This window comes from Zingiber officinale, chromosome 5A (genome assembly GCF_018446385.1).
Source record: "Zingiber officinale cultivar Zhangliang chromosome 5A, Zo_v1.1, whole genome shotgun sequence".
NCBI lineage: Eukaryota > Viridiplantae > Streptophyta > Magnoliopsida > Zingiberales > Zingiberaceae > Zingiber > Zingiber officinale.
Window position 1 is genome coordinate 115058719 of NC_055994.1, and position 72089 is coordinate 115130807.

Below are 72089 nucleotides of genomic sequence, written 5' to 3' on the forward strand. Positions count from 1 at the left end.
ATCCACTAATCAGATGCTAAACATACTTTTCTACTTATATATCCGATTTATCAGTTGATTGGTCGAATTGCGTAGTAGTCATTATTTGATTCAGGTACAACAATCGACTGTTCATGATATAACAGTCGATTGATGTCAATTCAGTTTAATTAATTTAATCAAATTTAAATTTTAAAATTTAGATCAGTCAATTTTTTTTAGAAAATAAAATTTTAAATTAACCGTATTAAACTTTCAAATTTAATCAATTCAATTGAGTATTTTGATTTAATTAAAATTTTGCTCATTCATAGTATCCCCAAATATAATGGAGTTGGTATTTGAACCATAAATTATCATATTAGAGAGCGGTCAATCTCCAGCTGAATAATTTGTTGGAGAATAAAAGTTCTCCTACCTAAATAGGTAAATCTTTACTCCCCATGATATCCACCATCATTGATAAGAGACAGAATATATTTCTAAGTAAATAAGGTTCAATTTTCAAATAGAACAAGATCATCTATCTCAAAATTCGTCGGTCGACAAAAACAAAGAACAGCATGAATTAACGTAAGAAATGGTTGGGAAGCATCCCAGCAATCGACAAGGGTTAATAAATTCTTCATTAATATTTGTTGTTCTTTCTGAATTTGCTTCGACAAATTAATTATACTCCAGCCAATTGAAAAAGCTGCAGAGAGAAAGCTGATGCTTCTTGTCCTGGCCTCCTTAATGAATTAATTAATCGGAGCTAAGCAATTATATTGCTTTAATTGTGGAGTAATGCATGCATACCTACCCACTACAATAGCTTGCTTAATTATATTGCTACATGGAATTGTTTTATTATCTATATGCATAGAACCAGCTGGACGCACCTCAGCCATGGAGTGCGCGGATATTTTTAATAGTTAGGGTTTTAAATGATTTTTTTTATATAATTTTAATATGTCATATTAATTGAAATATCTTTAATGGTTAAATTTTAAATGAGTTTTTTTTATTGTACAATTTATAGTATGAGTTATATGATTTCATATTACATCGACAAAAAAATAGATTTATATTTTTACTGCTGTCTTTAAACTACAAACTTTAAAAGATGGTTCTAAGACTTTTTATTCAATTTTTTAAATTTTATAAATTTTTCATAAACTTTGTATTGGAATGCCCTAATCTATATATTAGCTATGCTTTATAATTTGGTTGGCATTAATTGCTTTGCTTGATGAGTAGGTTTCGTGGGCCAACATGACAAAGGTGGATGAGCTCATGGCTTTCATTTTGAGGGTGCTTTATTAAAATGTGGGTCTCTTGACTTGATTAAAGGTCAACCTCCCTCCATTAATAAATTTGCAAAGGGGCATGCAAGATAATGGGGACTAGCTAGGACAGATTAATTATATTATCACCTGCGTGACTTCTTAATTCCATGAGTTATTGATTGTTTAATGCCTCCTTAATTTGATTTACTAGTTTTTCATTGATAAAAGGGTTAGCTTCTTAGTAAGGGTGTAAATGAGTCAAGTCACTCGTGAGCTATTCAAAACTCGATTTGATAAAAGCGCGGTTGAGCTAATTTAATGAGGCTCGTTAAGATAAACAAACCAAGCTCAAGTTTCACAATATTCGGCTCGTTAGCTCGTGAACATATTCATTAAGCTCATGAATCAATTTTTAAATAAAAAAAAAATAGTTTTGATATTGAATTTATAGATTTTACACTCTACTTATGAAAAACATAGATAAATATATTAAATTTATTTATTAGAATAAAATTATAAATTTTAACAAGAATATTATAAATATTTAAAAATATATAATTTAATTTTTAATGAATATTTAAATTTATAATTTATATTTATTAAGCTCGTTTAGGTTCGATAAAAGTTCGAATAAGTTTGTGAGCCATGAATATATTCGTTAAATAAAGCTCGAGCCTGACTTGATTATAAACAAGTTAAACTCAAATATTCAAGAGTTCGACTCGGTTCAGCTTGAATCGATTACACCCCTACTCCTTAGATTATATATGCATCTTCATTAACGAGTAGAAAGATTGGTAAGATCAGATTAAAGCTAGCTCGTGTCCATAGGTGCTTCTCAATCATGTGCAAAAGGAATTGATCAACTTTACTCTTTTTCTGAACGACTTTTGTTTTTTGCTACTCCTTGTCTCGTACAAGTCCTCTTTCTTTACTACGATGGTTTCACTTTCAATTTGATCCGCTATAATAAATGAGTAGTGAATTCTCCAAACAAACAAACAAACAAAAACCCAATAATCCCTGATTTTGGCTAGTAAATATGAATTACCAACCAAAAGTTTTATTAGCTAGGTGTTAGTTGATAAACCTGTTGGTCCCTTTGGAGGCCGGCAAGAGGGGAGGGGTGAATTGCCCTATAAAATAAAACCAAAAACCCTTCTCGGATATTCAACTAACTTAAAAGAACTTGTAATTAAAAAGGCAGAGATTAATTAAAACAGAAAGTAGACACAGAGGAATTACTTGGTTTGCAATCAGAGGATTGCTAATCCAAGGCAAAGAAGACGCACTAATTGATTCTCCTCTGGGCGGAGTAGCCTCTTACAGCGTTGAAAGCACAGAAAGAAATAACACAAATGAAAGCACTGGATTACAAGTCGTTACACTTAAGCTTCTGGACCAATGATATATTTATAGTCTTGGTCCGGGCGCTTGGAAGGGTTCCGGGCGCCCTGGGGGGGATAAATTTTATCCCCCAACGGTCGGATCGAGTCAAAACTCGATCCTGTTGAAAACTCGATTCCGGGAGCCCGGAAGGGTTCCGGGCGCCCCGATCGGTTCCGGGCGCCCGGATCCCTAAGGTCAACATAAGTTGACTTTTCGACTCCGGTTCAGCTCGTCTCGATCCAGCTCATCTCGGTCCGGGTCTGTTCGCTCCGGCTCCGTTTGCTTAGGTGATCTCGGCCTTCCGGAATAGGGCTCACCCGAACCCATGTTCCGGCCTTCTCCTCGAGCAGCCTTCCTTTCCGGTTTCTCGTCCCTCGAACGTCGCGCACGTTCTTCTCGTCCGCCGGTGTACTCTTCCGCGGTCACCTCGTCCCTCGGACGCACCGAGCCCGTCGGCTCTCTCCTCGTGTCGTCCTTCTCGTTAGCCGCGTCTTCCGCTCGACTTCCTGTGTTCCTAAGCTCCTGCACACTTAGACACATGGGTTAAACAAACGCAGGACTTAACTTAGCTTGTTTAATCACATCAAAACACCTTGGGGTTCCAACAATCTCCCCCTTTTTGATGTGAGCAACCCAAGTTAAGTTATGGTAACCATATGCAATAAAAACGTTTTATATTCCAATAAGTCCAAATATTTTTCAATTGAAAAATTATAGTACCTCCCCCTAGACTTAACATACTTCTCCCCCTTTGATCACATAAAAATTGGGGTTAATGTAAAACATTTAAAGACACTCTTCAGAATTTTTTTTTTTCGAAAGAGAAATATTTAAGTAAAATATTTTTAAGATAAAACAGTCGTAAGTGTTAAAAAAAAATTTTAAGTTTTGAAACTCATCTCAACAAAAAAATTTTCTAATTAAAAAAAATTCTAAGTCAATTTTAAGAAAATTATAAGGCAATAAAAAAAAATTCTAAGATAACTTAAAAAAAATTCTAAGTCAAATTTATAAGATAATAAAAAATTTCTAAGTTAAAAAAAAATTTAAATTTTTTTATTTTTCTAACACAAATTGAATAACTCTTTTAAAACATTAAGTAATTTAAATTAATGCTTTTTCAGTTAGTCAATTAAACTCTTCATTTCGATACTTGGCTTTCAGGTCGTGGCGAGGCACTAGGCCTTCTTGGTTATTGGAGCAACAACCACTTCCTTAGACAAAGCCTCATAAAGAAATAAGTTGTTTAATTTCCTTGCTGAAAATGCTAAGTCTAATTTTAATTTTAAATTAAATAGGTTTTTGGAACCCAATAGAGGTTCTTACCTACAGGATTAATCAAGTATTTCCTAGGTATATAGATTTTTGATATATTTCTAATTTGACTTTGATGAAATCTATAATACCAATTTAAACCTCTATAATTTCTAAAAGTAGAAATATTTGAACCATTATATTTTTTCAATCTTTCTATTTCTTCTTTTAGTTTTTTATTTTCAATTTTCAATTTTTCAAAATCCTCTATAAGACATGATTTTGCCAAAATTCTCTTTGTTTCTAAAATTTCATTTTCTAATTTGGCATTTTTATTTTCTAATTTATACATGGATTTAGTCATAGCTTTGATACCAAAGTAAAGTTCATCAGGGGGTAAGAGGCATACCTCACTTACCATATCAGACTTGAAGCCTGAATCTCCCTCTGCTTCGCTACTTCCATCTGAGGTCGCTCCCCCTTCATCGATGCTGGGTTCTGATGTACTTTGTCCTTCGTGGCTTGCCATCAGTGCAATCCCCGCATATTCTTGAGCTTCTGATTCAGATGAAGAAGTGTCATCCCAAGTTGCTTTTAGGTTGTGTTTCTTGGGTGTCTTCATTTTGACCTTCTTGAGTTCTGGGCAGTCTTCCCTTAGGTGTCCCTCCTTCTGACACTGGTAGCACCGTACCTTTCTTCTACCTTTTTGATTCTTGTTATTCTGCATTTTAAATTTATTAGATCTAAAAAACTTTTTAAAGTTTCTTACCATGTACGTTTCTTGATCGTCTTCGGAGTCTGACTCGGGTTCATTCTTATTGGTTGTGTTCAGCGCCATAGTCTTGGTTGTGTCCTTTGATATCTCTACACATCTAGTTTCGTGTAATTCAAGGGTAGAAAACAACTCTTCTAAAGTACTTACCTTTAGGTCTTTTGAGATATAGTAAGCATCGACGATTGATGTCCATTCCGGAGTTCTTGGAAACACATTGAGTGCGTAGCGTATAGTGTCCCGGTTTGTTACCGTTTCACCAAGATTTTCGAGACCAGTAACTAGTTCTTTTACCTTTGAATGTAGACCGACTACTTTCTCACCTTTCTCCAGACGGATGTTCATCAGTTTGTTGCGGAGGATGTCCCTTCTCGCGAGCTTTGCTTCGGACGTGCCTTCGTGGAGTTCCAGGAACTTCTCCCAAAGTTCTTTAGCAGATAAGTAGTTTCCGATGCGGTTGACCTCTTGAGGCGGTAACACGCTCAGCAGGTGATGTTCCGCACGGCAGTTTGCTACCGACTCATTCTGCTCCTTCTTTGTCCAATCGCTCTCTTCTTTTTCTTTTCCATCTTTATCTATTGGAGCTACAAAATCATATTTCATAATAAACCGAATTTCAAAATCTGTTTTTAGGAATACCTCCATACGACGCTTCCAATCTGCGAAGTTCCCCTCGAATTTTGGTGGGACGATACTTGGTCCGGCCATCTTGTTACTTCGATCGGAGGTTAGTCCTCCTGAAGCGCCTTGCTCTGATACCACTTGTTGGTCCCTTTGGAGGCCAGCAAGAGGGGAGGGGTGAATTGCCCTACAAAATAAAACCAAAAACCCTTCTCGGATATTCAACTAACTTAAAAGAACTTGTAATTAAAAAGGTAGAGACTAATTAAAACAGAAAGTAGACACAGAGGAATTACTTGGTTTGCAATCAGAGGATTGCTAATCTAAGGCAAAGAAGACGCACTAATTGATTCTCCTCTGGGCGGAGTAGCCTCTTACAGCGTTGAAAGCACAGAAAGAAATAACACAAATGAAAGCACTGGATTACAAGTCATTACACTTAAGCTTCTGGACCAAGGCTATATTTATAGTCTTGGTCCGGGCGCCTGGAAGGGTTCCGGGCGCCCTGGGGGGGATAAATTTTATCCCCCAACGGTCGGATCAAGTCAAAACTCGATCCTGTTGAAAAGTCGATTCCGGGCGCCCGGAAGGGTTCCGGGCGCCCCGGTCGGTTCCGGGCGCTCGGAATGGTTCCGGGCACCCGGAGCCCTAAGGTCAACATAAGTTGACTTTTCGACTCCGGTTCAGCTCGTCTCGATCCAGCTCATCTCGGTCCGGGTCTGTTCGCTCCGGCTCCGTTTGCTTGGGTGATCTCGGCCTTCCGGAATAGGGCTCACCCGAACCCATGTTCCGGCCTTCTCCTCGAGCAGCCTTCCTTCCCGGTTTCTCGTCCCTCGAATGCCGCGCACGTTCTTCTTGTCCGCCGGTGTACTCTTCCGCGGTCACCTCGTCCCTCGGACACACCGAGCCCGTCGGCTCTCTCCCCGTGTCGTCCTTCTCGTTAGCCTAGTCTTCCGCTCGACTTCCTGTGTTCCTAAGCTCCTGCACACTTAGACACAAGGGTTAAACAAACGCAGGACCTAACTTAACTTGTTTGATTACATCAAAACACCTTGGGGTTCCAACAAAATCATGGTTGGTTAATATCAATTACTAAACAAAAAAAAATCATACCTTTTTTTTAAAAAAAATTATTAGCCAGAAAAAATAGCAAGGATTTCTTTTTAAGAAAAACAATGATCGATCGGTAATTTTAATTAAGTTAACAACCAAAATATATTTGGTTATTAAATTTTTTAAAAATATTAGTCATTGTTTTATCAATTTATTGACCATTTTTTAATAAAATTTAGCTGGTAAATTTGGAATTACTAGTCTATCAATTCCTCGATATTATTGTAAATATATATGAGATCAATTCAAATAGATCAATGAATAACCCTTCCGGGCGCCCCGGTCGGTTCCGGGCGCCCGGAATGGTTTCGGGCGCCCGGAGCCCTAAGGTCAACATAAGTTGACTTTTCGACTCCGGTTCAGCTCGTCTCGATCCAGCTCATCTCGGTCCGGGTCTGTTCGCTCCGGCTCCGTTTGCTTGGGTGATCTCGGCCTTCCGGAATAGGGCTCACCCGAACCCATGTTCCGGCCTTCTCCTCGAGCAGCCTTCCTTCCCGGTTTCTCGTCCCTCGAACGCCGCGCACGTTCTTCTTGTCCGCCGGTGTACTCTTCCGCGGTCACCTCGTCCCTCGGACACACCGAGCCCGTCGGCTCTCTCCCCGTGTCGTCCTTCTCGTTAGCCGCGTCTTCCGCTCGATTTCCTGTGTTCCTAAGCTCCTGCACACTTAGACACAAGGGTTAAACAAACGCAGGACCTAACTTAACTTGTTTGATTACATCAAAACACCTTGGGGTTCCAACAAAATCATGGTTGGTTAATATCAATTACTAAACAAAAAAAAATCATACCTTTTTTTAAAAAAAATTATTAGCCAGAAAAAATAGCAAGGATTTCTTTTTAAGAAAAACAATGATCGATCGGTAATTTTAATTAAGTTAACAACCAAAATATATTTGGTTATTAAATTTTTTAAAAATATTAGTCATTGTTTTATCAATTTATTGACCATTTTTTAATAAAATTTAGCTGGTAAATTTGGAATTACTAGTCTATCAATTCCTCGATATTATTGTAAATATATATGAGATCAATTCAAATAGATCAATGAATAAAGTGGTTCATCCTTTGAACCGTAAAACGCGATTCAAAGGATCTACTCTCATAATCCTTAATATGGTCTCTAATTTAGATATCTTCACCTTTTTTTTGGTTTATTTAATTCAAGTATCTATCTCTTCGAACTGAGTAATTCTGAAGGTGATCAGTCTGACTCCATAAAAATTTTCCACCAACTATTAAGGTAATTAGGAAGCAATATATCTCTACCTTTTGTGCAACTATGGTCTCTCGCCTCACATTCATCTTCTTGTGTACTAGATGTATTCATCTCCTTGTGCACAAGATGTTGTACAAATAAGCATATGTCACAGTCCTATATGCCTTTGGTGATAGCGTAGGCCTCAAATTAAATCCACAAACATCTTAGTGGTATTTGAATATGTTGGCGCAGCGGGGCCGATAAGAGAAGGTGAATTACCTGAAAAAGAAAAATAACACCTTTCCCGTTTTTTCAATTCAAATTAAAAGCAGCAATAATAATAACTTAAATTAACAACTAAAAAGACGAGGCTCAAGATTTACTTGGTTACAACCTAGGTGGTTGTTAATCTAAGGGCAATGAAAAGCTCTAAAAGATCTCCTTCGTGTAGGCGGAGAAGCCTCTTACAATCGTTAAACGCTCAGGCAGTTGCTAAGAAAAAAATACAGGAGTTGATGTTTATTTCCTACGTCGATGGTTCTTTTTATAGCCCCTGAAAAATCTTATCCGTGTCTTGAAGACGTCTTCCATAGGGCTGGAAGGCGCCTCCAGCGAGGCGCCAAAGGATAAAGTTTCATCCTTTGGCAACGGCTAAAATCAGCCTGGTCAAAGGCATCTTCCATGTACATTGAAGGCGCCTTCTATGAAGGGTTGAAGGTGCCTTCCATGCACATTGAAGGCGCCTTCCATGAAGGCTTGAAGGCGCCTTCAAGTACTTAGGCGCCTTCCAGTAGAAGGCTGCAGCAGCTACTGAGCTTCACTCTCTTCCTCTGACTCTTCCACTTGGGTGATTTTGGCCAACCGCAATAGGGCTCACTCGAACTCATTTTCTGGTCTTCTCCTCGAGCAGTCTTCCGCTCCGGCTTTTAGTCCCTCGGAACATAGTGCATGTCCTTCTCGTCCACCGGTGTACTCTTCCGCAGCACCTCGTCCCTCGGATACACCGAGCCTGTCGGCTCCCTTCCCATGCCATCCTTCTCGCTAGCTGTATCTTTCGCTTGACTTCTTATGTTCCTAAACTTCTGCACACTTAGACACAAGGATCAAACACAACAGGACCTGACTCAACTTGGTTGATTACATCAAAACTATTATGGAGTCCAACAATCTCTCCTTTTTTGATGTGCATCAATTCAAATTCAAGTCAGGATAAAAAATAAACAAATTGCACTAACATAAGTTTTGTAAAAAAATTACAAAATTAAGTTAAGCATTAAAATGCATTTTTAATGTGATAAGTTGGACTAATAAAATGTGATAAAAATGTCCCTTACTCCCCCTTGATAAGTTGGACTAATAAAATGTGATAAAAAATGTCCCTTACTCTTCTTAAACTTGTACCTATTATTCTCCCTTTGATCACATAAAAAAAAGGGAAAAGTAACATAGAAACTTAGAAAATTTTGAAATTCAATTTTAGGGGTAGTTAAAAAATAATTTCTAAATAATTTCAAATAGAATTTTGAACAATTTTTCATAAAAAAATTTCATAAAGACATATTGTGATAATTTTTTTAACTTGTTAGTTAGTCAATTAAACATTTATTCCAATAATTGACTTTCAAGTTGTGGCGAGACACTAGACATTCTTGGATAATGGAGCAACAACCACTTTTTTAGACGAAATCTTTTAAAGAAATTAATATTTAATCTCCTTTATGATATTTTACCCTTTTAAAAATTAAAAAAATTTTAGTCTAAGTATGATCTTGGAATCCAATATAAGTTCCTTCCTACTGAATTTGTAAAATACCGGGAAAATAGGCGAATATTAATAAGGGAATTTTCCGGAATTTTTAGAAATTTTTCGGGAATTCTTCGGAACTCGTACGGACGAGTTAACGGGGATGAAAACGGGGTCCGGGAAAAGCCTGTTTGGGCTTCCCTATTTAAATGAGGAAATGCATGATTTTCTTTTAAATTTTCTTTTCTTTTTATTTATTCCTTTTTCCTACGATCCTCTACTGTGCCAGTTCCTTTCTCGCGTGCCCGTGCCCTATTTCCTCACTCGACGCCGTCTTCTTCTCCAAACTGTCGCCGCGACAGTTTCCCCTCTTCTCAGCCGTGGCCTAGGGTTTGTGGCAAATCCCTTTATCTTCTCGTCTTCTCCCTCGCCGAACCTGATTTCCCCTCTTCTTCTCTTCTCCTTCTTCTGCCCTAGCGCCGACCAAGTTTTTGTTTCACCTCTCTTCCTTTCTTCCGGCAAAGCAAGGGCCGACCGACTGTTCTACCTCTTGATCGTCGGCTATCATCACTCGACTGCCACCATTCATCGCCGGAGGTGCTTCTTGTGTTTGTGGTCACTGTGGTCGCAGGATTCTACCGAGCCCTCTTCCCCATCGGTTGATTGTTGACGCTGTGCCCTGGTTCTTTTCTCCACTGCCGGCTTCTTCTTCCATCAGCCACCGACAGAGAGGGAACGAGGGGCATTGGATAGGAGAGGCAGGTTTGAGTAGGTATGTGAATATAATTTGGGGATGTTGCGTTGAGTTGTTGGCTGATCACAGTGGATTCTGTCACTGTTTATTTCCGCAGCAGTAACTTCTAGTTCCGGTCATTATATCACTAAGGTACGCGTCTCCGGCAGTGACTCAACAGTCGGGCATACGCAATTGGGTGAGTTTTGGATTGAGGTAAATGCATTGTTGTGAGTATAACTGTGGATTTCATGGTTGTAGGATTGTGTTGAGTTGATCCAATTTGGAATTTCTTAATTCGATTAGGATTTAGTTTAGCTAATTAATGCGTGATAGAATTTGCTAAACTAAATATTGGTGATATACAGGACCTTGACGCGAGACGTGTTTCTCAATTATTGGATTGGACCACTTTATTGGAGGCGGGTACTTTGACTTATGTCTTTTGATATGCATGATAATATGTTTAACATATAACAATAATTGTGTTATCTGTTTGTTTCGGTTGGTCGCTATATGATTAGTTACATGTTTGTTTGTTTATTTATGCTGCACTGCATGATATCTACCTGATCACATATGCTTTAGGTAGTGAACCAACCACATGCTATGATATGTTCTGGATCTAGGGTTTATTTGATACCCTATTTGATTGGTGTACCTTCTATTTGATACTTCTTCCAGTGGTACACACTTGTATCTAGTTATATGGACTATGCCATGTTTTTAGTGTCATGCATCATGATTGCATGCTGTGCGATTGTCGGCTCCACTTTGGTTGAGCCCATCGCCAGTTACATGTACTGCACACACCACCCATGGATTAGTTGTATATCTGGCTGGAGTGTGGCGGTTCTGCTGTTTGGCTCCGTTGGTCTGAGGACTCAGCGTGGTAGCCGGCAGTCAGTTCCGCTCTGTTTGGCTCCGTTGGCATTTAGTGTAGCAGCGTGGTAGCCGGCAGATGGTGGACTCTGTTTGGCTCCGTTGGTCAGGAGACTCAGCGTGGTAGCCGGCAGAGATTTTTCCTCCCCGTCGTTGTGTACCGGGAGATGAGAGCATTGAGCTCCCCCATTTATGATTTGGGGCCAGAGGACAGGAGTACTCCGACAGCATTCCGTCCACTCAGTCACTGTCAGGAGCAGTGATGTCCGAGTGCACGGTCACCATATGCATTTATTGCATTTTATTGTTGTGATTGTTGCACTTATATGCTGCATTTGTATGGATGCATTTGATTGACATGCATACAGGATTATGATTTCTTCGGTCTGACGACCTGTTACCTTTGTACCTTGATTCCGGTTAGTACAGTTATCTCCTGATTTCATTTCAGTTGCATTTATTCCTTCTCGTATTCAGGAGACTGTACGCATGATTAGTGTTATCTGTTACTTGTTTTATTATGCATATCAGTTGTACCTGCTGAGTGTTGGACTCACCCCGCCTCCATTGTTGATATTTTCAGGTTGAGGCTGTCCGGAGCAGTTCCAGTCGCTGGCCCCCCATATGCACGTAGAGCTAGTTCTCTACTAGTTCATTATTGGTTTTATTTTGGCCTTTTTCTATATCAGACTTTGTTTTAGTATTGTCTTTGGATTTTTCCTATGAATATTGTATGGAGTGACACCTTTTGATGGATTTTGATATGATATTGGATTTTATTTTTACTACGTGCCTGCCTGGACGGCAGAAGAGGTGAGTTCGTTGGATTTGAGCTTTACGAGTGTAGTGGAGTAGGGTGGATTTCGAGTCAGAGTCCTATTGTTATTGATTACTATTATTAACTGCGTGGTTGTGACAGCCAGATGCTGAATATCTTTATAAACTGCGTGGTGTTTGTTTTTATTTATTGTTATCATTCCAGCCGCCTGTGGCTGATGTATATGTGATATGTAGAAAGTTTCATATTGTCCGCCGTACAGGGGAGATGCTGCCGAAATTTCTTCGGACAGAGACTCCTCTGGGGCGTGACAGAATTAATTAAAAATTTGGGATACATACCTTCTAGGGATTTTTCTAAATTGCCTCTGGTGTTTTTTTAATGTACCAATTTAGCCTACCATAATTTCTAATTTTTTATTTTTGAAAATTACATAGTTTTAAACATGCCTGTTCTTTTTTCAAATTTTCAATTTGTATTTTTAATTTATTATTTTTTAATTTTAAATTGTCAAACAAATCTAAGGGACATGTCTTTGCTAAATCTAATTTTAACTTGGCATTTTTTTTTTCTAATTTTACTAAATCTTTGGAAAGTATCTTAATAAAATTAAAAGACTGCTTGGGAGATAGTGCACATACCTCACTTATCTCATGTTTTCTTCTGATGATTCTCCTCCTTTATCGATGCTCATTTCTGAGCTACTTTCATCTTCTTCTTGGTGGTCGGCTAGTAGGGCTAGTCAGGAGAAGACCTCGATCTCGGACTCAGAGGATGATGATTCACCCCATGTGATCATCAAGTTCTTGTGCTTTGGTCTGTTGTCCTTGTCTTTTTCCTTCTTCTTTAGTTTAGGGCATTCATCTTTGATGTGTCATTTCCCTTGGCAGTTGTAGCATTGGACCTTTCTTTTACTCTGAAAGTACTTCTTTGCCTGTGGCTTATTAAGTTTATTAGATTTAATGTATTTACTGAATTTTATTACCATTAGAGTCGCTTCGTCTTCATCGATTGATGCTTCGGAGTTTTGATATTCCATTCTTGCCTTTAGGGCAATGTCCTGACTCGGTCCCTTTATTTGTCCTACACACCTAGATTTGTGTAATTAAAAAATGAAAAATATATTTTTTAAAATACTCACCTCGAGATCTTTGGATATATAGTAGGAGTCTACTATAGATGTCCATTTCGATGTTCTTGGGAACGCATTTAATGCATATCTTTGTGTGCCCCGATTAGTTACCGATTCTCCGAAGTTTGTTAATCCGATGATAAGCTCCTTAATTCTTCCATGTAGATGTGCTACTAAAACTCCTTCATCCATCTGGAAGTTTGTCAGTTGGTTCCGAAGCAGGTTCCATCTCGTCAGCTTTGTTTCGGAAGTTCTTTCGTGCAGCTCCAGGAATTTTTTTCCAAAGTTCCTTTGTTGATTCGTACTCACCGATCCTATTCACTTCCTGGGGTGGAAGTACGCTAAGTAGGTGGAATTTTTCTTGTTCGTTTGCTACGAAGTCTTCTTGCTCCTTCTTAATCCATTGATGTTCTTCTTTTTCATTTCCTTGGGAGTCTTTGGGAGCTACAAAATTATATTTAATTATTAATAGTATTTCAAAATAAGTTTTGAAAAATATCTCCATACGTTTCTTCTAAGACACAAATTCTCCCTCGAATTCCGGTGGGAAGATTGTCGGTCCGGCCATCCTTCTAAGGCTGTTAGGCTCTGATACCACTTATTCGCGCAGCAGGACCAGTAAGAGGAGGTGAATTGCCTGAAAAGAAAAATAACACTTTTCTTGTTCTTTCAACTCAAATTAAAAGCAGCAATAATAATAAATTAAATTAACAGCTAAAAAGACGAAGCTCAAGATTTACTTGGTCATAACCTAGGTGGTTGTTAATCCAAGGGCAATGAAAAGCTCTAAAATATCTCATTCGTGTAGGCGAAGAAGACTCTTACAATCGTTAAACGCTCAGACAGTTGCTAGGAAAAGAATGCAGGAGTTGATATTTATTTTCTACGTCCAGGAGTCTTTTTATAGCCCCTGGAAAATCTTATCCGTGTCTTGAAGGCGCCTTCCATAGGGCTAGAAGACGCCTCCAGCGAGACGCCAAAGGATAAAGCTTTATCCTTTAACAACGGCTAAAATCAGCCTGGTCGAAGTCACCTTCCATGTACATTGAAGGTGCCTTCCATGCACATTGAAGGCACCTTCCATGAAGGCTTGAAGACGCCTTCAAGTGCTTGAAGGCACCTTCCAGCAGAAGGCTTCAGCAGCCACCGAGCTTCACTCTCTTCCTCTAGCTCTTCCGCTTGGGTGATTTTGGCCAACCGAAATAGGGCTCACCCGAATCCATTTAGCATTCTCCTCGAGTAGTCTTTCACTCCAACTTCTCTTCCCTCAGAACGTCATGCACGCCCTTCTCATCCACCGGTATACTCTTCCGCAACACCTCATCTCTCGGATGCACCGAGCTCGTCGGCTCCCTTCCTGTGTCATCCTTCGCTAGCTACGTCTTTCGCTCAGGGGCAATCTTGAGAAAAGTTAGACCTGAGGCAAAATTATAAATTTGGTCATTTGGACCCTCCCTCTTGTATTAATTTGAAAAATCAAATATATATTAAAAAATTAATTAAATATCATAATCAAAGTAAACTAAAATATGTAATTGAAGAAACTATATATTAGATAACATTTTACATGATTTCTCAAAATAACTTATTCAACAATCAATATCACTTAAAATGTATTCTTCTTGCGTTTTTAAAGCAAAGTCATCAATTATATCGTCATATGAGATATCCTCCAATATATATTTTTCCATGCAAAGGATCGCTAAGCGATTCAATCTCTCTTGACTCAGTGTAGTTCTCAAATAAGATTTGAATACTTTAACTTTGAAAAGCTCCTTTCAGCTGATGCTACAGTCATAGGAATAATCAGTAAAATTTGATAGGTAACCATGATCATAGGGAAAATATCCATTTTCAATGCAAACTCTAAAATTTTAATGGCCATCCAAGATTTATTTGTGTCACATACTTCTAAAGGTAGCATCTCTTGCAACATTCGTAATTCCAAAAGTAGATCATATGCATCAATATCAGACATATCATCCTTTTTTAGAGCAGATTCAAGATTCACACAATATTTTCTCAAATCATTTTCATCCAATGCCATTAACTGTTCTCCATCGAACAAGAATCCAAACATCTTTTCAAAAAGTATTCAATTGTTCAAACCTACTCCTCAACTCCATAAGAGCAATATCTACCACAACAAGAAAATAATCAGTCCTAAAATATTTCTTGCAAGTGAGAGCGGCTCAAGGGAGGGCACGACGAGGGATGACATGGTCGCAGGGAGCTTCAGAGTTCAGGCGCGATGAGGGAGGCCGTGACAAGAGGGAGGGCGAGAGAGGGCTAGGGCAAGAGAGCTTCGCTTGAATTGGCGAGAGGGCTAGGGCGAGAAAGTTTCGCTTGAATTGCTTCGGTGAGGAGGAATGAAGAATCGAGAAAATTTAATATATTTTTATATAATATATTAAAAAAAATTAATGGGTCCCCACTCAAAGTGGGGCCCTGGGCAGGTGCCCTGCCTGCCCACCACAAGGGTCGCCCTTGCTTCCGCTCGACTTCTTGTATTCCTAAGTTCCTACACACTTATACATAAGAATCAAATATAACAGGATCTAACTCAACTTGGTTAATTACATCAAAACTACCACAGGATCCAACAGAATCAAGACTCTTGAAGTCATCAAAGGCCTCTATTGTGTTAGGACCCATACGGCCTAAACACTATGGAAGCTTGAAATACAATCGATGACACAATGCAAACATGAGATTTTACTTTGTTCATCACCTCCCAAAGTGCTACGGCCAAGGCTTAATTCTAACAAACTATCATCAATATCATTCTTCTTCTCGGATATATTCTGAAGGTGGAAAAACCTCTTATAACTTGTTTCTTAAATAATATAACAAGAAACTAAAATACAAATACAAATTAAAGAAAAATAACTTTACTGATGAAAACTTGGCTTTGGATGCTTTCTTGCTGCTTTAGACTACCTATTCATAGTAAAAAATATAGCAGCACTTCATCTCTAACCTCTCAAGAACCGACTACTTCAAAATACCTCAAAATCTTCTTTATAGGATTGTTATTCAAGTTGATTTTTGTCTATCAATCAATTGATCTCACCCATTAGTCGATTGATCAACTGTAGATTCAAATATTACTTTGACACGTCATCTCAACAACTCCATCCCCCTCATCATCGATCGACTATCTATTACAATCAGTCGATTGTTACCTAATCAGATGAATCTCACTCAAATAGTGACATCAATCGACTAATATACTCCATCAGTCGACTGATTATAATCAATCGAGTTTTCCAATTGATTTCTGAAACTTTTATTCACTATTACAATACCATCAGTCGACTAATCAAATCCATCAGTTGTTTGTTACTGTAGCACATTAATGTTTATAGTTACTCTAGAAGACTACTATTCAGAATTACTATAGCACATCCATGGTAGCAAATACTAAAGATATCTCAAACCCTAATTTCAAGGTTTAGAGTCCATCAATCGATCAATATACTCTATTAATCGACTAATACTTATATTTCAGACTTATCAAGGCTGAATTCTCATCTTTCCTAGTATCTGGTTATGTACTAGGACTTCCTTTCCTTAGCATTCGGTTAATCTTGACTTACTGAGACTTCTTGTTGCTAGTATTCAATTAATCTTTGACCCGTCGAGACTTCATCATTGTCTAACATCCGATCAATCTTGATTTGTTGAGATTTCATCATTACTTGGCATTCAATCAACTTTGACTTATCGAAATTTCTTTATTGTTAAGCATCTATTCAACCTTTACTTGTTAAGATTTCACGTTTCTTGTCAACTCTTTATTAGACTTCTGACTATCAATTGATCAGTCAAACGTGACTCACTTAGATTTTCCTTTTGCTAACTAAAATATTAATTAAACATCGGAACCGAAACTCAAGTCTCACTAAACTTGATCAACCTTGACTAGAGATCAATTGTACTAACATACTGTTCTCACCAAAAGTGATTTTTTTTTGTCATTGTAATTGTTTGACTAAAACAAATTTAATTTAAGTGTAAACAAACCCCATTGTGAAGAAAATGAGATTATAGTTGGTGAATTTAGATGGTCAATAGATCGAGAAAAAACCTACTGTGGTAGTCAGACTAAGTGTTGTTTGTGAAGGCCCAACATTAGTAGGAATAAGAGTTTACTCAGCTAATATGGTAAGACTAAGTCTTGCTTGTACATGATGTGGTTTAGGCGGCATGCATCTACATTTTACTCGACTAATATGGTAAGAATATGAGATTATTCGTTTATTGTCGCTGCTAATTCGTCTCTAGGCCTATTAATATAGTAAAAATAATAAAAAAATTTGATAATTTTAGTTAATTTTATTGACTATCTCTAGGGGTGATCGATTTGACTCCACAGAAGTTTTTCACCGATCGCTAGGATAAATTGAAAAGTACGCGCGGTGATCAACCTAGACGCCTAGCATCCTTTGATTGCGCTCTCCATTTAGAGAAAAAATTCCTATAAATACGTCATAGTTGGGGATCGAACCGTGGATATCTGGGTTACAACTTAGATGTCCTACCGCGTCACCATGTCCCGAAGACTACTAATATGGTAAGAATAAAAAAAAAATGATTAACCAAACTAGGTAACGTCGAGCCTGGGATGATCGGCCCGGTCCCACGGAAGTTTCCCATTGACTACCGGTATAAATCAGGAAGCGCTCGCAGTGAGTAGTCCAGGAGCTCAGTATCCTTTAATTGTGACTGGTATATGATGTGGTATTGGCGACATCTAAAAGGGATTCATATCTAAATAATTAGAGAAAGTCATATGCTCATAGCTTATAATATATCACATTCATATACTTTTAATCACCATATATATCGATCGCTCCAATTATTCTAAAATATAAATTATGCACCTAACACCTTTATTTTAATTTGTAATTAATATCATAATCCATACTAATGCAATAGTCAACTTGCTGGAATATTCTTTAATTGAACAAAGTACACTACATTGCAAAAGTTGAGATATCGCACCAAATAGGCTAAACAAAAGATAATAAGAATACAAATATTTATATACAACAAAATTTCATAAGAATTCTCAACAAACTCATTGTAATTTACAATATCTGGTTTTAGGAAAAATAGCACAGAAATAGAAACAAATGTGTCGAAAGATTTCATGTGGATTATTGGTTGAAGAAGATATTATTGACAATCACAAAATTTCATGGCAACAATATTTAATAATATTATGAAAAGTAAATACCTATTATTATTTAATTAGTCGGTATGATAATCAAATATTATTTCAGTGTTGGTATAATTTTTTGCAAGAAGATCTAGTTTGATCTCAAATGGACCATCATTATCAACACTAAATGAAAGAAAAATAATTTTACTAGTGAAAACTTGGCTTTTGATACTTTCTTGTTACTTTAGATTATCTATTGATAGTAAAAAATATAGTAGCACTAAATAAGGAATTTTGATAGTGAAATGAGAAAGTACAAGATAAAGTGAAGAAAAAATGAATAGTTTATCAAAAATTATATTTGTAAAAACGAGAAAAACTTAAATAAAAATATACAATAACCAAGAAAGAGGTAAGAAAGTAGTGAATGAACAAAAAAATAAAACTTTTAAATAATTATCTCAAAAATTGGATACAAAAGAAGAGGAAAGAGATATTTATAAAATAGTTAAAGTGAGAGAAATAAAGATAAGAGATCTTATCCAAATAAAATATATTAAATATGAATATAATAGGATACTAGTAAACAATGGAGAAATAAAAGAGCGGTGGAAAATCTATTTTCATCAACTATGTACTGAAGGTTTATGTGACCAACTTAACTTAGGTAATTTAAGTAGGTCAAATAAGTATAGAAATTTAAATTTTTATCATTGAATTCAAATTTCAGAAGTAGAACAAGTTTTAAATGGGATGCACAATGGAAAAGTTGTTGCACTAGATGATATTCTGATCGAGGTATGAAAGTGCCTAAGGAAATAAGGTATTGAAGGACTTATAAAATTATTTAACATAATATTAAAAAAATATATGATAAATGGAGGGTAGGTACTCTTGTTCTCTTATATAATAATAAGGGAAATATACAAAATTGTGCAAACTATAGGGATATTAAACTAATGAGTCATACCATGAAACTTTGGAAACAAGTAATAAAAAAAAGATTAAGGAAGGAGACCATGATGACTGAAAATCAATTTGAGTTCATGCCTAGAAGGTAGACAATAGAAATTATACATCTTCTTAGATAACTAATTAAAAAATATCGGGAGAAAAAAAAAAGATCTACACATGGTGTCATTGACTTAGAAAAAGCTTATGATAGAGTCTCAAAAGAAATTATATGGTGAATTCTAAAAAAGAAAGGTGTTAGCGTAACATATATTGAGCTAATTAAGGATATGCATGAAGATCTAACTATCAGAGTAAAGACTATAGGATCGAAAAGAATTTGGATATCTCCAAAATGGTATGATATTGTCCACTCTGGGCCTAAGTCCTAATGGTTTTGCTCTTGGGCTTTACCCAAAAGGCCTCATTCCAATGAAAATATCTTTTATCTTATAAACCCATGATCTTTTCTATGTGTTTTTAATATGGGACTATATTTGTAACCTTGCAACCCCAACAATCCCCCCCTCAAACAAAGGACCACAGGCTTCCCACGTCCGATTTTCGACCCACCAGGTCTTCCTGCCCCTTGATCCACCCGACCTACTAGGACTTCCTTGCTTAGCCACAACTAGGACATCATGTCTAGTGTCTGGTCCTCTTGATCCGAACATAGGAGCCCCCACTTTCTTTGTTCGAGGTCAATATTGCACCCACATGGCTTAATTAGACCTTAGCTCTTGTACACAGTCGACGGTTAAACCTTTTGGAAGTCCAGGCTCTGATACCAATTGTTGGATCGAAAAGAATTTAGATATCTCCACAATGGTACGATATTGTCCACTTTGGACCTAAGCCCTCATGGTTTTGCTCTTGGGCTCTCCCCAAAAGGTCTTATTCCATTGGAGATATTTTTTCTCTTATAAACCCATGATCTTTCTCATGTGTTTTTAATGTGGGACTATGTTTGCAACCTTGCAACCCCAACAAAGATTTTAGACGGAATAACTGAATCATTTCCCCTAAAGATAGGGTTACATCATGAATTAACTCTAATTCTCTATCTTTTTACAGTAATTATGGATGAACTCACTATACACATTTAAGAAACAGTATCGTGATGCATATTGTTTACAGATGATATTATTTTGGTAGATGAAACATGTGAAAGAGTAAATGCTAAACTAGAATATTGGTGGAAAACACTAGAAGGAAAATATTTTAGACTTAGTAGAATAAAGACAGAATATATGAAATTTAAGTTTAGCAATATTAGATGCAATGAGACAATTGTTAAGATAGAACATGATGAATTGTCTAGAATCGAGAGCTTTAAATATTTAGGATCATATTTATAAAACAATGGAGGGATTGAGAGATGTCTTATATAAAATACAAGTAGGATGGTTGAAATGGAGGAGTGCATCGATATGACCGTAAAGTGTAGGATCGAAAGAGCTAGAGGGGGGGGGGGGGGGGGGAATAGCGCTCGTGGTTAATTCATTTGTTTCGGAAAACTCAAAGTAAATGTGTAGCGGAATATAAGAATAAGTAAAAGCAATCGCTAACACTTTTAGTTACTTGGTTCGGAGCCTGTGTCGACTCCTACTCTAAGGCCCGCACGTAAGAGTGCTTTCGATAGGCAATCCACTATCAATTCCGAATAAGTACAAGTAAGCGATTACAAAAAACAACTCTAAAATAAAGAATACCGATGACTACAAATAAGAAGATTCTTGTTCTCGGTTGTTGTCGGAGCTTTGAGGTGTCGTGGAAGTGTTTTCTCGGCAACGCGCAAGAGATGAAGTCGTTCTGAATGTTATATCGAAGCTTCTGGTCGAGGCTGTTGGAACCCCAAGGTTGTTTTGGTGTGATCAACAAGTTAAGTTTGGTCCTGCGTTGTTTCTAACCTTGTGTCTAAGTGTGCAGGAGCTTAGGAGCACAGGTACTCGAGCGGAAGACGCAGCTAGCGAGAAGGACGATAGTCCGAGGGACGAGGTGCTGCGGAAGAGTACATCGGCGGACGAGAAGGAAGTGCGCGCGGTAGTTCCAAGGTACGAAAGCCAGAGCGGAAGATTGCTTGGGGAGCAAGAGACGCAGCTAGCGCGAAGGTCGGCACGGGGTGCGACCGAGGGACGAAGTCTGCGGATGAGTACGCTGGTGGACGAGAAGGGACACGTGGCAATTCCGAGGGACGAGAAGCCGGAGGGAAGCACGCTCGAGAAGACCGGAAGATGGGTTCGGGTGAGCCCTATTCCGGATGTCAGAGATCACCCAAGCAAGCGGAGACGGAGCAGAAAGACCCGGACCAGAGGCGAGCTGAACCAGAGAAAAGAGCACGGACCAAAAGTCAACTGGGTTGACTTTTGGCTCCGGGGCGCCCGGAGCTATCCGAGGCGCCCGGAACTGTCCGGGGCGCCCGGAAGTGACTTTTACACAGGATCGAGCTTTGACTCGATCCAACCGTTGGGGGATAAATTTTATCCCCCCAGGGCGCCCGGAACCCTTCCAGGCGCCCCGACCAAGGCTATAAATATAGCCTTGGTCCAGAAGCTTTTCAACAATCACGATCATTCTATTTCCAAACACTTGTATACTTTAGTTGTAGTTAAGCTTCTGTTTTCTGTGCCTAAACACTGTAAGAGGCTTCTCCGCTTGAAGGAGTTTTTGAGCTTAATTTCCTTGGATTAACAACCACATCGGTTGTAACCAAGTAAACATCTGGTGCCTCGTCTTTTCTTTTATGCTTCTATTTATCTGCTTAATTCATTTTACAAGTGTTAGCTTAATCGTTCGAGGAAGGGTTATTTGTTTTTAATTGACAGGTTATTTACCAACCCTTCTAGCCGGCCCAACGGTCCTACAAGTGGTATCAGAGTCGAGTACGCCTCAGAAGGACTAACCGCTGTCTGAAGCAACAAAACGATGGCCGAAGCTAGCGAATATCCACCAGCATTCAAGGGGGAGTTTTCTTCATGGAAGAAACAAATGGAGGTATATCTTAATTCTGATGTTGGTATTTCTTTCATATTAAAATCTGGCTATGAAGCACCAAAGACAACGAATGGAGAAGAACTCGATCTACGCCTCTGGAACAAGAAGCAATGCGACGAGTTTGTGGCAAATGGGCGAGCTGAATTCCATCTTCTAACCGTAATACGAAAAGAAGATCTCGACAGAGTCGGAGAGTACAAAAATGCAAAAGAACTTTGGGAAAAGTTCTTGAAGATCTACGAAGAACCAGCCAATGTCGAGGATGAATCCAACACCGATTCAATGCCAGAACAGTCTGAGAATGAGGAAATTGTCGAGATAGTCGATCTCCATCCCGAGGACACAGAAAGCTCATCCCAAGTGAGCATCAATGAAGGGGGAGAGATATTGGAAGAAAGCAACTCAACAGGGGGAGAATCAACGACCGACGAGGTAAGTAAGGTATGGTTTCTACCTTCTGAACAACCGGTTAATTCAATAGAAAAATTGCCTGAAGATTTTTGTGATTTAAAATTGAATTACCGAAAAAGTTTTTTGAATTAGAAAATCAATTGTCAAATTTGTCTTGCAAATTAGAAATATTATCAAAAGAAATTTGCAAATTTAAAAATATTTTGACAAAAGAATTATGCAAATTAGAAGAATTTTTCGAATTACAAATTTCTCTCTCGAAAGAATTTTGCGATTTAGAAATTGAGTCATCGAAAAGGTGTTTCGGATTAAGAAATCTGTTAATAGATTCCTGTAAATTAGAATTTTTGTTGTTAAAAAATTCTTACAAATTACAAAATATTCTTTCGAACGAATTTTGCACATTGCCGAAAGAATTTTTTATATTGTCGAAAAATTTTATCAAGTTAGAATCTATGCTATTTGAATATTTTTGTGAAGTTGAAATTCAAAAAATAATAGAAATTAACATGATACAAATTATTGCATGTTTAATATCTGTGTCTTTAAATTTGAAAAAGTGTAATTTGAGAAGTTATGAAAAATTGAAATGGAAATTTAAAACTTGCTGATATAAGTATCAATATAAAATAAATAAATAAATGCATAGAAATTTTTTTTAATGCTATCAATTTTTTTTTTAAATTTTCTTGCATAAATTTTTTGGGCTTAGAAAGATTTATTTCTGGTGAAAACTTAGAAATTTTTCGAAAGTCATTCTTTGACTTAGAAATTTTTTTCTTTAACTTGGAAATATTTTTTCTCCGAAAAATATTGAAATAGATTTCTATAATTTTTCTAAGTGTCAAACCCTTAGATTGTTTTTCTTGAAACCCCATTTTTATTGTGATCAAAGGGGGAGAAGGGAAAGTATAAGTCTAGGGGGAGGTAGAAAATTGAAAATTAAAATTTGAAATTTTTTGAAATTCAATTTTTTTCTATCATGTTGCATGTTATTGCAATAAATTATTTTTATTCTATGTCTATTTGTAACCCTAGCTTAACTTGGGTTGATCACACCAAAAAGGGAGAGATTGTTGGAACCCCAAGGTTGTTTTGGTGTGATCAACAAGTTAAGTTAGGTCCTGCATTGTTTCTAACCTTGTGTCTAAGTGTGCAGGAGCTTAGGAGCACAGGTACTCGAGCGGAAGACGCAGCTAGCGAGAAGGACGATACACGGTGTGCTGCGGAAGAGTACACCGCCGGACGAGAAGGAAGTGCGCAGTGTTTCGACGAAAGCCAGGCGGAAGATTGCTCGGGGAGAAAGAGACGGTTAGCGCGAAGGTCGGCACGGGTGCGACCGAGGGGCAGCTGCGGATGAGTGCTGGTGGGCGAGAAGGACACGGCAAGAGGGCGAAGCCGGAGGAAGCACGCTCGAGAAGGCGGAAGATGGGTTGGGTGAGCCCTATCCGGATGTCGAGATCACCCAAGCAAGCGAGCCGGAGTAGAAGACCCGGAGGGCGAGCTGAACTGGAGAAGAGAGCACGGACCAAAAGTCAACAGGGTTGACTTTTGGCTCCGGGGCGTCCGGAAGTGACTTTTTCCCAGGATCGAGCTTTGACTCGATCCAACCGTTGGGGGATAAATTTTATCCCCCCCAGGGCGCCCGGAACCCTTCCAGGCGCCCCGACCAAGGCTATAAATATAGCCTTGGTCCAGAAGCTTTTCAACAATCACGATCATTCTATTTCCAAACACTTGTATACTTTAGTTGTAGTTAAGCTTCTGTTTTCTGTGCCTAAACGCTGTAAGAGGCTTCTCCGCCTGAAGGAGTTTTTTATCTTAATTTCCTTGGATTAACAACCACATCGGTTGTAACCAAGTATGCATCTGGTACCTCGTCTTTTCTTTTATGCTTCTATTTATCTGCTTAATTCATTTTACAAGTGTTAGATTAATCGTTTGAGGAAGGGTTGTTTGTTTTTAATTGACAGGTTATTTACCAACCCTTCTAGCCGGCCCAACGGTCCTACATAGGCTGCCTTTATAGGCCATTCCTGGTGCCCGGAACCCCTCCGAGCGCTGGACCACGTGGCTCGGCCACTCCGCGTGCACCATATCAGCTTGGCAATAACTTTTGGGTTCCGGGCGCCTGGACCGACTCCGGGCGCTCGGATAAGCTCGAGGTGCTCAAACCAGTTCTGGGCGCCCGGACTCCAGGCTCCTGGACCACCTTTCTCCAACTCCTTGTTTTATGCAAAACAAAGTTAGTTCAGGCAAAAATAATATACATATAGTATGAAATTATGTCAACCTCTGACTGTGCGATTTTGACTTTGAGTTTCAACGAAACTCTAGGTCGAATCGACACCTACTGTTCCCTCGCCGGGGAACGCGTCCTCACCTATTCCTCTCAAGAGAGTTTACCTGTTGTCAAATAGGTCCTCCAGACTGACTGGACTTTCTACCTAGGGTTACCAACCCCTAGGACCTAGGGTTACCACCCCCTAGGACCTAGGGTTACCATCCCTTAGGGGTTTCCTCAGCCTAGGGTTACCACCCCCTAGGACCTAGGGTTACCACCTCCTAGGGGTTTCTCCAGCCTAGGATTACCACCCCTAGGGGTTTTCACCTGCTTAACTGCAGCTAGGACTTTCCTCCACCTAGGGTTACCTCCCTCTAGGACCTAGGGTTACCACCTCCTAGGGTTTTCTACCTGCCTAGAACCCACTAAGACTTTTGCCTAAGACAACTTAGGACTTTCCTGCAATCTCAATGAGCCTTGTTAGATAACAAATAACCTTAACTTTGAACCCTTTTCCATTATCAAAACTCAGGTTCGATCGTCGGATACTTCCCGCACCAACAATCTCCCCCTTTTTGATTATGACAATAAGATTCAAGGTTAAGTAAAACATAATTAGATTATAAGAACATAAATGCATACAAATTAAAATGCAAATTAAAATGTGCAAAAAAATATGCAATATTTGCAATATTTATAATAACTTAGAATACTTGTTGTAGCTCCCCCTTAATTGCTTTTTAATTACTTAACTTTAACTTTTCTCTCCCCCTTTGCCACATATAAAAAATAGTAAATAGAGAGAGAGAAAATTTTTTTTAGCTCCCCTTGAAAGGTAGTTCTTTACTTGAAAATATTGGCAAGGTTTAGCTTTGAAAGTAGACTCGAAGAGGGAAAAAACTTAGCAAATTTTTAAAGCTTTGAAAGTGATTTGGGTTTACCAAAAACTTAGCTAGATTTAAACTTTGAAAATAAAATATTTAGCTTTCAAAAGAGGTTAAAAGTATTCAACATAAAAAGGATTTTGATGAAAGCCTAAAATAATTTTGCTTAAACACTTAGTTTAAAAATAATTTCTTGTAAAAATACGTAGCTTTTAAAAATTAATTTCGCTTAAACACTTAGCTTTTAAACATAATTTCTTATAAAAATGTTTAGCTTTTTCAAAAATAACTTTGCTAAAACACTTTAGCTTAAAAAAAACTTTACCTTTAAAAGGATTTTGATAAAACATTTAACAAAATTTTTTGAGGAAAAAATTGATAAAAGCTTATAAGAAAAATTTGATCAAAACTTAGTTTGATAAAAGCTTAGTTAAGTACTTAGATTTTGATAAACACTTAGCATTTAAAAATATTAAAAAAAACTTAGCTAAGTAAAAGTTTTCTTTGAAAAATACTTTACTTAGTTTTTGTCTTTTTAAAAATAGTTTTAAAATTAAATTTCCTCTTTCACTCCCCCTTAATTAATGCCAAAAACAAATTTAATTAAATTTTAAAGTCCTAGAGTCCAAGCATGAGTAACAACATATTTTCATGTATAAATATCTACTTTTAAATAAATATCTAACCGTTAGCGACTAGCTGTTTACCATGAGGTAGTAGCTTTCACTTGGTTAGTCAAATTAAGTGTTCCAGTTAGTTTGACAAAGCATGGATAACTTAATTTGATTAATTTGAATTTGGTCTTTATTGCCCAGACTTATGTCGATGCATAGATATAAGCATTATGAAGTCCAGGCAGTACCCTATGCATCTCACTCACATCATTCTAAGTGTTTTTCATACACAAGCAAGGTAATCCTAGTGTACTTGTGAGATGCTCTGGCTGAGACATAGGGGAATATGCTTTCTAGGGGGTAAGTACCTAGGCTAAGTCTAAATTTTTGAAAAAACTAATAAAATTAGAATTTTGAAAATATTTTTCCTAGAATTTTAAAATCAAACTGTTTTAAAAATAAAGAGGAATATTTTAAAAATAAGCTCTATTCTACTAAGCAGATTCCTATTTGTCTTCTAAGTGCACTGAACTCAAGTTTAGTTAAAGGTTTTGTGAAAATGTCAGCCAGGTTTGACTTGGACTCAACATAATTAAGTACAATGTCACCCTTAGTTACATGATCCTTTACAAAGTGGTGTTTTACTTCTATGAGCGTTGGATTGGATTTTTAGTTAAGTTAATTGAACTTATATTATCAATTGAAATTTTTATATTTCTATATTCTAATTGATAGTTTTTTAAAGTATGCATCATCCATAATAACTGAGGTGCACATTCCCCCATGGCTATGCACTCAGCTTCAGTAGTGGATAAGCCAACACAGTGTTGCTTTCTGCTTGACCAACTTACTAGGCACTGATATAGAAATTGACAGCTTCCACTTGTGTTTATTCTATCTAGTTTGCACCCGGCATAGTCTGAATCAGAGTAGCCAATTAGGTCAAAGGTGCTAGTTCTTGGGTACCAAATTCCTACATTTAGGGTTCCCTTAACATATCTAAGTATTCTTTTAACATTTGTTAGGTGTGATTCTTTTGCACAAGATTGATATCTTGCACACATACCTATTGCAAAAATAATATCAGGTCGACTTACAGTTAGGTAGAGTAGACTTCCTATTGTACTTCGATAGTATTTTAAGTCTACTGGTTTCCCTTTTAAATTAAAATCAATTTTAGCATTAGTTGCCATTGGGTATTTATATTTTTAGAATTTTCCATGTCAAACTTCTTAATTAATTCCTTAGCATATTTTGTTTGAAAAATATAAATTCCGTCTTTGGTTTATTTAATTTGTAAGCCTAAGAAAAAGTTAAGTTCCCCAACTAAGCTCATTTCAAATTCACTTTCCATTAATTTAGTAAATTCTTTTAGAAATTTAGTATTGGTTGAGCCAAAAATTATATCATCTACATAAATTTGGGCTATAAAAATATCTTTTTATTAGGTTTTTACAAATAAAGTTTGATCTATTTGACCTTGTTTAAACCCTTTAAATATTAGATAAGTTGATAGGCGCTTATACCAAGCCCTAGGTGCTTGTTTTAGTCCATAAAGAGCTTTCTTTAACCTAAAGACATGGTTTGAGTGATCCGAATCCTCAAATCTTGGGGTTGACTTACACACACCTTTTCCTTGATGAACCCATTTAAGAATGCGGATTTCATATCCATTTGGTATAACTTGAATCCTTTATATGCTGCATAGGATAGCAACATCCTTATGGATTCAAGTCTAGCTACAGGTGCATAGGTTTCATCATAGTCTAATCCTTCTACTTGACTAAACCCTTTTGCTACTAATCTGGTTTTATTTCTTACTATTTCACCCTAATCGCCCAATTTATTTCTTAATACCCATTTAGTGTCAATTATGGTTTTATTTATGGGTTTAGGTACTAGTTCCCAGACATGGTTTCTTTCAAATTAGGCTAACTCCTCTTGCATTGCTAATATCCAGTCTAGATCAGGTAGGGCTTCTTCTATAGTCTTGGGTTCAATCTTTGAAATAAGGGCTATCTGACTTAGGTTTCTATAGGATGATCTAGTTTGTACTCCTGGGGTTGGGTCACCCAAAATTTGGTCAGATGGGTGATTGGAACTTATCCTAGAAGGTCTTGTTTCAGGATCAACAATTGGTTCTTTTGGCTCTTTAGTTTTAAATTGAATATCTTCATCATCTTCTATGTTTCTTGTATTAATATTTTTTGTATTTGAATTAGGAAAGTTATTTTCTTCATCAAAAATCATATTAGTTGTTTTTTCAACTTTTAGGGTATTTTTGTTATAGACTTTATAAGCCCTACTGGTTGTGGAGTACCCTAAAAAGATTCCAGGAGTTGATTTTAATGTAAATTTCCCTAAGTAGTCATTAGTGTTTAGAATGTGAACTTTATATCCAAACACCTTTAAATAGTTTAGTTTATGGATTTTATTATAATATATTTCATATGAAGTTTTGTTCTAAAATTTATTGATTAGAATCCTATTTTGAATGTAATAGGTTGTATTTATTACCTTAGCCCAGAATTGTTTATTCAGGTTGTATTCATTTAACATGGTTCTAGCGACTTCTTGTAGGGTTATATTTTTCCGTTTTACTAGACCATTTTGTTTGGGGGGGGGGGGGGGGGGGTCTAGGGCATGAGTATTCATGTTTGTATCCATTAGTTTCATAAAATTCAATATATTTATGGTTTTCAAATTCCCCTCCATGATCACTTCTAATTCTTTTAATTTTAGTATCTTTTTCATTTTCTATTAACTTGCAAAAATTATTAAAGATTTCAAAAGTTTTATATTTAGTTTTTAGAAATTTTACCCAAGTAAATCTTGAGTAATCATCAATTATAACTAAGCAATATTAGATTTTGCTTAGTGACTTGGCTCCATGTGAATCAAACAGGTCTAAGTGTAGGAGCTCAAGTATTGAGTTAGTTCTATTTAAGTTGGTTAACTTGTGGGTTGACTTTGTTTGTTTACCTTGTTGGCAAGCATTACAAATTATAGTTTCTATAAATTTTAATTTGGGTAAACCTCTAACTAAGTCATTTTGACTCATTTTTGAAATGAGTCTAGTATGTGTGTGACCCAGTCTTCTGTGCCACAACTTAGTTTTCTCTTGTTGTGTCAGGAGATACTTTAGTGAGGAAGTTGGTAGGTTAATTGTAAAAATATTTTGTTTCCTAATTCCCTTAAGTGAAATTTAAGGATTTTTAACATTTTTAATTAAACACTTAGATTTTGAAAATGTGACTAACTACCCGAGTCACATAACTGACTAATGCTAAGTAAGTTAAAATTTAATTTATCAACCAATAGAACTTTTTGAATAATAAAATCGGAACTCAGTTTGATATTACCTGTTCCGATTACCTTAAGTTTTTCATCGTTGCCGGACGCAACTGACCCTATGTTATTGAGTTGTACCTTAGTGAAATTCAATCTGTCTCTAGTCATGTGTCTGGAGCATCCACTATCTAACATCTATTGATCCAAATCTTTATGTTCCTACACATAAAGTAGTTGATTTGGTTCAATTTGGTGGATCAAAAGATAGTTTGATTGAAATTAGCCCCTTAGTATTCCATCTCACCTAATCTAGATCGTCAAACATGTTATTCCTATGAGTGCTTGTGAGATGATTTTGTGTTTAATTGAATTTATTAAGTTAAGTTATGAATAAATCAAATTAAATTAGATTTATTAAATTAGATTAAATTATTAATTAAGATTTTATTAACTTAGATTTATTAAATAATTAAGATTAAATTAGATTTATTAAATTACATTTATTAAATGATTAAATTAGATTAAATTATTAATTAAGATTTTATTAACTTAGATTTATTAAATAATTAAGATTTTATTAAATTAGATTTATTAAATGATTAAATTAGATTAAATTATTAATTAAGATTCTATTAACTTAGATTTATTAAATAATTAATATTTTATTAAATTAATATTTTATTAAATTTTATTTATTAAATAATTAATTAAGATTTATAGATTTGTTAATTAAGATATATTGAGTGATTAATTATAAAATGATTCATTAAGATTAGATTTATCAAATTAGATTTATTAAATGATTAATTAATTCTAAATTTTTCCTAATTCCATCTCACCCTTTTCTAAATTATCAATCAGGGAACCTTATAGGTTTTTGTTAAATGGTTAATTTTATCTTTGATTTAGGTTATCATTTAAGGATTGATTTACATTTGAGTTAGACTCAGGTTTTACAATCAGTTAATTAAATATTCATTTCAAAGATTGACTTCTTGGCTGTGGCGAGATACTAGACCTTCTTGGGTATAGGATCATCCACCACTTCTAAACAAGGCCTTTTAAAGAAATTGGATATTTAATTTCCCTTTTGAAACCCCTAGGTCTAACTAATCAAGTGTAAATCACGCCTAGGTCCTTATCTAGCCTAATATAAGCATGTATAATAAAACAGTAAAAACAAGCATCAAACAAATTTATTGATAATGATGGTTTGTTTATTGGCTCCTCCTGGATCATAGCCTCGATAAGGTCTATCAAGGTAATGGATCTGATCCTTGGGTATCCAAGATTAACCAAGTCCAACTTGATTAACCAAGTTCGACTTGGGGACCCATGCTTGGACTATTTTTCTATTATTTCTATTTACAAGTGATAAGTAAGACTTGTATTTTCGTTTAGCCTTAAATCCAAGTCCAGATGTGTTGTATACGACTCTTTGTTTTCCAAGAATCAGATCTAGATTCTTGAAACCCAAGGTAAACCGTTCCAATGTGTCCTTAAGTTCTTTAACTTGAGTTTTTAAATTGGAATTTTCTTCCTCAAGTTGTTGGACTTGAGTTGAACTTCCATTTTGAACTGGCTCAGTCAAAGAACTTAGTTTAGTCTCCTCCTTAAGGAGTGTTACCTCCTTTTGGAGTAATTTGACCCGGACGTTGAATTTATCTAACTTACGCAAAAGATAATTAACTAAATTATGTAATTTGTCTAACTGAGAAGATCTTACAGTGGGGTTAGGCCCTTCAAAAATGGATACGGATCCATGGCTTCACTCGGACTTGGTTTTCGATTCACTCTCGGTTACTGATTCATCAATTTGTTCCCGGGCCGTAAGCATGAGGAAGCTCGTCTGTTCGAGCTCTTCGTCAGAGTCTTCTGAAGAGGATTCATCCAAAGTTGCCTGCAGTGCTTTCTTCTTCCTCTGCTTCTTAGTTTCCTTTTGATTCAGATAGTTGGCTTTGATGTGTCCCTTCTTGTTGCATCCGTAGCAGGTTACCTCGGACTTTACTCTTGGATTTGATTGTACCGTCTTGGACTGAAACACATTCTTGATGCCCTTCTTGGTGAATCCTTTTTTCTTCTTGTAAAGCTTTCGTACAAGGTTGACAAGTTCGGCTGCTATCTCATCATCGTCATCTTCTGAGTCCGGTTCTTCTTCGGACTCGGGTTCAGTTCTGTGCCTTGCTTTTGCTTCCCGCGTTCTTCTTGTACCTGCAATCAAGGCAATATCTTTCTCGACCGGAGTAGTATTAGTCTGCTCATGTAACTCAAATTCAGAAAATAATTCATCTAATTTAATTAATGACAAATTCTTAGACCATTTGTAAGCATCTACCATGGATGCCCACAAGGTGTTCCTCGAAAATGCATTTAATGCATGCCTGATGACGTCACAATTTTCTACCTTTTGTCCAATCACGTGGAGTCCATTCAGTAGATCTTGTATGCAAGCATGAAGCTATTTCGCTGACTCACCTTCCTGTATTTTTATATTATATAATTTATTCAAAATTAAATCACACTTACTTACTTTCGTATCGGAAGTGCCTTCGTGCAGTTCGATCAACTTCTCCCATAGCTCTTTCGAGCTTGAGAATGGGTCGACTAGATTAAACTCTTCTTTCGTTAAGCTGCATTGAAGAGTGCAGGTTGCTTTGGCGTCAGCCTCGATTTTCTTCATTAAGCTGGAGTCCCAGTTCTGGCATGACACTGATTTTCTAGCATTGTCGAGTGGAAGTTCGATACCCGTTTGGATAATTATCCACATCTCGACTTGCATCTTGAGGTGGTACTCCATTCGGCTCTTCTAGTAGCCAAAATCCTTGCCAGAGAAGAGGGGAGGGCATGCAGTGCTATACCCTTCTTGGTGGGCCATTTAAAAATCTAGCACGACAAAAAATAGGAAAACTTGTTCTAAGACTTGGTCTTGGATTAGTAGTGCGAGAATAAGAAAATATAATAAAAACTCGAGTGGTGTTTGCACCGACTTCGAGAAGCGAAAGAATTCGATTGATAAAATAAATCGGAAGACGACAATTTTACTGATTCCGATTGACTCCAAAAATTCACAAAATTACCACGAAAAAATTTCTTGAATGGTGGTTTCATCGATTTGAAGTGACCCCACTTTGATACCAATTGTAGGATCGAAAACGCTAGAGGGGGTGAATAGTGCTCGTGGCTAATTCGTTTGCTTCGAAAAACTCAAAGTAAATGCGTAGCAGAATATAAGAATAAGTAAAAGCAATCACTAACACTTTTGATTACTTGGTTCGGAGCCTGTGTTGACTCCTGCTCCAAGGCTCGCACGTAAGAGTGCTTTCGATGACAATCCACTATCAATTGCAAGTAAGTACAAGTAAGCGATTATAGAAAAACAACTCCAAAGTAAAGAATACCGATGACTACATATCAGAAGATTCTTGTTCTCGATTGTCATCGGAGCTTCGGGGCATCGTGGAAGTGTTTTCTCGGCAGCGCGCAAGAGATGAAGTCGTTCTGAATGTTATATCGAAGCTTCTAGTCGAGACTGCTTTTATAGGCCATTCAGGGCACCCGGAATCCCTCCGAGCCCTTGGACCACTTGGCTTGGCTACTCCACGCGCGCCACATCAGCTTGGCAATAACTTTTGGGTTCTGGGCGCCTGGACCAACTCCGGGTGCCCGGACCAGTTCGAGGCGCCCGGACTCCTTCCAGGCGCCCAGACAACCTTTCTCTAGCTTCTTGTTTTCTACAAAACAAAGTTAGTCCAGGCAAAAATAATATATATATATATAGTATGGAATTATGGCAGCTTCTGACTGTCCGGTTCTGACTTTGAGTTTCGACTAAATTCTAGGTCGAACTGACGCCTACTGTTCCCTCACCAGGTTACCACCCCCTAGGACCTAGGGTTACCACCTCCTAGGGGTTTCTCCAGCCTAGGGTTACCACCCCTAGGGTTTTTCACCTGCCTAACCGCAGCTAAGACTTTTCTCCACCTAGGGTTACCTCCCCCTAGGACCTAGAGTTACCGCCCCCTAGGGTTTTCTACCTGCCTAGAACCCACTAAGACTTTTGCCTAAGATAACTTAGGACTTTCCTGCAATCTCAATGAGCCTTGTTAGATAACAAATAACCTTAACTTTGAACCCTTTTCTATTATCAAAACTCAGGTTTGATCGTCGGATGCTTCACTACAACAAAAACCCTCATAGACATCGATTTTCCACCGGTATCTATTTCATTTTCGACCGATGTCTATGAAGCCGATGTTAAAAGTCTGTCATTTTAGACATCGGGTTAAAATCGGTGTAGTATCACTTAACGACACCGGTCTTCGAATCGGTTATTAACCGGTGTAGTATCACTTAACGACACCGTTTCATCAACGGTGTAAAACCGATGTAATATTGTATGTTAATAACACCAGTTTTGGCAGCGGTAAATGACCAATGTAATATTAGTTAATAACACTGGTTTTGTAGCGGTGGAAAACCGATGTAATATGTATATTTTTTAACAGCACAAATTTGATTTCCGAAATAATGAAAAACCGACAATAATAAAAAAAATACAAATATTCATAAATTATACAAATATTCTTCATTCAACAATATCCATAAAATACACAAATATTCACAAATTATATAAATAATCTTCTTACAACAGTATCCATAAAATACCCAAACATTCTTTTTACATCAAAAGCTAGCTAATAGATATCAAAATCAAGGTAGAACATTCTTTTAACACATCAAGGTAGAACCGCACTTCAAATGTAATCTAGCATGCATTCAGCCCACTCGAACCGCACTTCATCAATTTCAACTCTGGAGTACTTGAGATTTGTAAACTGTAAAAACACATAAATAATATATTAGTAAACTAAGACAAAAAATCATAGTTGAAAAAAGCAGTAAGAGCACTAGGTAACAAGATGACTAATTGGAATGCTTAAAAAGAGAAACATTCATCAATTATCTCAACCACATCATATAGTGATAGATCTATCATTCTTGGGGACTTAATATAATCCAAACCAAAAATTTTAATCTAACTACATAAACAACAATTTTAATCTTTCAAATTCAATTCATTAGTAGTTGACCCAAATGACATAACTGTTTATCACTAAGAGTATATGGAAAGTAAATAAATTCACTTTTAGTTTGCAAATAATAAATTCACTTTTATCACTAAGAGTACATGGAAAGTAAATAAATTCCTCAGCAGCAATAAAGATGAATAACATCAATTCATTTATATGATTTCCAATGATACAATAACATCAAAACAAGTTTTTATTTCAAGGAGAAAATAGCTAAAATGCTAACTAGTCAACATGAATTTCACTGGAATGTTAAATTGCTGAGTTACAATTCAAAAGGAAGATACAATCACTGGAATGTAAAGTATCACTAGGAGAGGATCGTTAGTACCTGAGCTAGCTCCTTAACGGTGATGGCTCGGTTCCCCTCCCGCTCGAAGTGCTCAAAAGTCGTACTTGTCATTTGTTCCCACCCATCCAAGGCCTCAAGGTGATGGGGACTGATTGCAGTAGCACAGAATTCTTCAAATTCCATCTTTCTGTATGAGAGTGGCTCCAATTGGAGATGATATTATTTACAAGCATGAGTTTTAGAAAAGGTATACACCAGCAAATGAGAGATATTGTAGGTCCTTCGGAGGTTAAAAACAAAGTTTTTGATATGAGAAGGTGAAGAAGTGTTTTCTTGTCATAAAAAAAATTACTTTAAGCTTATATGAGTACTCAAATAGGTCAAAACTGCAGCATATAAATTCTGTAGTAATGGTAATGGTGGAGGCATACAAAAGAAACTTAGCAACTGCAAAAAAAATGACAGCAGGAATGGATGCCTCGCCACATTTAACATATCAATAACCTTACTCTCCTTCATTGACTCGGTTGCATTTTGCAATAGGGCCTGCACAAGGATAGACATAGAAGTAAATGACAGAGGAAAGTATGCAACTGAACAATCACATTTTGGATATTGGCAAACAAATTCGACTAGACTGACCATTCGAAAGTTGTCAAACGATATGTGACCTTCTCCGTTTGGTGCTAGCAGCTTAAACTATGATCTTAGATAAAACAGTTGATCCTCTGTTAGGGCTTTGGATAGCGCCTGAAAAGTACGATGCAATAAAAAAATATTAAACAAGTAAGATAGAGTATATAACCATTGTATAAGTTCTGCATGTTGCTGTAAAACAGACTTCGAGGTTTTGATGAATTGAATATGATGGGTGCAAAATTGTTTGCCCGGGAACCGTTGTTTGTATGTTTGTTGTACTACTACCTTAAGATATGATAAGAATAGGTTCAACAAATCAGCAATCAAATTTTAAATGATTTTTATTTATTTTTTAATTATTAGGTTGGAGAAAGCCTCAAGTAGTAAAGACCAACACAGCTTAATCATGATAATGATTTATCAAGAATACCAAGTCTACAAGATTTGAAATTTAAGCACACATTTACCGGGTTTGTAGAGTAGTAGCTCTAAGATATCCATATTGGGTTTGCCTTCTAAGTCATCTATTGCTATATCAATTTTTGAACCTTTAATTGTTAGTTTAAAGGCACCATACATTGTAGATCCCTTAACGTTCAAGACACATAGATCTAACACTTGCCTGCATTATTCATTGAGTTGAAATTTTGCCTTCTAATATTGTTAAATACTTCTATCTTGTTTTCATGTTAAACCTGGTATTTAATCCTTCCCCATTCTACATTAGCATTGCTTTAGTTTGTTGTGGAAATTCCATCTCATGCACTAACCCATATCAACTGAAGCAATAGTTCAATTTACAGAAATATAATTGTTAGACAGAAATATGAAAATTGTGTTTTGTCAAAAAAAATTAACAGGAAATATTGAGATTCTAAACAATAGTTCAATTTATCTCCAAAAGAATAACTGAATCAAGGAAAACCAGAATACTTCAGTATCACTTACTTTTCATGATAACATGTACTACATCTTCAAAATTAATGACACCTTCATCTCCCAATACTTTTGCAAGCTCTTTGTAGAAGTTAAAGAAAAGACACAGATAAGATTAAATAGGGTAACTCAAAGTGTTCTTCTAACAGCATCACTCAGTAGGATAATGCCACCCCATGAAGGATATTACCTTTGCTTACATTGTGTTTAATTGAATAATTGGATTCATCATTTAATGCATCTTGATGCAAGCATAACCCACAACTATTAATATATTGGGCTATTAAATTATTGTATTTAAACATTCATCTCTGCATCATACCAAAAGCCACAGTTGTAAAAAAAACGTACATAAAGAACAAATTCTTAAGTTAAACCATCAAATAGAGAAGTCAACCTATTTTTTTCAATGTATGTATGGGTCAATGCCACATTGTATATTAAAGAAATGAGATTAGCGCAGCCACCATAGTATAAACTCCATGAATGCATCTTATGAGAAACATCATCTAAACACCCTACTATATTATCTGGCAAGTTTGTCATAACTGTTTTTTTTTCTTGTCTTCATCCGTTAGTTAAATATAGTTTCTTTTTCAGGTGAACTCCCACAGTATGCAAAATGCTCATTATCACTAATTCAGTAATTAAAAAAAAGGCAAATGCACAATGCTATGTGAAATAGGGAATTATCCAAGCCATGGCTAGGTTTTCGCAGGCAGCCATTCCGGCGGACATAATCTGCCTTGAAAAATTTCCAAATAATGTCCACCTCAAGTATTCAATATTACTCCTCAAATTCCATGGTATAAAGGAAACATTTTTCAGACTTGTAGAAGAACCTAAAAACCCATCAAAGTCATACATATCGGTCCGACAGGCACAAGGAATTAGAATCGTTTCAACCACTACAAGAAAAACCCTCATAGACATCGGTGGAACAACAACAGTTTTAAGCAAAAACCGATGTCTTTGAGTATTTTACACCGGTTTTTCCAAAAACCGGTGTCTATGAGCACAGATTTTCGCTCATAGACATCGGTTTTTTAGCCGATGTCTATGAGCACCTTTTTTTTTTGTTAATAGACACCGGTTTTAACAGCGATTTTTAAAACCCGGTGTTAATGAACAAAAAAAATAATTTAATTTTTCCAGCCAAAATTTATAACACTTCGTTCCCTCAAAACCTAAACTAATATCGCGCCGCTTCTCTCAGCCTAAACCTAAACCTAAACCTCCCGACCATCTCTCTCAGCCTCATCTCCCTCTTCCCCTTCCTGGATCTCTTCCCCTTCTTGGATCGATGCCCCCCTCAATCGGATCAAAACCACCTGCTTCTTCTCCACGCTCACCGGCACGATCTGGCCGGGCCAGTCCGGCGGCTCCGGCCTCACCGGCACCCACGGGGGCTCCGTTGAAGGCTCTTGCTTGCTCAACGATGGCGGCGAGCTCGTGTTGAGGCAAAAGGAAGCAGAGAACAGGGATGTGTCTCCTCCATTTCCTTGTTGCCGCTGAAGCTCGAGAATCGATTCCTCCAACCTCTGAGCAAACTCCTCCACATTATCCTCCTCCGCCCGACCATCATCGACGATTCCTCAGCATGAACCGGCGCCAATCGACCCATTGTCCCCTCTCGAGTACTTAGAGGGGTTCCCCAGGCCGGACCCAAAACACTCGGAGACGATCACGGCGATCCTGCGGGACAAATCCGGTAAGAACATCTCCATCAAGGAGAGGAAGGCCGGGAGGGTTCCCAGCATCGTGTTCGAGCAAGAGGATGGGCAACATGGAGGAAACAAGCGGCTCATTTCCGTCCAGACGAAGCAGATACGGAAGCTCGTGGATCACTTAGGCAGGTCTTTCTTCCTCTCCAGGCTCTTTGAGCAACTTGGTTTGGGTACTCGCATACGAAATGTGTCATCTCCTCATCCTGTACCTTGCTTAGAGTCAGCTTCTTTCAATAAAGAACGATCATCCTCTGCTACAAAGGGGAAACAAGATGGGCAATCTTATAAACTCATAGGGAGTTCTGTGAAGACCATTGCTTGTGGTGGTCGACACAGTGCTGTAGTTACAGGTTTGTAGTTACCTCCTATTCCTTTTTTGTCACAATTTTTTTGTTATCAATGCCATTTTTGTTGAATTTTCAATTGTTATCTTTAAGTTTAGTTAAACTAATATATCTATCTAAAAGAAATTAATTGATTTTTAAAAATAGTTTTAAACAATATAGAAACATGCTTTTCTATTATTATACAATTTAATGTTCTATTGATAACTAGTTTTTTGGGTATGTATTGTAATGTATGGATCTTTAAGGAATCTCACTTTACCAAATAATGCTCCAGTACTTACCTCTAGTATGCTCTACTTCATCATAGTTTTAACTATTTACGTTTCATAACAAACTTGTATTATGCACTTGCAGACACAGGAGTGCTACTTACTTTTGGCTGGGGGCTTTATGGCTAGGTCAGAAGCAATTAATTTTAAAATAATTCAATCCAATTTTGATTAAATTTTTTCTGCTTGCTCGCAAATATTTCTAGGAACTTTGTAAAAGACCCACTATATGTGATAGAGAATATTGTGAAGCTGCAGGTTTGATTTTTAATGTGCTTATTTGTAATTGAACTATTTATTATAGCATCTTTGCAGTAAGTTGTTGTTCATATAGAAATTTCTAAATCTATTACATTTTTTTTGCTTTATCACTTGCATATTTTCAGTTCCTGTTATCCTGAATTATTGGATGATTGCATTGTAATCCAAGTTAAATGGAAGTGTTGTGGGAGTGTGAGGAAATAAGTACCATCTTCTAACTTTGTGTATTGTATGAGGATAGTATAATTATATTCTTGAATAGCTATCCCAGTAATCTATCTGTTATTTCACATTAGCAAAGAGAAAATGAAGAAGTAAGCATGTGTTATCTTTGCACTTAGGTTTTGTTGAAGGTATAAGGAGTGATTGGATATATCATAATACCGAAAATGAATATTGTAGATGATAAAGAAACCAGATATTGCTCTAAATTTGTTTCCACCATCCATTTCATTCGTCAGAGTATGTACATTATATAATGGGATTTTGAGGGCTAAAGTTAGAGAGGCCCTTAACAGATAGGCCAATTTTATCGGTTATGATACTTTCCTGTGGTCATTAGTAAGTATCAAAATTGGCTTTAGGTTTGGAATGCCTATCAGAAAAATTTGAAGGGATGTATGACCGCAATCCGCATCAACACTTTTTTAATTCTTTTCTTGTTCTGATGCCTATCTACTCGATCCTCAAACTCCAATCAATCTTAGCACTGGAGTTAATTATATGGTTCATTTTTATGATATAACACCAACTGTTATATACTTACAGTTCACTGTGTTTGGTGCATGTGAATGCAATCATCTTGAAATACGCAATCAGATATTAGGAAGATAGCATAGGTTTTGTCTTATCTGTTAGGAACTGGAGCATTCATAGCATCTGGTTGTTCAACATATACCTCTTATTTGATTCCTTTATTTAAAAGGGAAGATTTAGCATCCAATTGAAACACTGGCAATTCAAGTTGAGCAGCTAGAGCAAAAATAATGTGAAGTGTCTGGCATTTATAAGAAAAATAGTGGACTACAGAAGAATATAGAAGGGAACTTTCATAGCATAACACATTTTCTTGCTCAAGATTATATGCCATGAGACCTAGTTCCATTGCATGACAATTTTTCTTGCTCAAGATTATATCATGACACCTATTTATACATCACAATGGAGATTTCTAGAACACTTAATAAATGACCTAGAAAGATATTCAAGTGATCGGGATCTCCAATGTAGATTAAACAAACATGCACCAAAAGATTATAGATTAATCTTTTTAATTCCTAATCCATCTTTTATTTCCCAATAGATACATTATAATTTCTCTGATTTTTTTTTCTTATTCACGATCTCATTTTAAGTTTGAGAAGCATCTAGGGGGTGTTTGGTTGATGAGTTTGGGAATGAGGGAATGGAATGATAGTAAAAGATAGTGTTTGGATTGTGCGTTTGGGAATGACAATTTGGGAATGATTTCTAGATTTATGGGAATCAACCAAACCTATATAACTAGATGAGTTTCATTTCATGTGCTCTTCGAATTTGGTGATTCCGGGGATATCCTAGAAAAAGTTCGGGTCTTGCCACGAAAGGTTACACATTCCTATTTTTCTCCCCCTAGTTGCCTTCATTTATTTATTTGTGCAATCATTTCTACTTTTCTATGAATCTAAAGTTGGAGTAGGATCTATCATGGGCAAATTCTGCTTTGAAAACAATTCTATTATCATCAGTCGGACTTAGTGAAATATGGAACTTAGATTTGGACGGCATATTATGTAGTTGGGAAGCATATGAACGCTGAGAAAAAAAAAATATAGCACCGCATATATCTCCAATTCCTGAAACTTTGTCATTTCCTTTTTATCTAACCTTCATGGACGTTTTGATGAAAGATCGTTGTTTGATTTTTGAAAAAAATAAAATGATGATATCTCTCCAGCTTTTCTGAAAGTATTGCAAGCTTTTGCTCGTTTTTGTGTGATACTTGAGTAAAATCACAATGGTACCTAGGACAGGGGCCTTCACATTAGTTTACTTGTATTGTTGATTCATGGATTCAAACACACGCACACACAAAAGGATGAAAAAAGACAGAACGTTTCTAGATTCTATCTTTTGCTAGATACTTTCTTGTTTATTACTTACTGTAACTCTGTAAATATGGAGTGCGAATATCTAATTTTAAAAGCTTCTGTGCAGTAGCCATGTCCAAGCGGCTGCCTTCCTCTGCCTCCCCCAACCTCCATCGACCGAGTCCGCAGTAGCCTGGCCGATTCGCCAGCCCCAAGGAACGTGCAGCCCACGATGCCCTTCCGCTTGCCGGACACAACGGTGGAGACAACGGCAGCGAAGACGGCGGCCTGCGACGGCGTCGTGGAGGCGGACCACGTCCCAGCAACCTGAACACCCATCTCCTCTCGACGTCTCCTCCGCCTCTGTGCTTTCAATGAAGTCAAACCTTATCTTTTCGTGACTGAAAACGTAGGCCTCCTCTCACCCTACCCGCCCATGGAAAGTGTTCATCAAGAACAATACTAAAACCGGACACTATCGCACGGTCTGGCACCAAGGAGATCTAGTGAACAATTTGGGCACTATCACACGGTCTGGCACCAAGGAGTTCACGGAGGCACTCCAAGCCGGCGTGGATGTGAGCATGATTGGTCAATTTGGTGTCGGTTTCTACTCCGATCTCTTGAGGTATCTCGCTTCGGGTTGCAAGCCCAAGCAGAAATGGAGGTATATACTCTTCATCTGGCTTTTCTGCTATGCCTGCTAGTCCTTCCTGGGATCGTTGGTGGATAAATATGAATTGCCTCTGATCATGCATTTGGTGTACAAAAGTTTATACAGGATCTCTATTGATGTGATTTTGTTTCTCCTTTCCAATTATTATGTTTTTTTTTAAAGTTTTCTTTGAATGATTAGTATATGGAATTCTGTAGGAACTAAATACATATTCTGTTAATTATCTAAGTCGAGGAAGACTTGGCTGGTTGTATTAGTTACTGTCCTAGTATCCTTGTGAAGTACAGGAACAAAGAAGATTTTTTTCCTTCATATTAATATTGCAAATCAATCTTGTCCATTTATTGTACCCTGAATAAACTGCTTTATTTCCTTATTTAAGGCTCCTTGTTTATGAATTTGTTTTTTTTCCATTCATTTCCTTACATAGAGGTCAATGTTGAGAAAAAAATCCATGGAGCTGGCCTCTAGGAATCAATAGTTTATCGATGTTGTTTCTTATGAAAATTAATTTCCTTGTACTTATTGAATTGTTTCATTTTTTCTATTCCATATGGAAGGGATGTCTCTTTGTTTATCTTTGAAGTTTAAAGAGACGTTTCACTGTCGTTGGTCATATTGGTATGATGACTTGTATGTTTTTTTTGCTGAAACAGAATTGGTACTGAACATGAAAAGTTTGGTTTCGAAGTTGATACTTTGCGCCCAATGAATTATGAGCAGATCGCAGACTTGCTAAATGGTTTGGCAGAGAGGTTTGATTGGGATAAAGTCATGGAAGAGAATTACATTATTGGTCTCAAACAGGTGATAAAATGTTTCTCTTTTAAGTGTTTAAGATTGCATAGTATGGCTTTGGGTTACTTCTATGATCAGGTTCGGCTCTATATATTTATCATGTATGGCTTTGGGTTCCTTCTTCCTCGTGTTATAACATTTGAGCAACAACATCAACGTTTTAGTGAGTCATGATCCTGTGTATCTTGGGCATGTTCAATTATGCATCGATTTTATTATTACATGTATTTCTGCACATAACTATTTTTTTGTTTTACGTTTCATCTCACTTATTTTAACAACTAAATTGTGTACAACTTTGTTGGACCAGCATGTACCTTCTGCGTCAGAAGTTTCATGATTTAAATCTATTCCTCATATGCTAGTCTTCCTAATCATTTGTGTTTTGGTGAACTTCTTGATGCTAATTATGAAGCCATTTCTGTTGGACTAACTACAATTTAACAACTTTCATTATGCACTTAGTATGTGTATGATATGAGTTACTTATGAAGTATACAATAGTCTTTTGTAGAGTATTTTGTTCTTCTTGAAAAACTTTAAGATACTGTAATTAAAGTGCGATTGAATGTCTTTTCTGCATAATGCAGCAGTTTTCTATAGTAAATCCAACATATATGAAAAGTTGATTAACTTATTTTAACCTTCCCGACCAACTTGTTTCAATTAGGCATAATAGGGTTTAGTCTATAATGTTTCTAAACTATTGAAAAGTTATAACTATTTTCAAAATTTTTATGCCTTGTGACTTTCTAGGATACTCTCTAGCTACCATTCCTTTGATGTTGAATTCTGAATGCTATATTCTCAACACACTTCATTTTGGCGAAGTTGAATTTGTAGACAAGCCTAGTACCTGGACTGATTTTGTTTCTTCTGCTTAATACAATGTTAAATCCGATTGGATGATTATCTGCCCCATGAGCTTAAGCTGTCAGTAAATCACTTGATTTATGCTATTTTATGCAATATAATAAGTCATCCCCCCCCCCTAATTTATATCGTTTAACTTGTGTGCCTGCAAACAATTGTGAATTTTCCTCCTTTATAGAGAATTATATATCTGCTTGCAGGAAAAGAACGATGTTAAGCTTGAGAAAGTTCTAAAGGAAGCAGCTATGGAAAACAAAACAGTAATATTAACAACTTTGAATGCTGCCTGGGCTTCTCCTGGTTCTATTATAGATTTGTTTTTTCAAAGTTTTCGGACAGGAGATGGAACACGCAGACTCCTGGACCATTTGGTAATCATTGCCTTGGACAAGAAAGCGTACATAACGTGCATATCCTTGCATACTCACTGTTTTGCTCTTTATACTGAGGGAATGGATTTCTCAGATGAGAAGATTTACATGACTGCTGGATATTTGTCAATGATGTGGAGAAGGATAGAATTTCTGCGTGTTATTCTCGAAATGGGATACAACTTTATTTTCTCGGTAAAATTCTCCTTCCTATGATTGGCCTTTGTAATATTCTGTTTGTTAAAGTACTGATGTGTGAAAGTGACCATACCTTCTGGATCTTCTTGTTCTCTAAGTATCTATTTCTATGTAGACTATCTTCCCTTTTTTTGTTCATAGCCAAGTTTGCAGGCAATGCTCTATTGTTAAACTTTGTTCCTTGTTTCTTGTTTGTGCAACATATTTTGTTACCCCTTCTTTCATCTGCTGCAAACGCATATAAGATAGAATCATATATATCTACAAATTTATGCATGGAATGCATGCCTAGGATAATAGTTTGCTCGAGTGTATGAAAGTTTATCCAATGGGATAGGCATTAAGTTGTCCATATAAGCATCAGTATGTCTCTTCATATCACTTCATTTGCTTGTTAACTATGAACATTTTCTTTGTTCTTCTATGCTTCCTTCACTGTTATATTCGTTATCTTCCACAGCAGCCTTTAAAAACTCAGTATTCTATTTTATTTGATACATGTACACATTTGTTTTAGTTATTTGACATATGGTGGATTTATGTGTTTTTACAGTTTACAAATCTCAAGTACTCCAGAGTTGAAATTGATGAAGTGCGGTTCGAGTGGGCTGAATGCATGCTAGATTACATTTGAGACAGTTGTACCTTGATGTGTTAACAGAATGTTATACTTTAATTTTGATATCTATTAGCTAGATTTTGATGTAAAAAGAATGTTTGGGTATTTTATGGATATTGTTGTAAGAAGATTATTTATATAATTTGTGAATATTTGTGTATTTTATGGATATTATTGAATGAAGAATATTTGTACAATTTGTGAATATTTGTGTATTTTTTTTTGTTATTGTCGGTTTTAAAATCAAATCTGTGCTATTAAAAAATATACATATTACATCGGTTTTCCACCGATGTAAAACCGGTGTTATAAAGTAATATTACATCGGTCATTTACCGTTGCCAAAACTGGTGTTATTAACATACAATATTACATCGGTTTTACACCGTTGATGAAACGGTGTCATTAAGTGATACTACACCGGTTAATAACTGATTCGAAGACCGGTGTCGTTAAGTGATACTACACCGGTTTTAACCCGATGTCTAAAATGGCAGACTTTTAACATCGGCTTCATAGACATCGGTCGAAAATCAAATAGACACCGGTGGAAAACCGATGTCTATGAAGGTTTTTGTTGTAGTGAACGATGGGTGGCCGATGATGAAATACTCGTACATCGACAAGTCCCACGGCATACAGTGAGTGATCCAGAGAGAGTATGAATTGATAGCACGTACGTTTCGATGGCAGATCCCTAGGTATGGATAGATGAGTTAGTTAGTAGGGAAAGAGATAGGCGAGATCTCACAGCAGGGTTGAATCTCTGACGGAGCCATTGAGGGGGCATGGAGCTCGATCTTGGGCAGCAGTTTGCACCATTCCGGCAGCTCCATGTCTCCACCTGCGTCCAAGTAAAAGAACTTATGTTAGCCCAAGATCAAGCTAACATAACGTCGAGTGCTTTCGTCATGCAGTTATAACCTGGAAATCATTTGCTAAATAGGAAGGCCAATTGAAGATGCACCTCAAAGGAATTCGAGATCTCAAATATTGAACTACTCAGGCATTAGGTGAAAACACAGTAGTGAAGAACAAAATTTTAAATAGAATCAAGTTTAGGTACTCTGATAAATTGATCGCCAATGGCATGCAAACTACTATGACTACAGAAATGTGATAACCTCTCGACTTCATTTGACTGTCGAGGGAAGGATCAAGATTCCAGATAACAAAAAACAATTAAAAAACATTTTTTTATTTAATCATTGATAGAAGCTACTATTTCATATTTTATTAGAATTCTCCTTATTTATATGAATTGCCTAAAATTTACAAAAAGGGGCAAATCACACATTTGTTCAAAATTTAACCTTAGTTAAGAATTTGGAGAATAAAATAGTAATAAAGTTAGGTTAGGGTTGCAGAGTGTTCTTATTTTTTTTCCCTTGTCAAAGTCTCCTCCTTGGATCATGAAATCCTTGATCACATGATGAAATGCAGATCCTTTGTAACCGAAGCCTTTCTCACCTGATCAAAATAGTCACATAATGCAAATACTTTCACCAATCAAATGAAACAGAAATCTATTGGGCGGAGAAAAAAATCAAGAACAAAATCAAAAGAAACAAAAGAGAAGATGAAGTGACCTATGCAAAGAGCACGAAAATTTTCTGCGGTTTGAGGGGCATCATCCCCGTACAACCCTATCACAATCCTGCCCACATCCTTCCCCACCGGGTTGCCGATGCTGATGTTGAAGTAGACTTTGGTGGTCACCTTAGACTGCAGCGCAGCTTCCTAAAACCCCAGCACAAAAACACATCGTAGCTACATTTTTCATTTCCAGAGAACAAAGACCAAATAGATACCAGATCTCGGAAAAGATAAAGTCAAAAAAGGATGTGGTGTGGTTGGAGGAGATACCAAGCCTCCTCTTCTCAACCAAATGGAGGAGTTGGAGGAGATGCTGTGTGGTTGGACGGAGAAGCAAGGGCGTCGTGTCTTGATCCTAATCGGGAGAGGAAGGGGCGTCAATCTAGGAAGGGGGAAGAGGGAACTGAGGTTGAGAGAGATGGTCGGAGGTTTAGGCTGAGAGAGATGGTCAGATGGTCGGAGGTTTAGGTTTAGGTTTAGGAGAGAGAGATGGTCGCGCGGAGGAAGGGGCGCGATATAGATTTAGGTTTGGAGGGAACTTCACAGTGTTGCAAATTTTGGTTAGTGGGAAAATTAAAATATTTTATTTTGGTTCATTAACACCGGGTTTTATAAAACTGATGTTAAAATCGGTGTCTATTAACGAAAAAAAGGGTGCTCATAGACATCGCCTAAAAAACCGATGTCTATGAGCTAAAATCTGCCCTCATAGACACCAGTTTTTGAAAAATCGGTGTAAAATACTCAAAGACATCGGTTTTTGCTTAAAACCGTTGTTGTTCCACTGATGTCTATGAGGATTTTTGTTGAAGTGCTTCCCGCACCAACATAAAGTACCTCTAAAACTTAAAGAAAAGTTCTATAAAATCGTAGTTAGATTTGCTATATTATATGGAGTTGAATGTTGGGCTATGACTCGAGAAGATGAGAGTTACAAAGATGAGGATGTTAAGGTGGATGTGTGGACATATAAGGATAGACAAAATAAGAAATGGGAGCATTAGAAAGAAAGTCAGAGAGATATATTTAAGATGGTACGAGAATGTACTTAGACGACTAATAAATGTTCCAATTAGGCGATATGGAACTATGATAAATACACATATCAAATGAGAAAGAGGAAGACCAATAAAGAGTTGGTTAACAACAATAAAATAGGATAAAATTTATTTAAGTATAGATGATTATATAGTAGGAGATAGAGCTCAATGGTGTTAAAAGATCCATATAGCTGACTCCACTTAGTGTGATAAGGCTTGGTTGTTGTTTTGTTATTGTTTACCAATCAGAGAAGAATAGTTAGTGTTCAGTTGATGGAATGTTAGTTCAGTCGACGGATACAATAAATTTGCACCAACTATTTCACAACGATTCATTTTAAATTTAGTGTTCAGTCGACAGAGCCTAGGGTTCAGTCGATGGATAATTTAAATTACCTTGATTGTAGTGTGTTACAGTTTTGATTTTCAATCGACAAAATAGAATGTTCAGTTGACATAACCACTCTTAATTTTTCATCGTAAATTGCTAAAATGGATTATTTTATTTAATACATCTCATAAATTCTAAGTTATTAAACAAAGGTATACATATAGTTGTGTGAGATGATTCAAAATAACTAAAATTATGTTATAATTTAAGTTAATTGAATTAAAATTAACTTGTTAAGTTGAACTTAGTTAAGAATTATGTTTTGTTAATAAATTTGATTAAGTTAACTTTAAAATTAATTTTGTTGAATTAAGTATTAAATAAGTTTTCAAATTATTAAGTTAGAATTAATTAGGTTCTGATTAAATTATTTAAGTTTTAATTTTGAATTAAATTTTAGTATTAAGTTGTATAATTAATTAGTTTTAAATTATTAAGAATTAATTAAAGTACTTGATTAATTAATTTCAAAATAAATTAATTTAAGATTAAAGTAAAATAATTCATTAATTATTTTTGAATTAAATTAATTTATGATTAATTAAAGTAATTAATTTTGGATTAAGATAATTGATTAAAGTATTTTGAATTAAATTAAAGTAATTGATTAATTAATTAATTTGGAATTAAAGTAATTGATTAATTAATTTAAAAATAAATTATTTTAAGATTAATGTAAAATAATTCATTAATTATTTTTGAATTAATTTAATTTAGGATTAATTAAAGTAATTAATTTTGGATTAAGATAATTGATTAAAGTATTTCGAATTAAATTAAAGTAATTGATTTATTAATTATTTTCGGATTAAAGCAATTGATTAATTAATTTGGAATTAAATTAATTAAAGTACTTGATTAATTAATTAATTTTGGATTTAAATTAAAATTAGTTAAAATAATTGATTAATTAATTTTGGATTTAATTTAAGTAATTGATCAATTAAGTTAATTAAAATAATTGATTAATTAATTTCAAATTAAATTAATTTAGGATTATGATAATTGATTAATTAATTAATTAATTTCAGATTTAATTTAAGTAATGATTAATTAATTAATTTTAAATTAAGTTAATTAAAATAATTAATCAATCATTACTTTGTTTAAATTAAAGTTGATTAATTGGATTGGTTTGAATTATTAAGAGTTTGTGAAAAAGGTTGTTTAACCTTTGTTAGATTCAAACTTAGTTTTGAGTTCATCAAGAAGTTTATGGTGTAAGTTTCAAACTATGGTGAGTCATAAAGGACATCACTAAAATAACCACAACCACATACCTAGACAAACTTTTCAAAAATGATTAACCCAAAGAATTTAATACTAGGTTTTGATGCAACTAGCTCATGTTTGACTGGACTAGATTCAACTAGATCCACTAAGTCTAGTGTATTAGGTATAACACATATGATTTAGCTTAGACATACTTTCGACAGAGTTTTCTTATCCTACTATCATCTCAATCCATTCCGATGTTATGTTATCAAGGTTGGACCTTTTTATTTTTAACCATTCTAAATTATTAATTAAAACTAAGAATGCATATTTAAAGTAGTAAATCAATCAATCATGCATTTAACAAGAAAAAATTATTTTTCTATTGGCTTCCCTGAATCATAACCTTAATATGATCTATCTAGATAATGAATTTGATCTTTGAGAATCCAATATTGATTTGATCCATTTTGGTTAAGTAAATATATTTTAGGGACCCATGCTTGAACTTGCTTTCTAACATTTTGACTAAATAAAGATATGTAAGATTTGTTGGTTGAGTTAGCTTTGTATCAGAGTCCTGATTTATTGTACATGACTTGATGAGACTTAAGTATCATATTCAAATAATTGGTGCCTAAATTGAACCTTTTTGTTTGAGTCCCTCATCTTGGCCTTTCAAGATGAATTTTTTTTCTCAAGTTTTGCAACTTGAGTTAAGCTTCCATTTTGAACATGGTTAGCTGAGGGGTTCAAGTTGACTTGTTTCTTAAGATGTTTGAATTCCTCAAGGAACAAGTCAATCTAATCCTCAGATTTAGCTAACTTTTTAGATAGACAAGCAATTATTCTAAGCATTTTATTTTCTAAAGGAGATATTACCTTATTTAGTCCTTCTAAATCAGATATGGATCCATGGCTTGTCTCGGCTTGAATTCGATTTCAGACTCAATTTCGGACTCAAATTCGGATGTTCTGTTAATTTCCATAAATGCCACGAGGCTTGACTACTTCGGTTCCTTGCATCCGACTCCTTCGAAGATGATTCATCCCAAGTAGCCTTGAGTATTTTCTTTCTTCTTGATTTCTTGGGATTTTCCTCCTTTAAGTTCGAACATTCGTTCTTGTAGTGTCCTTTAGCATTGTACCCGTAGCATATTACCTCCGATCTAGGTTTGCCCAAGTTGCTTTGCACCACCTTTTTCTGTTCTCTCTTGGAAAACTTCTTTTTCTTTGTAAACATTTTCCAAAACATGCATACAATTTCTTCTTCTTCATTGTTTGAGTCTAAGTCTAACTCGCTTTTTGATTCTTACTTTGGTCGGGTCTTAGATTTGGTCTCTTTGCCTTTATTTTGACCTGTAAACAAAGCAATATCTTTCTCAGATTGACTAGAGTTAGTCTGCTTATATAACTTTAATTCACCAAATAGTTCATCCAACCTGATTATTGAAAGATCGTTTGAAACCTTGTACGCATCTACTATAGATGCCTACAATGCGTTTTTGGAGGGAAGACTTAAGTACATACCTTATTATCTCAATTTTCAAGTTGGTGGCCGATGAGGTGGATCCCATTGATAATGTCTTTTATTCTCGTGTGTAGTTGAGTTGCGTTTTTTCCATGTAACATTTTAATGCTAAATAATTGATTAAGGAGTCAATCGAGTCATCGGTTCCCTCGTGCAACTTGACTAGTCGATCCCAAAGTTCTTTGGCATTCTCTAATGGACCAACCAAGTTGAGTTCTTCCTTAGTTAGACCGCATTGGAGGGTATTCATAGCCTTGTAGTCGATTTGAGCTTTCCTCTTCATTTTGAGATTCCATTTTTAGTCGATTTGGGATTCCACTTTTTCAAATCTAGAGGTTCTCCATTTTCGCTTGGTGCTGTGTAACCCTTTTTGATGTTGAACAACATATCGATGTTAGACTTAGAAAACATTCCATCATTCGTTTCCAATAGCTAAAGTCTTCTCTATTGAAGGGTGGTGGATGGACAGTGCTATAACCTTCTTAGCAGAAACTCATCATACTTGAAAAGCAAATATACCCAAAAAGCAATTTCCAATACTTTTGTTGGGATTAGTAGTGCACGCGAGATAAAGAGATATGAAAAGAATTAATGTAAAGAAAAGATTAGAGAAAAAGAACTCGAAAGACTGTTAAGTCTTTTTAGAGCAATCTTGCTCTGATATGAATTGTAGGATCGTAGAAGATGAGGGGGGGGGGGGGGGGGAATTTCATTCTTTTAAAACTTTTCTTTGCTTTGCATAAAACTCGAATCAAAGTAGCAACAAAATAAATAAAAATAGACACTAAAAAACACAAGTCTTTTTTTACTTGGTTTGTAGTCCAGCGACTATTACTCTAAGACCTGTGATCCTTGGTCACTTTCGATAGGTAATCTAATATAGTTCTGTTGAAGAAGCAGAAATGAATGCAAGTAAATGAAAGTTGATACTGACAACAATATAGTATAAGGAAGAACTTCGGTTGTCGGATAGCCTCTCGGCGTCGTAGAAGTAGTACTTGCACAGTTGGAACAACAGAGATGAGAGGAAGCATAGAGTTTAGAGAGAATTTCTTGATCGACTCAAACCCCAAGGCCTTCTTTTATAGGCACTGTCCGATCGACTGAAAAACTATTTCATCGACTGAATCTTTCCATTGACGGAACCTCCTATCCATAGATTGAACTCCATACCTTTCCTTGTTTTCTCTAATCCAATCCGTTTGATCCTGTAAATCATGTTGTTCGATTGATTGATCCACATTATCCGCCGACGAAACCTCCAGACTTCTTTTCCCGTGTGAGTCAATCTGATCAACTGTCGTTATCTTTTGTGGATTGGTTGACTGATCCCATTGATTTGTCGACGAAACAAGTTGATTACCCTTTTTTTCTTTGTCATGATCTCATCTCTGCCACGCTGGCTGGATCGGTCAACTCATCCACACTATCAATTGACTAAACCATCAATCAACATGGAACTTTATTTATCTGTAAAATAAAGTTAGTATAGTAAAATAATAATAATAATCCTGCAAGATAGAGTTACTTAGTAGATAGTAAAGATGCATGAGAATGACAGTTAGGACTATTTTGATTTCAACTTCGAAACCTCCGTTGGTTTCTTTAATTAAATCATAGCTCTTGTGCACAGTCAGCGGTTAGACCTTCTAGCAGTCCGGGTTGGACTTGGGCCTAAGCCCTGATGGATTTGTTTTTGGGCTCTACCCAAAAGACCTTATACCAATAGAGATATCTTTCTCTTATAAACTCATAATCTTTCCCATGAGTTTTCAATGTGGGATTATGTTTTCAACCCTGCAACCCCAACACTGTTTTCCTCTTAATTTTGAGAATCTATTTATTCCCAATAGCCCTTCGGCTTGGAGAAAGATCGGCTAAATTCCAAACTTGATTCTTTCTCATAGACTCCATCTTCTCATCCATTGTAATTTTCTATTTTTCTCTTGCTGAGTATTTCAAAGTTTCCTCAACTGTTCGAGGTTCCTCATCGTCAACTGGGAGAATCATCAATGCATCATTCTTAATATCAAATCTTCTTCGAGGAATAATCTTATGACTACTTTTTCGTAAGTTAGACGGTTGAAAAACTGACTCATTCACCAACAAATCACTTACACTAGATTAACTAGATTCAGGCATCTCTCGTGATACCTGATTTGTTGATAAAGGAACATTATCCTCCTCCTCTATCGCAAAAAGAGGAATTATTTTATCAGCTTCACCTCTTGTTAAGAACTCAATTTCGAGAAAAGTAGCATCTCTTGACTTTATTTCAGAGATGATTCCATCTTGTTGCTCACCAATGAAGACATAACCCTTAGAAGTCTCAGAATACTTTATTAAGATACACTTCTTACCTCTGAGTCCAAATTTTTTTATATTTGTGAGTCTTATCATGAACATAGGCAATTGCCCCCCAAGGTCTCAAATTACTCAAATATGATTTTCTATCTATCTAATGTTCATATGGAGTGGATGAAATAGATTTAGAAGGCAAACAGTTAAGTATATAGGTTATAGCTAATAACGCATCTCCTCAATAGGAAATTGACAAATTAGCTTGAGTCATCGTAGACCTAGCCAGAAGAGTTTAATTTCTTCTTTCAGCAACCCCATTTTATTATGGAGTTCCAGGGTAGTAAGCTGTCTAATAATCCCTTTGTCATTACATATTATCTTGAATTGATTAGATAAATATTCACCTTCATGGTCAGTGTGCAATGTTTTAACCTTACGTTCTAATTGATTCTCAATTTCATTCAAGTAACGATTGAAACAATCTAATGCTTTAGATTTGTGAGAAATCAAACATACATGACCAAAATGTGTGAAGTCATCAATAAATGTAATGAAATAAGAACTTTCATTTCTAGCCTTCACATTCATTGGACCACAAATATTTGAATGAATTAATTTCAATGGTGGTTCAACCATAATAGCCTTACTAAATGATTTTCTAGTTGCTTTTCCAGCAAGACAATACTCACATATAGACAAGGTAACTTTAGCATGAATGCTCAAAAGACCCTCTTTAGCTAATCTATTCATTTTTTTCTTGTCCTATATGTCATAGTCTAACATGTCAAACTTTATTATTAATATCAGCATCACTAGTAAGAACAATGTTTAAAAAAAACCAATATTTCCATAATTATTATTTGGTGCTATATCAAGAACCATGAACCATTTGTTACATAATCATTCCCAATTAACACATAGTTGATGCAAAGTTCCACACAATGATTATAAAAGTTTACACAATAACTTAAATCAAGAAGACTAGTAACAGAAACTAGATTCCGTCGAATCTCATGACTATACATGATATCATATAGAAACAAGGTATGCCCACCACGAAGATTGAGTTTACAAGTGCCAATGTCTTTGACTTCAATCCTTGCATTATTTCCTACATATATCCATTTATTGTCAGCTAGTACCTGACAGTACTCCATGTATGTAACTCGATCACATGCTACATGGTTCGTTTCTCCTGAATCTATAATCCATAAAGGATAAGAATCAGCTAACAATACTAAACTTGCAACATAATGCTCATGGAAAGAAGATAAAGATGGATCTATCTTTTTTGGCTTAGTACAATCCCAAGCAAAATGACCCTTCTTACCACAGTTATAGCAAGTCAACTTGCTCTTAGATTTTTATCCATATTTCTTTCCTTTCTTCTTGATTTGGTCTTTCCCAGCAACAACACTAGCTTCTTTTCCTTTTCTCTTTCCTCTCTTAAACCATCTTCTCTTATTCTTGGAACCAGAACTTTTAACTACAAAAGCTTGCCAGAAATCCTTACAGATTCTATTCTCTCCGCCTCCAGTTCAACATGATAAAAGCATCAGTGAAAGTCTTGATACTTTCACTATGAGTTAGATTCTGTTTCATCATTTTCCAAGAATCAGGAAGGGAAAGGATAACTTCCTGAACCTATTGTTCGTCGGTCAACTCATGCCCGATAGACTTTAAGTCCTAAATTATATTTGTCATTTCTCTTAGATGTTGGGTCATGGTAATATTTGAGCATTTTTTTTATAGCTATCAAACTTAATTGTTAGCTAATGAAGCTTACTCAGACTTACTCCACTGTACTTCTCTCTAAGATCTACGTAAAAGCAAAACCTAATGGTAATGGCTCATACTCAAATACCAAGTCATCCACCATTGAACTAATCAATATTCCCTTAGCAGTAGAGTCCTTCCTTTTTCATGTCTTATAGGCATCAAGGTCATGTCTGTTCGGTGCTATAGAACCATCAGTCGGTTCTTCCATGAACTAATTTATAGCCTCTAGAACTTCTTGTTCTTTAAGAACATATTGTATCTTGAGGTGCCAAAATTTATAGTTATCCCATATAATTTCTCTCCTTATTAAGTCCAGCTATAATGTTTTTAGTTGCTATAATCTATAATAAATAAACATATTATTTATTATTTCAATTAATTCATATACATGAAATTAATTATTGACTCAGTGTAAATTAGAATTGGTTTACAAAATCAAATGGTAACTATATTTCCACTTATCATTTGTATGTTCCAATCTAATCAACATTGATCAGTTATATTACTCACATCCTATCAAACGAACTAATCATTAAATGAACAATCATTCTTTCAAGATTGTTAACCCATACATTTTTTCCAAGCTCATTAACGCATAACATAACTTTTCATTAAAATAGTACTGTTTGTATATAACAACAGTTTCTATTACATGATTTTATTAATATGAACTTAATATTGTCCATACATAGTGACAGTAATAACAACTGAACTCTACTTTGCAAGATAAGCTAGCACCACTCCCACTAGAAAAATACTAGTGTAGTGGGCAATACTATCTTATTCATCCTGGACTTGATGAAGGCAAGATCAACCAGAATCATCCATCAGACCCATATTCAGATACATTTCTAGATCTTCAACACACTCTTCTGGATCCTCCTCTGATTCTCTAGGATCTTCCTCCTTGGATTCTTTGGAATATATTTCTATATCCTCTTCAGATTCTACTAGATCCATTTCTTCGGGATATAGATCCTCTTCAAATTCTACGAGATCAATTTCTTTGGGATTTAGATCCTCTTCTAATTCTTCAGGATCTCATGCCAAATGAAGTAAATCCCTATACATACCTGAATATGAAATGTGCCCTTTAGAGTGATTCATTAATTGGTGTGTTATATCTCTAAGATGTCCTGGCAATGACTAAACCAGAGCTCATCTTCTGTGTTCGTCCAGGATTGGAAACTCTTCTCGTTCAAGTTTCCAGAACAACCGATCAAGCCAACCTATAAGCCATCTTACTTCATGTACAGGGTCATAATCAAGCTCCTTGATCTTCTCCCAAAGCTCATGTTGTCGTACATTGCGACTAGTCATCATGTATATTATCCGTGATATCTAGAATTTAAAATAATAATGTCAGTACAAATCTGACAACTCAGTAACAAAATCAATCAAATCCAATTCTCACATATGTATAAAAATATATATATTTAGAATATATAAATAAATGAGAAAAATAAATTTTCTTATATTTGGGGAGTTTTAGTTGACTGAGACATTAGATTGGTCGATCGGGAAACTAGATCTTAAATCCTTTGTCCTTAGTAGAATTAATCCAAGTGGGATGTTCAATTCTTTTTTTTGTTTAATCTAAGCCTATTTAATTAAATCATCCTAATCTATCTAGTTAAACCAACTAATGATTTAAACCAGATTAATATCTGTTTAGACTAACCCAATTTGATATGATCTAGTCCAAATAAATTAGATCAGTTCAGATTGGACCATTAGGTAATCATATAAATCCAAACCCAATAAGCATAATTAATTAAAAATTTTAAAAAACAAAGATTAATTTTCAATTAATTTTACAAGGAAAAAAACTTTCTGTTTCCAAATTTTTTTTTATTCACATGAGAAATATTATATTCTAACACTTTTTCTCTTCTTTTCTTTTCACACGTGAGACAGTGCTCACGTTTTCCTTTTTTTTATTATTATTATTTCTATTTGATTTATAAAAATCAAATATTTTCCAAAATGTTTTGATGATGGTTGTAGTAGAATTCTGTTCACAAGTCAATGTTAATATAGTGGTTGCAGTAGACTAGGTGTGCAAGAGCATAGTAGTTGATAATCTCAACTACATCGAGGCAAACACATTAAAGAAACTGTTATCTAAGTAGAAAGTTCCCATGACTGCGTGGGTCCTAGAGGCAAAGGATAACCTAAGCTCCTTAGTAGAAAACATAGGGTTCATACTAGGGTGCGAGGGACCACTCTGTCCTTGGTCAACACGATGCTTGTGGCTATGGAAGAACATGAATTTAATATGTAAAACTAAAATTGAAGTAAGAGAAGGTTTTAGGATCATTACCAAGGCATCTCGGAGAATTTAGAAGCCTGGACTTTGATTGAACTCTCAGAAGAAGTAAGGTCGATCGTATTGGTTACTGCTTTTATAGCATTTTATCGGTCAATCGATAGGGGGTTCGATTGACCGATGCCTTAAATAATCAGTCAATTGATTAGTTTCTAATTAGGCTTTATCAGTTTCCAAGATCATTAGATCGACCGATCTATATTGATCGATCGACCGATAGTTTAACAATCACGGTCAACTGATCTCCTTTTTTGCTTATTGAGGGGGATTGATTGACCAATTAGGATTATCAGGCCACCAATAGATGACACATTCAGTCAAACGATCAATTTCTTCATATTATGAGATTTTATCAGTCGATCCATTCACGAGCATCGATTAACCATTAGGTCAAAATCTGTCAGACTAACAGTCAAACTAACCATTAAACTTTGACTCATACAATCATTAGGTTGATCGATCACTTTGGTTTTCGTCCTTAGTGATTTGTCATGAATTTGATTATTTTAAAGGTTATCGGTCGCCCAAACCATGTAGTTCGGTCAACCAAAAAAGTTGTTTCAAAGTAATTTTTAATAAATTAATAATTCAACTAAAATATGTCTTTAAACAATGTCTAACTCCTTTTATACGACACAAATGAATTAATTTGATCGTCAAGTCTAGTTGGAAATTAGTCACCGTAGTGATTCATTTGAGTTCATACCCCTTGTTCATATTAATGCTCTAATCTACTTCTGAAACCAGGGGTTGTATTTAACATCTTATGCCTATCTATGTGGCTCATTACACAAATAAGTTAATCCTATGTATTTGTAAGATGCAAAAGCTACCTAGATCTATGGGTGCATTAAATCTATGGTATATCATAGGTTAGTTGCATTGTTTAAGTTAGTAGTATTTGTAATAATGGTAAGAAGAGACCTATTCTACTAAATTAAAATGATGTAATTAAAACATAATGTTAAGCAAAGACTTAATTAATTTTTTTATCTTTCCATCTCACCCATTCTAAGTGATCAAGCATGTTAGCTTTATAACTTTTGTGAGATGATTACCAATTTTACTTGATTAAGGTTAAGTTTGAATTGGGAAGATTGTTTGTGATAGGACCTTTGTGTACAACTAGAGGGGGGTGAATAGTCTTTCTTCAATTTTGACCTATAATTTGTTAGTGGAAGTACAAAAGGAGTAATGAAATAGAAAAGTAATAAGAAGGCAAAGCTAACTCCTCGATTTACTTAGTCTCCACCTCCTTGAGATGACTAATCCAAGGCACACACACCCAATCAAGCTGCACTATGATCTTCGCCTTTTCGATCCAAGAACGAAGGTGGCGAAATCTTTACAAGATGATCTCTTCCTCTCACAAGATTAAAGATGAGCTTAGGAAGAAGAGATTGAGAGTATGGAGGCTTGGGGATCACTTGGAGAGCTTAACAGTATGTTTGCATCAGTTTTATCTTTTCTCTCCAAGCTCTCAAGTCTTATATACATGTTGCTAAAAACCCCGACACCAGTCGACTGATGAATCCATCAGTCGTCTGGTAGCACGTAACGGCTATTGTTCCACCAAATCCGCGGGGGTTCTGTGTGTCATCAGCTCAATAGCATTATACCAGATGACTGGTAGCTGTGGGTTGGGTAACAGAATATCTCTGTTCGTTCGCAGTTGACTGAGCGGTTCACTGGACCAGTTGACTGTCATAACCATCAGCCGACTGGTCCTAATTACACACTCCCACTCATTTTCTCTTGAGTTGCCCTTGAAGTCTTCCTCCTCTACCTTCTTCCCTCATATGCACTCAAGCCCGTAGCTCTTCTTCGTGCCATCCTTCACATTGCCTTGTAGTCTGCTTCCCTCGGCTTCACTCCGTTGCTCCTTGTCCGCAGCTCCTCGAATGCACCATCCTTCACCAATCTTCAAGGACCTGAGCCATAAGATGAGACTTTCCAAGCTTGTGTGTTTCACCAAGTCCTGCATGACTTAAGTACATATTAAAACCAATATGAAACCTAACTTAAACTCTTTGACGCACACATCAAAACAGTGATCGTATCCAATCAATTCTAGGTCGATTGCACCAACAATCTCCCATTTTTTGATGTGTGACAATATATTTAAGTTAGGCATAAAAATAACTTTGAGAATTATAAACATAGTGTAAACATGAAGCATAAAATCCAAGCTCCCCCTTAACATATGCTCTATTACATAAAATCTAAACTCCCCCTTAACATAAATTCTATCACATAATTTTCAAAAATAAATTACTAACTTAAACTTTGCTTTTTCTCCCCCTTTGACATACATCAAAAGGATAAAGGGAGCAACAATCCCGACCTTCCCTTTAATTCAAAAATACTATCTAAGTGAAAAGGAATTGAGATGAGGATCCTACACAGTGTTACCACCCAAGTAATCCAATATGTAAACGTCTTACACACATGAATAGGAATAACGCTAGGTAAACACAAGTGTATACTAAGTACACTTGCACACACAAAAATAAACCCAACAATACATAGGGATAGAAGAGATAGACCTAAAAGTCATACTAATAAGCATAACAAGCATACATAGGTATGCATGCAAAGTCAAAAAGATAGATAGTCAAGAAAGACAACATACTACAACAACATGAAAGGTGTTCAAGATGAATAAAGGATAAATAAGTCAAACCAGAAAGGCACCCGACACCAACCAAAAACAAACAAACACCATGCCTAAGCATCATCACATGAAGGAGGAGGAGGGCCTTGGTATGCAAGATCCCAGCGCTGCATCATTTCGAACATCTCTGTCTGCTGCTGGCGAACACCTCGAAACTCCTCACAGACAAACTCCTCCAAGTGAATGACCCGCTCACATAGGGACATATGTGTCGCTCCTGGAGCAAGGGCAGGGACCTCCTCCACAACATCGTCCGAGTCTAAATCATCCTGGTCATGTCTGTGATGCTAAACCATGACGCTCTGACGCTGCTCAATCTGTGCCAGAGATATCTGTTGAGGCCCTAACTGATCAAAACCTTGGACAACTGATGTAATGCACCCCTAGTGACATCAATCCTTTAGATATGAAAAACAATGTCAAGGCATGACAAAATAGCATGTATAACTTCCCTTGCACCAATCTAAAAAAGTGTATGATAGACTCATAGACCTGAAGAGCGACATCAATATTGAGATGTTGCTCCAATGCATACATCATGACTAAATGAGGTAGTCTAATCTTGGCTTGTCCTTTAGTGACTAGGGGTAAGATGCATGCAATGACAACTTTATAAAAAATGTAACTAGAGGTTGACATGCGTGTGACATCAAAAATGCACTTAAGTGGAGCCCTGGGAGCATGAAAGTAATGTCGATGAATCATATCTATAGAGACATGGGAAAGCGACTCAGTGAGGGGCTCATCAACCTAAGGAAAGTACGTGAATGTGCCAACAGACCTCCTACACCTTAAGAATGATCTCAAAATATCAGGTGTGAACTCAATGGGTATCCCGCCGACAGTAGTGACATATGCTTGACCACCGGTATGACAAGAACACAAGTTATTATAGAATTTCTTACATAGATCTATATTAACTGTAGTCATGCAATGGAATAACCGATCTAAACCATAATGCGCACCTATCTCTATGATGTTGGGGGCAATCCTAGTAAAATATGATCGATTTAGATATCGACAACTTATCATTTGAAAGTTAGTATTCTCAAAATGCTGTCGGATAGCCTCAGAAGGAAACCAGTCTCCCTTGAGGGGGCTGCCGAGAGGTACCTTCTCCAACTCTACATTTTTTCCTAACTCTAAACCATGCAAATGCAAAAGGATGTGCCCATCGTGAGCCAAATAAGAAGGAAAACAATCGTACAAGATAGATTTAGTCACGAATCAAACAAAATTTGGAAGAATCGAGATGAAAGAACACATTACCTATGCTCCATTTGCCTCTGATTAACAGGTTTAAGATGCTATGGTGTGATCCCCAAACCTAGACTCGGATTGGCTGCTTAACCTCAATTTGGAGAGAACCCGTTGATAGAGGAGAGGGAGGGTGGATCTAAGGGTTTTGAGAGGTTTAGTGGATTATAGGAAGCTGGAGGAGTCGGGCGAGAATAGTGGTCGGCGAAAAGCAGCGAGTGGCGGCAAAAACTAGGGTTTTTGCCACCGCTCGATCGGGCGCGACCTATATAAATTTTTGAACAGCAATCGACTGCACCTCCCAAAAAAAATATACATAACCATTCTGTATCGTGAAACAATTCTATCAGTCAACTGTACAGTCGACTGAATCAATCGACTGTGCAGTCGACTGAATCAGTCGACTGGTGGCTGTATCAGTCGACTGGCACATAGTTTACTAGAATTATTTCGGATATGAGTTTCAGAAATGCACTAAATAATCTCTAGACATTCAAAAATATTAAAATTTCATGGAGAGGTATATTATGTCGATATCTACTTGAAAAAAATAAGTATAAAAATGTATTCAACTCGAATCCCAAGATAGATACAAACCTCATAACTATCAAGATCGCAAAAATGCAACCTTTATCTAAAACACTAGTTTTGGTTTCTCCTTAACATATTTGCCCCTACCAAACCTGAATGCATTCCTAGCATTCATTTAGATGATAATTATGCATTGAATTCATAATTTTATGCTTTTATGACCATAATGCATAATTTCACGCGAGGTTATATTAGTTGAAATTTCCAATCATATTCTAGGAGCAATGAGCACACTGACTGTGCACAAGTCTTCCCAATGATTGGTCCAATGAAGGATTATTATCTCTAGATGTCATTTAGGCTCAAAGTAATGCATCATAACTAACATGGTGAACCAAATGCATCTTCCTAATATCTCACATGATGTCTAAGTACAAGAAAGGTATCCTAGGTCCTTGGTGAGATACATTTAAGTATTAACTTACATTTTAAATCCACTATGCTACAAAGCACATACCAAATTCTCTCCTAAGGGAGGTGAACTCCGCTTCAGGTAAATGCTTGGTAAAGATATTTGTAAGGTTAGATTTTGATTCAACATAAATTAGTTCAATATCTCCTCTTGCCACATGATCTCTAATGAAATGATGTTTTACCTCAATGTGCTTTACCCTAGAGTGATGTACCGGATTTTTGGTCAAATTGATAGTGCTTACATTGTCACACAATACCTTGACTTTGGAATAATGTAGCTCATAATCTTCTAAGGTATGCATCATCCAAAGTCATTGGGCGACACAACTACCCATAGCAACATATTCGGCCTCGGTGGTAGACAAGGCAACACACGGTTGTTTTCTACTACTCCAACTTACTAGGGAGGATCCAAGAAATTGACATCCACCATTAGTACTTTTTGTATCTAATTTACAACCCACATAATCGAAATCGGTGTACCCATCAAGTCAAAATTCCACGCCCTAGAGTACCAAAGACCTACATTAAGAGTGTTCTTGATGTACCTCAAGATTATCTTTACCACTACTAAGTGAGATTCTTTGGCAAAAAATTGGTATCTTGCACACATACCTACCGTAAATAGTATATCCGGTCTACTAGCGGTTAGGTATAACAAACTACTAATCATGCTCCTATATTACTTTAGGTCTACTAATTTTCCTTCTTGATCACTATCTATCTTGGTATTAGTTCCCATAGGAGTAGATGCTCCTTTAGCATTTTCCAACCCAAATTTCTTGATAAGTAATTTAGCGAATTTGGTTTGGTAGACATGGGTTCCTTCACTAGTTTGTTTGACTTATAATCCCAAAAAGAAACTTAATTATCCAACTAGACTCATTTTAAACTCGCTTTCCATGTGTTTGATAAAATCATGGGAAAGTTTGTTATTTGTTGAGCCAAAAATGATGTTATCAACAGAGACTTGGGCAACAAAAATGTCTCCATTCTTAGACTTTAGAAATAATGTTGGATCAATTGTTCCTCTTTTAAAGCCCTTAGAGATTAAGAAGGATAAGAGTCTCTCATACCAAGCCTGGGGAGTTTGTTTTAACTCATATAATGTTTTCTTAATTTTATAAACATGATTTAGATAATTTATATTTTCAAAGCCGGGTGGTTGCTCTACATAAACTTCTTCCTTAATAAATCCATTAAGGAAAGCCGATTTTGCATCCATTTGATAAATTTTAAAATCCATGTGAGCGGCATATCCTAATAAGATCCTGATGGACTCTAGCCGAGCTTCCGGAGCATAGGTTTCATCATAATCAAGTCTCTCTACTTGATTGAAACTAGGGATGGCAATTTCATCTGAACACGATGGAGGATCTAACATCCGACCCGAATAGAGAAGGGTATGGAGGGACTATCAATACCTGATACCCGACCCGAATACCTGATTAAATAATATATATACATATATTAAAGAATTTTTTTTTTCCAAAATCAACTTACTATTTTTGTTGATATTAGGAGGAGACTAATAGATGTTTAATCTATTTTTTTAATTATATATATATATATATATATATATATATATATATATATATATATATATATATATATATATATATATATATATATATATATATATATATATATATATATATATATATATATATATATATATATATATATTAATATGTTGTTAATTTTAATATATTTTTATTGAATGATAATAGTTAGATAGAAAGAAGAAAAATTATAACTATAGAAGATATCCGATCATTTAATGGGTATGGGTATACCCATCGGATATCCTATACCCGATGGATATGGGGATGGAGGATATAGAATCCGACCCGAACCCGACCCATTGTCATCCCTAATTGAAACCCCTAGCTACCAACCTAGCCTTATTTCTAGTGACTCTACCTTAATTATCCAATTTATTTATAAAACCCCATTTTGTTGTAACGATTGTATTATCATTAGGTCTTGGAACTAACTCTCATACGTTACACCTTTCAAATTGGTTCAACTCTTCTTGTATTGCTATAATCCAATCCGTATCAAATAAGGCTTCATCAATTGTTTTTTGGTTCAAATTGTGATATTAGAATAATTTGATTAGTATGATCTCTAAAGTAGGATCTAGTCCTTACCCTTTAACATCTCCAACTACATAATCAATAGGATGATCTTAATGATGCCTTAAGGTCCTATGGGATCATCACTTTCATGATGTTTATTGTTTTCATTGTTTCTTTCATCATCCAAAACATTTCTCCCCCCCCCTCTTGATCAATATCTCCTAAATGTAGGTCTTTGTATTCCTTGAGTAAGATTTTGATTTTGTTCAATTATATCCTTATCAATAGATAATTTCTTAGGATAAGTGCTAGTAGACTCATCAAATTCAACATTAGATGATTCCTCAACCGTTTGAGTCCTTTTGTTATATACTTTATATCCTCTACTAGTATATGAGTATCCAACTAGAATTCCCTCATCTGACTTGGCCTTAAATTTTTCCAAGTCATCTTTGGTGTTAAGAATATAGACCTTATAACCAAAGACTTTGAAATAATAAATTGAGAGAATTGTTCCATTCCATACTTCAAAGGGTGTTTTTCCTAAAAATTTATGAATCAAGACACGATTTTGGATGTAACAAGTGGTATTAACCAGTTTGGCCCACAAGTAGCTAGGTAATGAGTATACATTAAGCATGGTCCTAGCCGCCTCTTGTAGAGCTCTATTTTTCTTCTCCACTACACCATTTTGTTGAGGTGTTCTTGGATAAGAAAATTCATGCTTATAGCCATTTTCTAAATAAAACTTAGAAAAGTTCAAATTTTCAAACTCTCCACCATGATCATTCCGAATTCTATCAATTTTTAGGTTCTTTTCATTTTCTATCCTCTTGGCAAATCCTATGATTATTTCTAAAATTTCCCCTTTATGTTTCAAGAAATAAACTCAAACCTATCTAGAGTAATAATTAATTATCACCAAACAATATTTGTTACCTATCAAGGAAGGTGTTCTATGACAATCAAAAAGATCCAAGTGCAATAATTCTAATGGCGATGAAGAACTAGTTAAGGTTTTACCTTTATGTGATGACCTTGATTGCTTACCACCCTCTTGGCATGCATCACACAATTTGTCCTTGATGTACTTGATTTTTGGTAGTCCCTTTACTAGCTCCATCTTTGCTACCTTGGCTATGTTCTTTATGTTGATATGTCCAAGTCTTCTATGTCATAGCCATCCTTCCTCTTCTTTTGATATCAAACATTTAATAGAGGGGTTAGAAACATATGAAAGATTAACATAATATAGATTTATTTTTTTATATCCTTTTAACACAACATTTTCAAGATTCTTATGCTTAACTAAGCACTTATCGGGGTGAAACTCTACATTGTATCCGGCATCACATAATTGACTAACACTAAGCAAATTAAACTCCATATTTTTAACCAATAGGACTTTCTGAATGATAATTGTAGATGATACCTCAATTGTACCTTTACCTATAATCTTGAGCTTTTCACTATTCCCAAATAATACCGTTCTTTTCTTTATATAATTTATTGTGGAGAACTTGCTCACATCACTAGTCATGTGTCTTGAGCAACCGTTATCCACAATCCACATACTTGCATCCTTCTTCTCTTCTACCTAGGCAACATAAAACACATAACTCTTTGTTACCCATGCACTTGATTCGGAAATGTCATTCAAATATTTCTTAGGCACCCAAGCTTGTTTTACCTTGCCTTTAAGGTTCTTCTTGACTTTGTTTCTAAGTGCATCATTTCTAGTACCATTAATTAGAGACATGTATGCAACTTCCTTTTCCTTAGGTCTATATCTTATTCCGACTTTGTTGTAAATGACTCTTTGGTCTCTAATGATCATATCTAGATATTTGGATCCATTTACGAATTTCTCTAGACATGCTCTTAGTTCAATCACGTTATTCTTCAATTTTTCATTTTCTTCCTTGAGCATACTCGACTCACTAGATGTACATGCATCATTTCTAATAAACTTAAGTTTTCTCTTCAAGGTCTTCACCTTAGATTGTGATTTAACAAAAGCATTCTTGAGATGAGCCATAGTTTTATAAAGAAATTCTACTTTGGGAGATTCTTTTACCTCATCGTCATTTGATAATTCATCACTTGACTCCTCTTCACTTGATGAATCCTCTTCACTCGACACTTCCTCTTGACTTGATCCTTCTTTGTCATCTTCAAATGTCATAAATGTCATATGTCGGGTAACATGGCATAGTTCATCTTCATCCAATGACTCAATGCTTGGTGTATCCCATGTAGCTTGGGCCACCATGACTTCCTTCTTCTTTTTCTCCTTCTTCTTCTTTTCCTTTTCTTCTTTCTTCTTCAATTCCGGGCAATTTGGTTTGATGTGTCCTTTCTTATTACATCCATAACAAATGACATTAGTGTTAAAACTTGAACTTTGACTACTTTTATCTTTTGAGGGTTGAAACATATTCTTCACATCATTTCTTGTGAATCTTCTTGTTCTTCCCATCATTTTCTTAATATAATGAGTCAATTCACTTGCTGACATTTCATCATTACTATCCGATGAATCTTGCTCGGATTCGGATGATGAGGATTCCACCTTCTTTTCTTTCTTCTTTTTCTTCTCCTTTTTTTCTACAAAGAGAGTTATACCCTTCTCTTTCGAAGACACATTAGCTTGTTCATGAAGTTCAAATTCGCAAAATAATTCATCAAGCTTAACTAAAGAAAGATCTCTAAAAACCTTATACACATCAACCATTGATGCCCATAAGACAGTTCTAGGAAAAGATTGAAGAACATACCTTACTAAATCTCGATTGTCAATTTTCTCACCTATTACATGAAGCTCATTTACTATCTCCTTGAATCTACCATGCATTTGACTCATGGTCTCATTAGTCTTCATGGTGAAGGTTTGAAGGTGCCCCAACAAGAGATCCCTCTTGGCCCTCCTTGAATCGCTTGATCCCTCACTTAACTCAATGAGTTTTTTCCAAAGCTCTTTGGTGGAGTTGAATGATCCTACTTTGCTTAATTTCTCTTTTGAGAGTCCACATTGTAGGGTTGTTGTGGCCTTTGCATTTGCTTGAGCCTTCTTGTCATCTCTTTTGTCCAATCCTTGGTTGAAAGAGATTCTCCCGACCCATCTTTTGGTTTCTCAAATCCATCTACAACACTAAACCAATTTTTAATATCATTTATTAAGTAATACTTCATCCTACCTTTCCAGTATGCGAAGGCGTTGCCATCAAAGAAAGGTAGTCGAGCGGTGCTATATCCCTCTTGAAACGCCATCTTGATGCTTCGGTTGATGATGAGTTCTTCCGATGTGATCCGAGCTTTGATACCAATTGATAAGACCATTGTGTACGGCTAGAGGGGGGTGAATAGCCTTTCTTCAACTTTGACCTACAATTTGTTAGCGGAAGCACAAAAGAAGTAATGAAATAGAAAAGCAATAAGAAGGCAAAGCTAACTCCTCGATTTACTTGGTCTCCACCTCCTTGAGGTGACTAATCCAAGGAACACATTCCCAATCAAGCTTCACTATGATCTTCTCCTTTTAGATCCAAGAATGAAGGTGGAGAAACCTTTACAAGATGATCTCTTCCTCTCACAAGATTAAAGATGAGCTTAGGAAGAAGAGATTGAGAGTATGGAGGCTTGGGGATCACTTGGAGAGTTTAACAATATTTTTGCATCACTTTTATCTTTTCTCTCCAAGCTCTCAAGCCTTATATACATGTTGCTGAAAACTCCGACACTAGTCTACTGATGAATCCATCAATCGACTAGTAGCACGTAACAACTACTATTCTACCAAATATCAAGGGATTCTGTATGTCATCAGCTCAACGACATTATACCAGTCGACTAGTAAAAGCACTAGTCAAGTGGTAGTTGTGGGTTAGGTAACAGAATGCCTCTGTTTGCTCTTAATCGACTGAGCATTTGATTGGACTAGCCAATTGTCATAACCATCAGTCAACTGGTCCTAATTACACACTCTCACTCATCCTCTCCGGAGTTGCCCTTAAAGCCTTCCTCCTCTGCCTTCGTCCCTCAAATCTACTCAAGCCTGCAACTCTTCTTCGTGCCATCCTTCACATTTCCTTGAAGTCCACTTCCCTCGGCTTCACTCCGTTGCTCCTTGTCTGTGGTCCCTCAGATGCACCATCCTTCACCAATCTTCAAGGACCTGAGTCATAAGATGAGACTTTCCAAGCTTGTGTGTTTTACTAAGTCCTGCATGACTTAAGTACATATTAAAACCAATATGAAACCTAACTTAAACTCTTTGATACACACATCAAAATAATAATCGTACCCAATCAATTCTAGGTTGATTGCACCAATAGTTTGACCTTGAGTTAGATTCAAGTTTAGCATTTGATCAATTAAGTGAAAATTTCTAAAATTAGCTTCTAGGTTATGGTGAGGCATAGGAGCCTTCTTGATCGAATCAACGACCACTTCAAATAAACAAAAAATATATTTGAATTGTGAGAGAAGATAGCCATGAGGAGAATAAGCTGCTTCAAGTCCCAAAAAATAACGTAGAAGACCCAAATCTTTCATATCAAACTCACGAGCCAAATGTAATTTTAACTCTTCTATTCCACTTAAATCATCCTCTGTAATAATCATGCAATCAATATAAAGAGAGAGTAATACGCGACCTGACAAAGTACAACGAACAAAAATAGCAGAGTCATGCTGGCTAGGAAGAGATCCAATCACAATAGAGAACTTGTCAAATCAAGCTCGAGGAGCTTGTTTAAGGCCATAAAGAGCCTTCTTTAGTTTACAAACTTCACCAAGGTTGTGAGTGACACCTGGTGGAGGCACCATGTAGACTTCTTCTTGAAGATTTTCATTTAAAAAGTATTTTTAACATCCATTTGGAAAATAGACCATTGATGAACTGATGCAACTGCAATGAGAGTACAGATAGTAACAAGCTTAGAAACTAGAGCAAAGGTTTCCTCATAATCCATACCATACTATTGGAAAAATCCTTTAGCAACCAAATGAACTTTATACCGCTCAACCGCCCCATTAAATTTAGTTTTGATCTTATACACCCATCGAGAATCAATTGCACACTTCCCTAAAGGAAGAGGAACAAGATCCCAAGTACATGTTTGATATAAAGTAGAAAATTCTTCCGCTATAGCCTACTGCCTAAGAGGATCAAGAACAACCTCTCTATAAGAGGAGGGCTTAGACAATTGGTGAATATAAGTCAAAAAAAAAGAAGAAAAAGAACCAGAATAAGTAGAATACACAAAATCAGGTAATTGAGTAGACTTATGAGATCATTGAGGGTAATGAGAAGGAGGATCCGCTATCATAGGAGTATCATGAGAAACAGTAGGAGCATAGGGATCATTGGGGAGTTGATGAACAAAATTTGTATTAGTGTTAATCCTACAAATAGCATCATTAGAAGAAGATGTGCTAGGGTGGTCTAATTATGGGGAAACATGAGATGACATATCATCAGAGTTAGTGCAAAAAGGATCAATACGAGTGAGATAAAATTTTTACAGATTTGGAGTCTCAGAGGGAATAGAATAGAATGGGATGTGTTCAAGTAAAATAATATGACGTGAGATAGAGTTTTTGACTAACTAGATTATAACATCTATATATTCCTTTTGACCCTCTTTGTAGCCAAGAAAAACACAAAGAGAGAACCAAGAACTAAGCTTACTACGTTCAATATGAGAATGGAGGACAAAACATGTGGATTCAAAAACTCTTAAGATAGAATAATTAGGAACAAAATCATATAGTTTTTTAAAAGGAGACAAACCAGATGTAATAGAAGATGGAATTCTATTAATAGAATGGACTACAGTAAGAATAACTTCTCCCCCAAAATTCGCTAGAAACATATGCAGATAATAGGGGAGAATTAATGTGTAGTTTCAACAATATGTCTATGTTTTCTTTCAGAAACACTATTTTGTTTAGGAGTATCAGTACAAAAACTTTGACGAAGTGTACCATTTGAGGTAAGTAGTTCAGAAAAAAGATTGAATGTATATTGACCACCCAAATCACATCAAAATCATTCAATAATAGCATTATGTTCAATTTTTACCATGACACAAAACATTTGATAGATACTAAGGAAATCAAAATGATGTTTTATAAGATAAACTCAAGTGTAACGAGTACAATTATCAATAAAAGAAACATAATAATGGGATCCACCGGGTGTACAAATAGGAGATGGACCCTACACATCAGAATAAACTAACTCAAATGATGTAAGAGAAACAGAGATACTTCTATAGAAAGGTAAAGCGGAGAATTTTACTAATTTGCAGCCACAACAATTTGAAGTATCATGAGTTTGTAATTTTTCTAAATTTCCTTTAGAAGATAAATATTTCAAACGAGATGAAGAAATATGTCTAAGACGAGATACCACAAATAAAAAATAGAAGAAGTAGAGCTTAACCGAACGAATGATAAATCAACACTAGATGTAATATACCAAAAATATTGATATAATTAAATTATTTTAAGTGAAATAAATATATTTTAGTAGATAATTTATCAGGAAATAGGTTTATATGAATTTATGAAAATTTTTATTTTTTTTGAATTTTAAAGAATTCCTTTTATGTTTTATTGGGGATAAACGGGTAGAAGAAAAGTCTATTTTAACTATCCTATTTAAGTGAGGAAATATTGTTTTTTCAAAATTATTTTTATTTTTCTCCCTAACCCTAAAAGTCACACCGACTCCTCTCTCGCGCATCTCCCCTTCCTCTCGTTCGTGTTGTCGCCGCTTCTCCTCGCCGATTACTTGACACAGCCACCATCGCACGTCGGCCACTGCCTCTAGTCAAGCATTGACAACCCCACAGTAGCTCTCTTCCTCTTGATTCAGAGACACTGCCAAAATGTTGCGGGAGGGCAACGTGGTTACACCGGCACCACCTCACTGTGATGGTGTCGCCCCTTCATCGATGTGAGAAAACCAATGCCAGTGCTGCTCCTTCATCATTCCCCAGCAGATTCAATGCCTCTGCCACTGCCGCAGCTGGAAGTTGCGACCGATCACAACCTCCAATGTTGCAACTTATCGAGCGCGCCGACGCATCCTACCGTTGCTGTTGGCCTACTCAACCTCACTGTCCCGAGCCCAGCACCCCTCTCGGTGATGATGTATAGCCACTGCCTTCCCTTTCCCTCTGCCCGTCACTGCTGAAGAAGGAGGAGGCCAAGGTAGGTAACCAATTATATTAGAATAATGGTTAGCTTTGATTAGTGATGGTTAATTAGCTTCAGGTTAATTAGTAAGAGATTAATTAACTATGGGTAAATGAGATAAATTATAACTTATGTAGTTATGGGTTGAATAATTGATAGGAATTAGTTAATAAGATTTCTTATTAAGCTACTAATTAGTTTGGGAATTAATGAGTTAATTTACAAGTTGGTAAATATGGATTGTTGACCTAACTACAAAGGATTCAGATTACTAAGTTGAATAGGAACCAATAAGTTGATTAATTAATCAATAGAGTTTGATTATTGATTAATAGGCTCTTAGGTTCCCTGTATCCTATATTTGTAGGATTTGAGCTCGATGTGATCTCATAGACTTGAAGACAATTTAGACATGCTGCATTGAGGTGGGTAGATTCTACTTATTTTCTTGATAGTTTTGATTATAGTACATGATTGTTTACTGCCATGTTTGATAAGGTTATAGTTACTCGTTTATCTTAAATTTGTCATATATTGTTCCTGAGTTGATACCTTATTGGTTGTCCTTATATGTTAACCTATTGTTGATAGCTATGCAGTTATGTTATATATGATATTACCAGACCCGTGTAAAACAATCATACCGTAGTATAGGCTATTGAGTATTTTGCTAAACCTGTGTTTGTTATTTCATACTATGGTGTAGGATATTGAGTATCTTAATAGACCCTTGTTGATATTTAGGCCTATATCTTATGTTTGTGAATTTATATTATAGTATGATTATATACTTAGGCTCGTGCCTGCAGGGCACTGATATTATAGGTAGTATAGTTGTATACTGGTGCGAGGGCATATATATTAGTGAGATTACACTGACCTAGACTTGATGAAAATCACTCCCTAGCAAAAGGCTAGTGTATTCCACTAGGCTTTCCCCTCTGAATCAGCCCCTAGGATTACTTGATATTGATCTTGTTTTATTATATCTACGATGATTTCATGAAATTAGTTGAGATATTAATGCTAGGTGAATAGTAACTTGGGGACGTGGTTGTC

At 36.1% G+C, this 72089-nt stretch overlaps 1 long non-coding RNA gene across 1 annotated transcript; it reads left to right on the top strand.

The window, feature by feature from the left end:
• The first annotated feature begins 9636 nt into the window (after nt 1-9636).
• On the top strand, nt 9637-10493 carry LOC121983155. The gene is made up of 3 exons (XR_006112406.1): nt 9637-10111; nt 10191-10288; nt 10441-10493. It is a non-coding gene; the product is annotated as an uncharacterized LOC121983155 (long non-coding RNA).
• Nucleotides 10494-72089: the final 61596 nt, after the last annotated feature.